Here is a 72,089-nt window from a genome sequence, read left to right on the forward strand (position 1 = left end):
AAAAGTCTAATAAAATTTAAATAATAATATATTATTAAAAAAATATACAATTATAATATTAAATAACGGATCATATAAATATCGTTAACGTGCGAAGCATGTGGCCAAAAAAACTACAACATATATTCATTTTCTTTTTCCGGGTGTGATTTCTAGCAACTAGGGTTTTATTTTTGCTCAAAATTAAAAGTTTAGCATCGAGTTGGATTATGATTATGTAAGTTTTTGGAGTGTCGATTGTTGAAGAAGACGGTCATATAGAGAGTAAAGAAATAAAAGACAAGAAACAAAGCTATTGATGAAGAGAAAAAGAAAATATGTGAGCTTTAAATTGAAACAGAGATACAAATGTGTGGCGGAGTTTATTATTATTTTTGCTGGTTATTTGAATTGGGTATTCTGTAGTATATAGTAATACATAGTACTGTTTTTTGGTGGAAGATTATTGAAAATTGTACATATTATTTTGTATATGAACTATAATTTGAATGAGGAGTTAGGTTTTTATTATTTTTAATGGACTTTTAATAGACATGCTTATTTTTATTGTTAATGGTTCTTTTATACATTTAGTGTTGTTATTTATTTTAATTTTATTATTTAAAGAATTTACACTGAGTCGAAATCAAATGATTATAACTCAACACATCCATACCTGAATTCCCCCTAGAATAACAGCTTATATTATCACTTTTTGAGTTGCAACTCGGTATATGCAATTGGCTTATAAAATTATTTGAGGGTATAACACAACTATCTAAAGACTTTGAACAGTTTTGTAAAAGCAAACCATTCAGCAAGTATTTACTTTATCCTCTCAAAGCTATTATTATTATTATTATTATTATTATTATTATTATTATTATATTTCTACAATTTATTTTTCTTTTATTATTATTTTTAATTTAGTTTTATCATTATAATATTTAATAGGATCAACATAGCTCTCTCATTGATTCTCAGCAAATAGAGCATTTTCACGAGTTCCCCATTTAAAAAAAATACTTATTTATTTAATTTCTCAAAATTATTAATAAATAATTTCATTAGTTTTCAGTTTAAGAGATAATCTTTATATTTAAAAAATTAGAGATTATACTAATCTCAAACACTTAATACTATTATTATACAAACTCTTATCTCTACTTATATATGGATGTGTTTGAGGTTAATTTTCGACAAATCAATGAATTGTTGTATACATGTGCTAAGATGTGTTAGGTTACAATTTATTATTTTTGCCACATTAGCTAGGGTGCGAATTTGAAATTTGTAAAGGTTAAAGCTGATTAGCATAATTGGGCAGGATTTTCTTATTATTTTGCAACCTTTCCAGCAAAAAAAAAAACAACATTACAGAAGTATCATATTCGATTCATATTTTTTATTTTTAATAACTGTTTAAGAGTTCCATATTGGATTGTTTATTGAATAAAATTGCTTCCAATTTTAAAAATCAGCTGGTGAAATTACTAATGCTCCTTCATTTGTACTAATATTTATTAATTTAGTTTCTACCTTTTTAAAAATATTTAATTTAGTTTTATCATCATAAGGAGTTTGTAATTGATGTAAATTTATCAATCTATAAAATTATATTTGTCACTCAACTTTTTATTTCGTTTTTTCTATTTGTTGTTGATTTTTTAAAAGTTTGTGTTACTACTAATTAATCTTGATTGTTGTGTAGGTATCAATGTTACTTCAGAAATTATGGCAAATGTGGAAATTCTCTTAATTCACCAAGGTGCTGTAAATACAAATAATGTTAGGTTTTTAAGTGAAAATTTAAGAAACGAACATACATACTCCTTTTTTGTTCCAAGTGAGATTGTGAGATTTCTTTTTTTATTGTTCTCTTTTTTTTTTAATGTGAATTATCTAATTGTTATAATTAAGTTTATTGATTAACTTCGGTTTCATGATGATCAATTAATAGTTGATAAGTTTTGTTATTGATGGATACACCACCAGAATTGTACACAAGACCCACACAGGTGGCGTTGGTCACTGACTCAGAGACAAGCCCGAAGTCACTGACTCAGAGACATGTCCGAAGTCACTGACTCAGTACGCAATGTTAGCAGAAGACCAGATAACGCCCTTATCCCGTGAAATCAGGGATAAGGACGGATTTTACCTAATCTTAACAAGAAGATGAACTCAAATCAGTAACAAGACTCATACTACAATGCAATGACTATCTATTATATATTAATGGACCTAGGTCAGGTAAAGGACACTTTTATATTACTCATATTCACTCTAAACTCTTATCAATTCAGTCTATCTGACTTAGGCATCGGAGGGTGTTCGAGCCAACACCGGCTCGAATCCTTCTAACCTATCTTTTCTGTGTAGATTGAAGATCACACTCAGACCGGCCACATTAAGACCGGATCCAGCATCACCGGAACCATCATTTGGCGCCGTCTGTGGGAACGATAATTCGTTCTTGAATAAATTTAATTTTGGTCTCGGTGATAGACAAACATAAAAAAAAGACTGGAAATCACGAGTGAAAATCAACAAATTAGAGTAAAAGTGGCTATCAAAAGGTAATATATGAAGCTGTCAAATTAAGAAAGTTTAGTTCATCCAAACTTCTTCATCTCTCTATGTCATAGAAGGAACAGTTACCGTGTACCAGACGCAGACACCAATGCAACAGAAAAAAAAAACAAACAGATAAGTTTCTCCTTTTATATCACTAGTATTCAAAGTGGCAACCTTATGATTCTTGTAGAATAACGTTTAATCGTATTGATATTATGGATCTACTAAATTAAAATATTAAAGTAATGAAATAAAAAAAATTACTTTATTGTAAAAGCATTAAAATTTACTTGTTGAATCATTTTTACCGAAGCTTGCAATGATTGAAATGTTGCTTAATGGAATTTCAGAAGAGAAACCACTGTGAAAGTCAAACTACTGCGACAGTCGGAAAAGAAACCACTGTGACAGTCAGAAGATAAACTACTGTGACACTCGGAAGAGAAACAAATGTACCAGTCAGTATATAAATCACTATACTAGTGAGCAAAAAGAGAAAGGCACCAGAAAAAGAACCAAAGGAGGAACGATCCCGGACGCAGAGTACTGGGGAAACAACCGGGGGATAATGTTCCCAGACGCAGAGTGCTGGGAAAACAATAACCGATGCTCCCATACGCAGATTCTGGACGCAGATCTTAGACGCAGAGATGTTATGAAAAGAACCAACAGACGAGTAATCCCAGGCACATATGTAGATTGACGAAGTCCCAAGCATAAACGCAGATCCTAGGCGCAGACGCAGATCCCAGCGCATACACATAGATGTTATGAAAAACCGACGGACAAGTAATCCCAGGAATAGATGTAGATTGACGAAGTCCCAGGCGCAGACGCAGATCCTAGGCGCAGACGCAGATCTTAGGCGCAGACGCGGAGATGTTATGAAAAGAACCGATGGACGAGTAATCCTAGGCACCAGATGTAGATTGACGAATAGTCCCAGGCGTAGTCACAGATCCTAGGCGCAGACGCAGATCTTAGGCGCAGACGCAGATCTTAGGCGCAGACGCAGAGATGTTATGAGAAGAACCAACGGACGAGTAATCCCAGGCACAGATGTAGATTGACGAAGTCCCAGGCGTAGACGCGCAGATCTTAGACGCAGACACAGAGAGGTTATGAAAAGAACCAACGGACGAGTAATCCCAGGCACAGATGTAGATTGACGAAGTCCCAGGCGTAGACGCGCAGATCTTAGACGCAGACGCAGAGATGTTATGAAAAGAACCAACGGACGAGTAATCCCAGGCACAGATGTAAATTGACGAAGTCCCAAGGCGTAGATGCACAACCCAGACGCAGAAGGACAACAACCGAAGGACGAACAACCCAGACGCAGAGTTGTTGGGACAAAAAGTGGAGGACAAACAATTCAAGAAAAAGACGTACAACAAGATAAATAACGATCCTAGATAGAAATACACAACAATGAACGAGTAGTCCCAGGTGCAGGCACAGATGGATGAGTAATCCTAGACACAGACATAGAGGTGTTTGGGAAACAACTGATTGAGGAGTACTCTAGACTTAAATGTAGAGTGGAATCGCCCGAGAAGTAGGCCAAACAAAAACAAAACAGCTGAATAAGAAGAAAAGGCTTCATCTCCACTTGCAAAAGAAAGAACAACATCATTGCCGTAAAAGACGTTAAAGGTATATAGACTATCCTTTCAATTAAAAATGAAACCTTATGAAGAAGAATACTAACGAACATGCAGCAATAAAAGTAGAAATCCAAAATTCAGAACTCGCCCAACCAAGTTTGGGACAGTTTCAAGCAAAAGACATTCCTCGGAGTCAAAGTGTAGCGGAGGCAGATAACCAAGCAGGACCATTGAAGGCACCATACAAAGATCAAAACCAAAGCACATCGAAGGCAGACGACTAAAATACCACAATACCCGATTCATTGAAGGATTGCTCCATCGAAAGAACCGTCCTACTTGAGGGACTATTTATGGAAGGAAAACTCCACCAAAAAGATCATCCCACCCGAAGGATTGCTCCATCAAAAGAACCGTCCCACTTGAAGGATTATTCTACTAGAAGAATATTTCCACCGGAGAGGCATTTCCACTCGAAGGATCACCCCGTTGAAAGAACCATCCAACCTGAAGGACTATTCTACTAGAATGACAACACCACTAGAAGAACCATTTTACTCGAAGTACGGCGGACGCAGTCAATAGTCCCAAAGGAGGTAAAATTACCTCGTTACATTGAGTATTGTATTCATCCTCTAGGACTTCGGCGGAAGGACTGAGACTCTTCTCTGCGCCATCTCCACGAGAAGGCTCCATGACAGCGCCAACAAAATCAGAGGAAGGACTGAGACTCTTCTCTGCGACATCTCCACGAGAAGGCTCCATGACAGCGCCAACAAAATCAGAGGAAGGATGTAGACCAACTGATCCGTAAAACATGAAAATTGTTCTGAAATAAAGGGGCCGGTTCTAATTAACATAAGAGCCCCAAAAAGAAAGAACAAGAGAAGTGTTGTCCCACGAGGCAACACAAAAAGTATTCGAAAGCTAGCTAAAAACAACATTTTCCTTTGGTAGGGTCGCTCCCTCCTCTGGACCATCATTATTCTCCTTACGAAGTTCTTCCTTCCTCGAAGGATTGTCAATTTTTCCCTTGGACTCTTCACCTTGGCAGAAGACTGAGCAAACATAAATGCTTGAAGTATACTTGTTTGAAAGGGAGGAAGTAATGATGGATATGGTTCAACCATACCAGAAATATCTAAGACCAAACAGAGTCCTACTCAAACAGGGATTGACGTAACGTACCAGACTTAGTATGGTGTACCAGACTTAGTGTACTGTATCAGACTCAGTGTAGTGTTGCAGACCTAGTGTACTGTATGGCGAATGAAGATCTCCATGTAGGATTAATGTGGATTGTAAAACATCCCCAGAACATTCACCATAAGAAATTGTGGAATACAAAACAAATGATTGTCCCGAGGGACAAGAACAAAACAAACACGAAGTAAAAAGGCTACGAGCCTAGACGATGTTCTCCTCTGGAAAGGTTGCTTCCTCCTTTGGACTTACAACATCAAACGCATTGAGTTCCTCTTCATCAAGAGAATCTAGAAAGTTTGTCATTTGTCGGTTTGATGTCTCTAGTAGAAGCTAGTCGCAGACCTATGACATAGACGCATGACATAGTCAACAGTATGATTCTTTACAGATAAAGAAAAAGCAACACACATTTGTAAAAGCACGCAATTGTTCTCTGAAAGGGGGAGTCTACCACAAAGGCCCCCCTAAAGAAAAGTACGAACAAAAGAAGTTCTACCTCACAAGGTAGCACCAAAACAAAGTAAAAGGAAGCTAGCTACATGCGGCATACATCTTTTCCTCTAGAAGGGTCACTCCCTCCTTTCGACCACCTGAATCTTTCTCTTTAGAAAGTTCCTCGACTGAGTCAGGGACAAGAAAATCATGCTTGAGGACCTCCGAAGTTTCAACCTACAAATAATGGTTGAAATTGTCTTGGACGCAGTCAATAGTCCCAAAGGAGGCAAAAGCTCCTTGCCATCTTTGGCAGTAGCATCAGCAAGCTTTTCTTCTCTCCTTGGATTCCATGGTGTTCTTCATGCCATCTCTAGCAGCGTACGAAGGGAGAACTGGAGAAACAGGCAACCCATCTTTCTTAAGCTGCAACCTTTGTCGCAGCTCGCTGACCCAGAGCTCGAAAATCAATCGACATAAACTTGTGGATATCATAATCGGGGTAGTCCTCACGAATGATCTTTATCACAGTGGAACAGAAGTAAGTCAAACAGCCGCTTACATACACATTGGGTAACACATGTTTAAACCCGACAATCACAACATCGTCATTATCATCAAAAGAGAGAGAGTCAAGTCATCAAGAAAATTATCACCCATCTTTGCAATAAAGGAGAAAAAAGTAAACAAAATCCAACATGAAGAACAAAACAAAGAAATGAAGTGGGCCGAGCCGAGGAAAGCTCGATAAGAAGACACAGCACGAAGAAAGCAACGTTTCAAAATACAAGACAAAAGGTCACAGACACACTCCACATAAACAATGAAACAAACATAAATGCTTGATATAAATGTTCTTGTTAGGAGGGACTAATGATGGATACACCACCAGAATTGTACACAAGACCCACACAGGTGGCGTTGGTCACTGACTCAGAGACAAGCCCGAAGTCACTGACTCAGAGACATGTCCGAAGTCACTGACTCAGTACGCAATGTTAGCAGAAGACCAGATAACGCCCTTATCCCGTGAAATCAGGGATAAGGACGGATTTTACCTAATCTTAACAAGAAGATGAACTCAAATCAGTAACAAGACTCATACTACAATGCAATGACTATCTATTATATATTAATGGACCTAGGTCAGGTAAAGGACACTTTTATATTACTCATATTCACTCTAAACTCTTATCAATTCAGTCTATCTGACTTAGGCATCAGAGGGTGTTCGAGCCAACACCGGCTCGAATCCTTCTAACCTATCTTTTCTGTGTAGATTGAAGATCACACTCAGACCGGCCACATTAAGACCGGATCCAGCATCACCGGAACCATCAGTTATATTTTGATTATTAATTATTGATATTTTTGCTATGCTATCTATATCCTATAATTATATTTGGTAAACTTTTGTGGAGTTAATTTTTGATTAACTTCTTTACTAAATACTAACACATAGAAATTTAAATTTCTAATCTCATTTATGTTTTCCTTCTATTTTGTTTCTCTTTTTCTATTGTTTTTTACTTGACACTAATTTAGAAAATTGTCTAATTTCTTAACTATATTTTGTATTTTTGATATTTGAAAATTTATTTACAGGGATAGCTTTATAATTTTGGTATATTGTTTTTTTGTTGATGTGTCTTTAAATCACTTGGTCTTGGTGAGCTTCATCAATCTTTATGTCTCGAAAAAAAATGAAATATAGTAGAAATTAAAGTCTGCGACAAGTAATAAGTAACTTCGATTTTCTTCACCCTTAAAATTTTATTGCGTTATTATTTATTTTATTTTATTTAAAAATATTATATTTATATCAATTTTATCATATTATCTATAAACATCCAAAAATATTGTATTTCGACCATTTTAATAATGTTATCATTGAATGGTGATTGTGTAATACATTAACATTTGTAAGAATTGTAGGAATTGTTATACTCTAATTTTATATACATCAACAACTATAAATTCATTTTTACACACAATTTAAGAAGATATAAATTCATTTTTAGTTCCTCTTTTATTTTTTATAATGGTTTTATAATTCTATTTAATTATTAATTATTCTATAAATTGTATTTAACCTTTAAAATCAAAAAAATAAGACAAATTTAAAAAAATTCAATTGAACTTTATAAATAGAATAAAGAGAATATTATTCTTGAAAGTCTTTGGAGCTAAGCATGAAATATTTACAAAATTATGAGCTAATGTAAATATAAATTAAATAAATTTTATAATATTAAAAAGTTAAAAATAAAAAATTATGAATATTCGATATTTTAAAATAATTAATTACTATAATTAATATAAAAAAATTAGTTTACTTAGTTTTATTAGTTTATAGACTACAAATTTAATTTTGACATTTTTTTATATCAAAGTTTTTTTAATAAAAATATTATTAATATTGATTCCGCGCAAATGCGCGGGTTTACGACTAGTAATTATATAATTGAGAGTATTAACGGAGCGCTCTCATTGATTCTCACCAAATAAAATATTCTCATAAGTTTCCACCATATTTAAAATACTTATTTTAATTTAATTATCTAATTGAAATTTTGTTATGAGTTCTAATCTATACCAATATCCTAATCTATATAAACTACCTATTTTATTTATTTTTAATTTCTTTTCAATTTCAAGCCGTGCAGTCTCCGTTAATTTTTTCTGTAGAGGAGAAATTATTCATAAACAGCAAATAAAAGGTATGTTTAATTGTTCTATAAATTTTTTTTGAAACTATTTATTTTTTTAAATTTTAATCGTATTTTAAATTATATATAAATTTGATCCGCGCAAATGTGCGGGGCTCACGACTAATTTCCTAATAAATTCACATTTAAAGACGTCAAAATCAAATAGCCCACCTCACCATACACACTCCTCGCGCTCTCACGAAATCTCCTCACGCTGCCCCGCGCCGACCACACGCTTACTTTTGCAATTGTTTTGGAGGTGTCGTAGTTAACACTATCGGCACTACAACAAACAGGAGCTTTTTGTCACTAAAATTATTTGTGGTAAACACAAACTTTACCACCGGTTTGCCATTGAAAATTAATCACTAAAGCTTTTGTAGTAAAATCAAAATTTTCCACTAATAAAAAATTTTAGTGGTAAAAAGTATTTTTTTATATATGTTTTATGAGATTTTCTGAACGAGTCTCAACTATGAGACGTCATCTTTAAATCTTACACATTCAGACTAATCTCCACTTGAATAGTGTAGTCACCTTGTGAAAGGCAGACTCTGATTTTAAATTTTAAACAGTTGCATACATATAATTTGTGTAAAGTAATCGGTATTCAAATCAATTCATGCCATAATTGGCTTGTACAAATCATTTGTATGATACAAGGATGCTCAATATTGACTTATCTTTGTATGGTTATGTTTGTAAATTTTATTTATTTGATATACTGATTTGTAGCTATCGGTTCCTAATTTATAGCATAGGAATATGTTGTAACCTTTTTTAGAAGATACTCTGTACAGCCTATATATACGTAATGAAATATCACAAATAATAGTGTGGTTAATCCCATAAAACAGTTTCTTTTATATGGTATCAAAGCTGCAAATTGCTCCCACGAGCTAAGATTAAGATCCAATTTTTTTTCTGTAGCCATGGACACTGTTCCTGCCATAGTCACCGATCCTCAAACTACTACATCTCCTCTCATTGCTATCAATGCTTCAGCTCAATTACCACACAAACTTGACTCAACAAATTTCCTCATTTGGAGAACCCAGTTTGAATCATTGGTTATCGGCTATGATTTAATGGGTTATTTAGATGGGACGGTTTCATGTCCTAATATGGATGCAAATACTTTCACAAGCGATCAAACACTTTTGAGGGAAAAGTATAATCATTGGGTTCGCCAAGATAAGCTGCTTCTTAATGCAATAATTGCTGCGGTAACTCCATCAGCAAGCTCTCATATCGCCTCTGCCACAACCTCCAAAGAAGCTTGGACAATTCTCACCAGGACATATGCTAGTCGTTCACGGACTCGAGTTATGCAGCTCAAAGAAGAACTCACCATGATACAAAAAGGCTCCGCACTATCACAGATTATTTAAAATCTGTCAAAATTGTTGCAGATGAACTCGCTCTCATAGACAAGCCTATACCTAAAGATGACTTGACACTCTACATTTTAAATGGTCTTGGATCTGAATATCGTGAGATATCAGCTACTATTCGTACTCGTGAACATTCTTTCACCTTTGCTGAACTGCATGATCTACTTATAACCCAAGAAATATATATCAAGAGGCTGGAAAATAACAGTACAATTCCTACAATAACTGCAAACTTCACTCATCGAAGGTACCAACATGTGAACAAGCCTCGCGATGTCAGCAAACACATCAATAACAGCAACTACAACCCTCAATCTCATTCTCAGGGATTCAACAGAAATGACAATTGGAAAGGAGGTAATGATCGACAAAATTATTCACAAAAATATTGTCAGCTCTGTAACATTCGGGGTCATTTTATAAAAGATTGCAGAAAGCTTTGTCGGCTCGTTGCTCAAGCAAACTGCACTCTCACACCAAATGGTCAAAATCAGAAATGGATGTTAGATTCCGGAGCTTCCTACAACATCACTTCTGAGTTAACAAACATGTCACTGCATTCAGAATATGAAGGCCCAGATGAAGTTGTCATTGAGGATGGAACAGGTTTGGGTGTCACACATGTTGGCTCAACACATCTCTCAACTCCCTTCAAAAACTTCACTCTTACTGATTTACTTTGTGTGCCGTCTATTCAGAAAAATTTAATCTCTGTTCATAAATTTACATCAGCAAATAATTGTTCTATTGAATTTAACCCACTCTCTTATGTTGTGAAGGATCTGAACACGGGGGTGCCTCTTCTTCAAGGTCAATGTGAGAGTGGAGTCTACTACTTGCCTGTTTCTACTCAAGTGAAACAGAAAAATGTGTTTGCTTTTGTTGGTGAACGAACCTGTCTAGATGGTTGGCATTCTAGACTTGGTCATCCCTCAACCAAAGTTGTCTCTAAAGTTGTTAAACATTTTCAATTACCTCTTCAAAAATCTAAGTCTGCTAGTAAAGGTATTTGCGGTTCATGTGCTTATAATAAAAGTCACAAACAACCTTTTTCAGTATCATCTATGACCAGTACCATGCCTTTTGAGTTGTTATATTCTGATGTATGGGGACCTTCTCCTCAAATTTCAATTTCAGGTCATAAGTACTATGTCATATTTTTAGATCATTTTACAAAATTTACATGGCTGTATCCCTTGAAACAGAAATCAGATGTTGAAGCAGTATTTATCAATTTTTTGCATTTATATCAAACATCAATTTGGAACTACAATAAAACACCTTTACACTAACAATGGGGGGGAGTTTCTGAAACTTCGATCATTTCTTGCTAAACATGGCATCACTAATCTCACAACTCCACCTCATACGCCTCAACACAATGGCGTTTCAGAAAGGCGACATAGGCATCTTGTCAAAACAGGTCTTACTCTTCTTCATCATTGTCATTTACCATTATCATATTGGTCCTATGCTTTTAAAACATCATGTTACCTAATAAATCGCATGCCCACTCCAATTCTCCAAGGTAAGACTCCTTATGAAAATCTTCATGGTCGAGCTCCAAATTATAGCAAACTTAGAACTTTTGGTTGCCTATGCTACCCTTGGCTCAAACCCTATAGTCCACATAAACTTGCACCAAAATCCACACCCTGTATCTTTCTTGGATATTCACTTACTCAAAGTGCGTATAAATGCTTAGACATTCAAACCAAGAGGTTATATCACTCACGCCATGTAGTATTCGACGAAAATATTTTTTCTTTCATTAAAACAAATAATTTGGTCACCATGCTTGATTGGGTTCCGCACTCCGACACAACATTGAGTCAAACTAACTCAATATCTCCTGTTTTCAATCATATACCATCAGTTCCACCTATTCAGGTTACTACTCCATCACTCACATTACTTGATGCAGTTGGCTCTCCCGTGGAACAAACATCCCAAGCAGGTACAAATTCTTCTCCTACTCTCACACCACACACTTTATCTCCATTGCCACAATCACCTGAAACTCAAACTTTGCCATCCAGTAGACCTATTACTAGATCCATGAACAATATTTATAAGCCCAAACAGCTTAACCTGACAACCTGTCACGACCCGATTTCCGGATCGAGACCGGCGCTAGGGAATGGGAGTGGTTGCTCCGAAACCCGTAGCAAGCCTTAACATAAAATCCATTTTTCCCATTAAAAACTATTCAACTTTTCTTATGGACTCAACGACCGATAACATTTAATGTTCCATGACGCCGTTAGTCCTTAAATCAATCGGCCGAACTCTATCGTTCTGTTACCGTTAACTTGTTCGGGGTTCTAGACCGTCGTCTTAGAAGCTCTCCCGCAATGTCTGGACCGTCGTCTCAGACTTCTAGACCGTCGTCTAAATTTCCACATCCACTTAACGTAAAAATAAATATGCATGCAATAACTAGTGATCACATAGTCCTATTATAGCCCAATAGGATGGCACGTTTCATAGACTCATTTCATAATAATTTTATTTACTCAAAATAAATATACGATATATTTAAAATGCTTTATGACATTAATTTCCACATTAAAGTAATAATAATAATTTTATTACTTTAATGTATGCATGTAAATTTTAAGCTTTCAAAAATATGATCTTAGTTAAAGAAGCAAACTTTCTTCCAACTAAACCATACCCACAACTTTGATCACCTTAAAGTACATTTCTTTTAAAAAAAATCAAACTTTAAAGTTTATAAAATTTGATCACACAAACACCCAACACAAGAAATACACACAAATATAACTACAAAAATAGACCCATCATTTACCTTGAAGAGTAGTAAGATTAAGAAAAAGAAAAGATGGTATTTGTGGCTTAGTAGGGTTCGGCAACTTGGAGTAAAAATGGGAGGTTTGAAATTTGTTTGTTTCTAAGAAAAGAAGAAGGAGATGAACCAAAAAGAGGAATTTCTATTTTTAGGTAATTTTAATAAAGTGCTAGTTATGTTGTCTTGGAGAGAAATTAATCCCCAATCAAGTGACACCTTTATGTCATGCATAGTGACATGTGTCCACCCCCATGTGCAACTTACCCACTCAATCATATGTTTGTCTCTTCAATTTCTTCTAGCTTAATTAATCATTTTTACGGTTTTCGAAGTTCCGGAAAAATCTTTCTCGAAAAACGTTTCCGAACTAAATTAATCTCTTATAGATCAAATCTTGAGCAAATATATTTATAATTTATTTTTTTAACGTTTTAATTATTTAAATCGATTTTTATCATTTAAGGGCCGAAAATTACAAAAATGCCACCCATGCACAATAATTCAATTTACGTAGCCATGCACACGTAAACATTTAAATAATTAATCAAACATCGCAAATAAATCAATCACATGCATTTAAACACCGAAAATTAATTTCTAAGCTGATACTCTACCGCCGCTAATTTCCGATTCACCGCATTTTTAAAAATTCCATATTTTGAAAATTAGGGGTATTACACAACCAAACATCCTTTACCCCATGCCATTGAACCAACTTGTGTGACTCAAGCACTAAAAGACCATCATTGGCGTAATGCAATGTCTGAAGAGTTTATGGCTCTTGTGAAACACGATACATGGGAATTAGTTCCACCACATTCTTCTCAAAATTTAATTGGTTGTAAGTGGATTTTCAGGATTAAACGCAAATCAGACGGCAGCATTGATCGATATAAAGCACGACTTGTAGCTCAAGGATTCAATCAGCGTCCAGGCATTGATTATACACAAACATTCAGCCCTGTTGTAAAACCAACAACTATTCGACTAGTTCTTACACTGGCTGTCATACACAAGAGGCAAATTCGACAACTAGATGTTAACAATGCATTCTTGCATGGAACACTTCAAGAGGATGTATTCATGGCTCAACCACGAGGCTTTATTGATGCTGAATACCCACAATTTGTGTGCAAGCTGAGAAAAGCAATTTATGGCCTCAAGCAAGCGCCACAGGCTTGGTATAATGAGCTGAAAGGTGGTCTTCTTACTCTTAGATTTAAACAATCTCAATCAGATTCATCTCTTTTTATTTATCAACGTGATGGGGCGATCATGTATTTTCTTGTCTATGTTGACGATCTGTTAATTACTGGGAATAACTCCATCATGGTGGATTCAATTATCAAACAACTCAGTGCAAAGTTCTCAGTTAAAGATCTCGGGTTGCTGCATTTTTTTCTTGGCATCGAAGTGGTTCCTACTTCTCAAGGACTTTTTCTAAGTCAACATCAATATATCCGTAAACTTCTTGATAGAGTAAAGATGGATGGATCCAAAAAAGTTCTCACTCCTCAAAGTACCACTATTGCTCTTAAATTGAATGATGGTATTTCACCAGCAAATACTTCAGAATACAGACATGTCATAGGTGCACTTCAATATTTAGCTCTAACAAGGCCAGATATTGCATTTGCAGTGAATAAACTTGCCCAGTTCATGCATAAACCCAGCTCTATACACTGGACTGCTGCAAAACGAGTATTGCGTTATCTTAAGCATACTCTTCATCATGGTTTACACTTGACTCGAGACTCCAAGTTGCAGCTTCAAGCATATTCTGATGCGGATTGGGCTGGAAATCTTGATGATCGTTCTAATACTACGGCATATTTGGTATTTCTTGGAAGTAATCTCATCTCGTGGAGTACTCGCAAGCAAAAAGTTGTAGCTCGGTCATCCACCGAGGCAGAATATCGGGCACTTGCAGCTACAACATCAGAATTGGCATGGTTGACTTCTCTTATATCTGAACTTCAGGTACCAATTGTTCAGTCACCAATAATTTTCTGCGATAACATTGGAGCTACACAATTAAGCCTAAATCCTGTCATGCATTCACGTATGAAACATATCGCCATTGACCTTCATTTTGTCAGAAACTATGTCACTCGAGGTGTTCTTACCATACAATATGTTTCAACTCATGATCAACTAGTTGATCTGCTAACTAAAGCTCTTCCTAAGGCTCAGTTCACCAAGTTATGTTCCAAGATTGGTGTTCTCGATGGAACATCCATCTTGCGGGGGTGTGTAAAGTAATCAGTATTCAAATCAATTCATGCCATAATTGGCTTGCACAAATCATTTGCATGATACAAGGATGCTCAATATTGACTTATCTTTTTATGGTTATGTTTGTAAATTTTATTTATTTGATATACTGATTTGTGGCAATCAGTTCCTAGTTTATATCATAGGAATATGTTGTAGCCTTCTTTAAAAGATACTCTGTACAGCCTATATATACGTAATGAAATATCACAAATAATAGTGTGGTTAATCCCATAAAACAGTTTCTTTTATAGTTTGTATCGCAATTTCATTTAAATCAGGAGAGCGCCCGCACTTGGAAATTTCTGCCACTATTTTCAAAACCTATATTCGCAATAAGATTTTGTCATAAGATATGATTTTTCTGTGGCATAACACTAACTCAAATAGCAACAGTGGCAATATATATGTGCCACCATTTTTATTAATTGTGTTGCACATTTTTCTTACCACTAAACTAAATGACTATAATTTTTATACCAATAAATGAAAATATATTAAATGGTTTTTTTATTATAGTTTCAAAAAAAAAATTAAAAACCATATGTAAAGTTAATTACATCTAGTGAAATTCAGAGATTGATATTTAAATGGTCTACTTACAACTCTCTAATTTTTCTGAATTCTTTTTGATGTAATTATTTGACAAAATACGTGACTTGCTAGTATAACCATTTAACTTTCACAACACATGTATTTACATTGCCACAATGCCACTATGACAAAACTACATTCATCATCTTCGTCAATGCTGCCTTCATCTTGTGTTGTACCAAATCGACTAATATCCACAACTGTAAATAAACTTTGTAAGACTGTCGTCATGGAGAAAATCCAGAAGAAGAAAATCATTTCAAACTGTAAAACCCTATCTTCAACAACAAGCAATTTCCCTTTTTTGAGGCAATTTTGAACAAAAACTCCTTAAAGATACTCATTTTCAACACTATTCATTTCCTTCATAAAATTTCAAAGTATAACTCATCACATCATACCTAATAGGAAGTGAATGCCGCCTCTGGTGGCCACGTCCATGTCCGTTCCCATTTCCATTCCCCTTTTCATTACCATCGTTTAGCAAATGTCCATGTGCAAGTCCTTGTGCATTTGACCAATACACGTAATGAAACTCTTGCATTTGTCAATGGATGATGTTCGATTAATAGGAGGCAGTTTTGAATTTGCATTAGAATCTTCATAGTTTTATGGCTAATAATCACTGACGGTCCTCGACCTTTGCTCTAAGCTTCCGTAAACCCCCCAACCTTTTAAAAGCTTCCCTAAACCCCCAACCTTTATGGCGGCGCTCATTCACGGTCCTTATGGACGAAAATACCCCTAAGCGCCGTCTTTTTTTGGCGGCTACAATTCTAAAAAAAAAAAAAAAGACGGCGCCACGTGTCATCTGACATGTGGCAAAATATCTAAAAAAAAATTGAAAACCCAAAGCACCCTTACAACTATTAAAATTTAATTAAAACAAAAATAAAAAATCAAAGCAAATCAACCCATTCAAACCACTGAATTATCGAAACCGAACCGCCACAACCGAACCCGCCTCCGGTCATCTTCTCAGGTGAGAAAACGACCAAGCTCGTCGTCTTCTCACCTGAGAAGACGACCGTCTTCTCAGATCTGAGAAGACGAGCATCAGCTCGTCTTCCCTGAGAAGACGGGCTGCTGCTCGTCTTCTCCGTTTTTGAGAAGACGAGCAGCAGCTCGTCTTCTCCGTTTTTCAGAAGACGAGCAGCAGCTCGTCTTCTCTGAGAAGACGAGCTGCTGCTCGTCTTCTGCACATCTGTTCTTGGAGAACAGATGTGCATCTGTTCTCCAAGAACAGATCTGAATCTGTTCTTGGAGAACAGATTCAGATCTGCTCTCCAAGAGCAGATTCCGATGGGTCGGCGGCGGGCGGCGGGTGGTGGTCGGCGGCGGGTGCGGTGAGTGGTTCGGGTTGGCGGGCGGATTGACCGTGGGTTGGGTTTGATTAAGTAAATTTGATTTGGTTTAATTTTTTAGGGGGTATTTTGGGTGTTTCAATTTTGTTTTGACATTAAATGACGTGTCAGTTAACATGTGGCGCCACTATTTGTTTTTTTCCAAAAAAAAGAACAGCCGCCAAAACCAAAAGGGTAGTTTCGTCTATAAGGGCCGTGAATGGCGCCGCCACAAAGGTTGGGGGGTTTAGGGAAGCTTTTGAAAGGTTGGGGGGTTTACGGAAGGTTAGGGTAAAAGTCGAGGACCGTCGGTGATTATTAGCCTAGTTTTATCAACACCAAAAGAAGGTGAAGAACCGGCAGAAGGATGATAAGAAATGCTTTTTTCGGAAAGAATGTTAAAATGCTAGGTATTTATAGTTTAGCCTTTGTTTTAGGGATTAAAATGATGGAAAAGTGGGTGTGCCTCTTGATTCTTCCAAGGTTAAGCAATTGAAAATTATAAAAGATGGTGAAAATAATTATTTTTGATTGAAATAGAATTAAAAAGGAAATGGATAATTTTTTTAATAAAGGAAATGTTATAATAATGGAAAACATCCAAAATAAATAACTTATTTTTAGTGTTTTAAGAAGTGAATCACACTGGCTGTTTAACTTGTTTGGTTCGAGCCGAATGCTTGTCTGGTCTGATTCTCTTCTAAAATCTCAATTTTCGGTTCAACTACTTTGAACCGGAAAGAAATTCATTAAATAAAAATTCATTAAATTGGTTAAAGTTTGGTGCTAATTTTCCTAAATATATGTTTCGCCAAAATAATTACAACTTTACATTGCAAGTTTTGAGTTTTATTTTTTGACTTTTTGCCCTAACTTTATTTACCTGTTTTGTTTTTTTATTTATCAAAATACCTTTTTCGGTTTTTCAATTTCAGTTTTCGGTTTTTTCGGTTCGTTCAATCAAACCGACCGAACCGACCGAACCGACCAGCAGTTTTTTTATATAGTGTAAGATTAGTATATATATAGTGTTAATTTTTATTGATTTTTTCCTGGAATTTTTTATTTTATTTTTTATAGTGTAACAGTAGTGTACATATAGTGTTTTTATGGTGTTTCTATAGTGTAAAATTAGTGTATATATAGTGTATAAGTAGTGTATAAGTGGTGTATAAGTAGTGTATAAGTAGTGTATTTATAGCATTTTGTAGTGCTTTTTGTGGATTAACCATGAAACACTACAAATACACCATAAACACTGCAAATACACCATAAACACTGTAAATGCACCATAAACATTGTAAATGCACCATAAATATACTAAAAAACGGCAGAAATACACTAAAAATACACTAAAACGTAAAGATATTATAAAATTATTACAAATGCACCATAAATCAATATTTTCTTTACAAAAATCAGTAGCAATAAACAAATCTATGAATAAGAGAAGATAAAATAAATAATTATATGAACAATAGAACAATTTTATAAACAAAAAATTATAGATATACAATAATTTGTTTACAAAATATTTAAATCATTAAAAAAAAACCTAAAAAATTACACAAATCTAAAAACGAGCCGAGAAATCCATAGCGCGAACGGAAAAGACGAACAGACTAGCGCGAACGGAAAAGACGAACGGAAAAACGACCGGAAACGACGAGAAATTCATCGGAAGTAGACGAACGGAGGCGCGACCGGAAAGACGAACGGAAAAGTAATCGGAGGAGATAAACTAAAAATCAAATAAAAAAGAAGAAGAAAGGAAGAAGAAAAAAAAAGAAAAGAAGAGAGAGAAGAGAGAGAAAAAAAGGTGGCTATGTAAAAGTTTAACCTAAAATGAGATAAGATTTCTTTATATAGTGTGTATTTTTGGTAAATAAGTTAGTTTATTAGGTAATGTAGGATAAGAGGAAAAAATGAGCCAAAATAGTGTAAATATTTTACCCAAAACAGATATTTGAAAAATAATCCTTAAAATTTATTATGTATTTTGTATTTTATTTCTTTTACTTGATATATAACACATTTTAAAAAAAAAGTATATTTGGCTGAACAGAAAAAAATTAGATAATATAGTATAAATAAATAAATAAATATGTATTTGTAAGAATGAAATTTTAAATTATACAAAAAAAAAAGAATGAAATTTGAATACAATTCTAAAAGTAAACAACAGGTCCAAAATAATTTTTTAAAAATAGTCGGTATATTAAAAATGGTATGATTAGTTTCCAAGAATTTTTCTGCCCTTCATGATTTGTTAGCTTTTAATAATTTATATATTGGCTATTATATCCCTTATAAGAATTAATGAGGACAAATAAGTAATTATCCGAAACCATTTTTATAACTTATAACATTTCAGTTATTTTCGTTTGTGGGAAAAGGATGAGCTCCAAGACTGACGGCAGTTAGAGGACAAATAAGTAATTATCCGAAACCAAAAGTAGAAACCTGAAAAATCATCTATATATATATACCCGCTCACACTTCACAAAACTCTCTCTCAACAAACAAACCAGTTTCTCTAAAATCTATCGCTAGGGTTAGGGTTTGTTAAGTTCTCTCTGTTTCTTGATTTGTTAACACAAAAATAGCAACAATGTCGAAGATCACGACCACATCCAAGAAAGTAACACTGAGAGCATCAGACGGGGAGACATTCGAGGTGGAACAAGCGGTGGCTTCGGTGTCTCAGACGATCAAATTACTGATCGAAGATGGCTGCGCCGACGGCGTTATCCCTGTTCCTAACGTCACCGGAAAGATTCTCTCTATGGTTCTTGAGTATGCCGAGAAACATAAACGGACTTCTGCTGCTGCTACTCTCTATGGTCCTTGTGATGATGAAAGTATTATTATTGCACGTTGGGATGCTGAGTTTATGAAACTTGACCGAAATGTCCTCTTTACTCTCATGATGGTTCGTTTTCTTGATCATTAGGGCTTATGTTTTCTTGATTATTTTAACCTGTATTGGTTTGTACTTGCTTTGTTTTGATTCATTCTTTTAAGTTAATTTATTTGTTATCCAAGATTTATGACTAATATGTGCTCTATGGTTCTAAAATTAGGGATTAAAATATAATAAAGTTTAATTATTATGGGATTAAAATACAATAAAGTTTAATTATTATGGGATAAGTTCCAATTTTAGTGAAACAATGATATAAGGGAATGGACTATGAAATTTGATTTGTTTTTTTTTTCTTTTTGATGTTTATGTTGGTGTATGGAATTAATGGAAGGATGATTTTGTTTATTCTAACTTGAATTGGAACGATGGTGTTGTTTCAATGCAGGCTGCTGACTATCTGAACATGAAGGGTTTGCTGGACTTGACTTGTAAAACAGTTGCTGATATGATAAAGGGGAAGACACCGGAGCAGATTCGCGAGACATTCGACATCGAGAATGATTTTAACGAAGAGGAAGAAAAGGAGGTTCGAAGGGAGAACAATTGGGCTTTACAGGGTGCATATCATCAATGAGTAGGTTTGTTCATATGACAACAACAGAATACGATATTATGTTAGATTGGTTTAAACTCATTGTATGGAGGGTCTTTCCTACCTCCCATTTTTGTTTGCTATGCCTATATGATGATAAGAGAGGGTCCTTCATTTCAAGATCATAGAGATTCGGTCCTCATAAACAATTTTGGTGAGGATTAATGTTTGAAATTTCAAGATTTTAGTTGCCTTTTATGAATATCTGTTCAGATGACAAGAACAGAACAGAATATCTTTTTGCTCTTCTTTACAAATCACGTTAACATATATGAGTAATGGAAAACCGAATGCACCTATGGATGTATATGTTCATAACTGTTTGTGTTTGAGCTCAATTTGGCTAACCTCTAAACCTATGATGGAGCTTGAATCCTCAACCTGTATGATGTGCTTGTTGATTTGATAATCTGTGTAAACAATTGATATAGACTTAATCTTGGGACAATTATATTAATGGTGTTTGAATTCTTTTGGATATCTTAATTTAGTGTTTGAAGTATTCTTTTAACCAATTCAGTTGATATAAGATGTTTTTCACCAATTTATTTTCACATTAATGTTGATTCGACAAACTTGGATACCAAGTTATGAGATGAGTTAGCTCAAGTGATAAGAGTGCCTCACTTAATCTATTAACTTCGATTTTGTTTTAAATTTTAATCTATTAATTTTGATTTAATTTTAAATTTTAATCCGTTGATTTTGATTTTGAGATAGCTCACAAGTTAAAAAAAATTAATTTATCTTGAATATATAGCTAAATGACTGATTTGGCCCCTGTATATAAATCATGATGACAGTTGTACAGTAGTGGACTAGGCATATAGACCCTTGGATTGGATTGTTGTGTCCGGGTATATATGAAATAGAAAGATTAAAAGTGCTTTGAAATGGATTTTAAACTCTGTAGATCATTAGACTTTACTCAAATTACAGAAAGATCACTAAAAAATTTTTTGTTACAAAATGATCATTGAACTATACTTTTTACTACGAAAATGTTTATGTTGTTACAAAAACAACACTAAACTTTTCGTGAATTACAAAAATATCACTAGATAATACCTCTTATTACAAAAAGGTCATTGAACTATGTTCCTTTTTGTAAATTTGGCTTGCCACGTAAGCAAAAATGTTGCGTTTTTGCTTAAAACGCAACGTTTCAGATGGCTGAACCCCGTTGTAATAAAAGTTATAGTTCAATGACCATTTTGTAACAAAAGTTTTTTTAGTGACCTTTCTGTAATTTGAGGAAAGCTTAGTGATCTACAGAGTTTAATATCCGAAAGTATATAACGTCAAGTATTTGGAATAAAAAGTTTTTTTTCCCAAAACGCCATGTAATTTAAAATGGAAGAAGTAGTTGTGACATCTGCTACATAGAAAATACATAATATTTTTAGATGTTACTAGTTTGATGTACACATGCGCTGCACGTGAATTATAATTTTATTATTTTTCATGGTGTATATTTGAGATTGTTGAATGTAATTTTTCAATTATATATATATTGAGATTTTATATTTGAAATTATTACTGGTGGTTTTTTTAACATTTACCGTCATTTATAAAGATGATATGATTTATCATATATATAAATTTTATTAAGATATACATATTTATAATTTATTATTTATATTTGAAATTGTCGAACGTAATTTTTTAATTTTTATACTTATATGTTAACGTGATTTTTTAATTTATATGTTATTTATATATTATAATGTTGAATACTTGATTATAGGATTCGGAGACAAAATTCAAGTTGATTATAACTAGGAAAGCTTTACATAGTTAAAGTTAAGAAGATCTGTAGAGAATTTGTTTTTTCATATAATTATTAGTGGTTAATTAAGATAATGAAAGATTTTTAATAGTTAAATTCTATAAATAATAAAGAGGGTATTTTTATCCATAAATAAAAGGTTCCCCCCGCTAATACACTTTTATATATGTTATAGATACATAATATACATAGCAAATTAAGTTCTTCGAATATAAGTAGTTTCTCTCTTTTATATCCTAATAATGAAACATGGTATACAATGCACAGAAAGTAGTGGGACGTTAATAAGAATTTTTCTAAATTGTTTATTTTAGCACTATTAACTAAGCGACGAATGAGCCTCACTTTCACAATTCCCTGAATTTGGAGACTTATTATCCCCGGAGTAAAAATAAATAAATTAAAGACAAAGTAAATAAAAACCGTAAATTATATAGACTATGGAATAAGTTGTCTTTAATAGATAACAATTTTTTTTAATATTGTCATTATACAAAATTTATTATTTATTGTCATTATTGTTAAAAATAAACTAATTGAAAATTTCAATAAGACTATAATAAAAAATAAAAAATAATTTGTAAAAGTTTAAATTATTAATTATCAATTTTAAACTGTATAAAAATAGTAAAATAGGAAATTAATTTGGGAGGTGAATGTATTTTTTAATTTCTGGAGTCATATTCTTTTCTAATCTACGTAGTATAATCCCAGAAAGGAAAACTTCCAAATTAAAGTGAAGGCCGTTAGGACTTAGGAGACTAATAAGTAATTTAAAAAAATTATCCTAAACCAAATAGGAAGAAGCCTTGGGTATCAGCTCAAAACTCTTCTATAAATATTGGCTCATATACTTCAATAAATTCACAGAGCAATTCCTCTGAATTATAAGCTTCTTGTTATTCTTTTCAATCAGTCGCTAAGGTTAGGGTTTCTCTTTTGTTGTTTGTCAACAGAAACAGCAACAATGTCGAAGAAAATAACATTGAAAGCATCAGATGGGGAGACATTCGAGGTGGAAGAAGCGGTGGCCGCTTCGGTGTCTGAAACGATCATATTTCTGATCGAAGATGGCTGCGCCGACAGCGTTATCCCTGTTCCTAACGTCACCGGAAAGATACTGTCTCTGGTTATCGAGTATGCCAAGAAACATAACGAGACAACTGCTACTGAGGAAGATATTAAAAATTGGGATGCTGATTTTATCAAAGTTGACCAAAATATCCTCTTTGATCTCGTCCTGGTTCGTTTTCTTCTCTCTTTTTATTGTTAGGGTTTACATTCTCTTGATTTTTTCATGGTCTTTATTCTAACGTGGTTTGTTTGTGCGCAGGCTGCTAACTATCTGAAAATGAAGGATTTGCTGGACTTGACTTGTCAAACAGTGGCTGATATGATAAAGGTGCAGACGCCGGAGGAGCTTTGCCAGATATTCAACATCACCAATGAGTTTACCAAAGAGGAAGAAGCGGAGATTTGTCGGGAGAACCAATGGGCTTTTGAGTGATATATTGTTCTGCTGCTGATGCTCTTATCATTAATAGAATAGAGTATTATGTTTGATTTGCTTAATTAAGATCATAGGACTAATTATACCGATTTCTTTCGTCGAAAACAATTTAATTTGGTGAGCATTGTCATCTGAAATTTTAAGATTTTCGTTGCTATTTAATGAATGTTTCTTCATATGTCTTCTATATTTTGTGCATTTTGACATTTTCTTGAGGCACATTTGTTATGAGTAATGCAAAACTGAATGCACCTATGATGGAGCATTTTGAATCCTCAACATGTATGATGTGCTAGCTGTTTTTATAGATATAATCCTGGAATTATCATATCAATCATGTTTGAATTCTTTTGAATCTTTCTAACAGAATCTTAAAGAAGAAGGAGAAATTATATTGAATCAGAAAATATCTTGATTACAACTTAAGAGCACAGCTCAATGCTATTTATACTAATACAAAGATACAGCTCATGCTTAGCTGTATTAACACACACCTAAAGTGTGTTTACACAAAGAATTATACTAGCTGAGAACATAATGTTCACGTGAGTAAAACAACCAATCAGGAGCTGAGGAAAGGAATCTGAAGTTGATTGAATCCTTGTGACATATGCAACAGCCAATCAGAAGAGAGCAAAGATCAATCAATCACATGCTGAAGAAAGAATCCAAAGCTGAAACTGAGAACCTTGTAAAGCAAGGTAACCTGTGTTACCCCCCCTCAAGCTGGAGCATAGATATCACTGATGCCCAGCTTGGAAACAGCAAGATGAAAAACAGTAGGAGGTAATGCTTTAGTAAAGCAATCTGCAAGTTGAGCAGCAGAAGAGACAGGGAGTAAATGAAGCAATCCAGAAAGAATCTTGTCACGAATGATGTGGCAATCAATTTCAATGTGCTTGGATCTCTCATGGAATACTGGATTGTGAGCAAGCTGGATTGCTGAGTTGCTATCACAGTAAACAGTAGCAGGAAACTTGAAAGACTGATGTAAGTCTTTGAGAAGGAATGAAAACCACTGTAACTCACAAGTCAATGAAGCCAAAGCTCTATACTCTGCCTCAGTACTGGATCTGGATATGGTTGACTGTTTCTTAGATCTCCAGGAAACTAATGAGTCACCAAGATAAATGCAGAAACCAGAAATGGATTTTCTGGAATCAGGACAAGTGGCCCAATCAGCATCTGAGAATGCTTTGAGTTTGAAATCTGAACTGACTGGAAAAAACAATCCCTTGCCAGGTGCTCCCTTGATATATCTCAAAATTCTATGCACAGCCAGCAAATGTGCATTGGTAGGGCAATCAAGAAACTGTGACAGTTGCTGAATGGCATAAGACAAATCAGGCCTTGTAGTGCATAGGTAGAGCAATTTACCAACAAGTTGTCTGTAAATTGTATTGTCTGGTAAAAGATCATTTGCATCCTTTGCAAGCTTCTGAGATGTGATCATTGGAGTAGGAACAGGCTTGGACTCCAAAAACCCTGAATCTGATAGTAAGTCCAAGGTGTATTTCCTCCGTGAAAGATGAATGCCTGTTGTAGATCTAGCCACTTCTAAACCCAGGAAATATTTCAATAATCCAAGATCTTTAATACTGAACTCAGTATGTAGATAGGACTTGATGGAAGAAATCTCAGAAATGGAGTCACTTGCTAGAATAACATCATCCACATAAATTAGTAAAGCAATAAATGTGGAATCTGTTTTCTTAACAAACAAAGAAGGATCTGAATGAGCCTGTTGGAAACCTTTGGAGAGCAAAGCTGCTGTTAACTTTGCATTCCAATTTCTGCTGGCTTGTTTTAATCCATACAAGGATTTTTGTAGTTTGCATACCTGAGTTTTATGAGGAACCTCAAAACCTGGAGGAGGAAGCATGTAAACTGTTTCATGAAGATCACCATGCAAAAAAGCATTATTAATATCCAGTTGATGCAAGTGCCAGTTGTTTGTTGCTGCAAGAGCTAACAGTGTTCTCACAGTGGTCATTTTAGCCACTGGAGAAAATGTATCCATGAAATCCAGTCCCTCTTGTTGTGTATATCCTTTTGCCACCAATCTAGCTTTACATCTCTCTACTGTTCCATTGGAATGATATTTAACCTTATAAACCCATTTACAGCCAATAGGTTTCTTATCTGAAGGTAAATCTGTGAGAGTCCAGGTATGGTTTGACTCAAGAGCTTGAATTTCTGCTTTCATGGCCTCTTGCCAACATGGTTGTGTAACTGCTTCTTTATATGTTTTTGGTTCTGTAATTGTGGTGAGGTTGAAAATAAAATGTTTATGGGAAGGTGATAGATTACTGTAAGATAAAACAGTAGATATAGAATGAGGGGATGTGATTTGTTGAGATAGAGATGAGGGTAAGGTACAGTGGTAGTCTTTAAGATGAGAAGGTGTATTTTTTGTTCTAGTTGATCTTCTGAGTTCAGGAAAGTCATGGTCCTGAAATATCTCAGAAGACTGGTGTGAAATTGGTGAGGGTGGTGCAGTCCATGGACTAGATTGTGGTGTTGGGGAAACAGGTAAAAGAGAGTAATCCATAGAAAAGGACTCCTCTGAGATGGTGGAATTGGCTGTCTGTTGGATAAAAGGAAAGACTGTTTCATAGAAAACAACATTCCTGGATATGGAAACCCTTTTATCATCTAAGCAGTACACAATATAACCTTTTGTGTTAGGTGGTATTCCTAAAAAAACACATTTGGTAGCTCTTTTGTCAAACTTTCCTCTATGAATATCATTAGTTCCAACAAAGCACAAACAGCCACATACTTTGATGTGACTCAATGAAGGTATTTTACTGTATAGCATCTGAAAAGGGGATTTATCTGATATAATAGGTGAAGGTGTTCTATTAATCAAATATACAGCATGTAAAACACAATATCCCCAAAAAGATAAAGGCAAAGAGGAGTGGAACCTGATAGCCCTGGCCACATTGAGGATGTGCTGATGTTTTCTTTCCACAGTGCTGTTTTGTTGAGGAGTATATGTGCAGCTTGTCTGATGTAAAATCCCATGTTTCTGATAAAACTCAGGCCATATGAACTCAGTCCCATTATCAGACCTTAAGGTTTTTATACTTTTATCAAAATGATTCTGACAATAAGTAACAAAATTCTGCAGAATTGGTCTAACTTCAGACTTGTATTTCATGAGGAAAATCCAGGTGTATCTATTACAATTATCAACAATAGTCAAAAAATAGTTCTGACCATTACAAGTAGGAGTAGCAAGTGGACCCCAGATGTCAACATGAACCAATTCAAAAGCATATTTACTAACAGTAGAACTAATAGGAAAGCTTAGTTTCTTCTGCTTTGCAAAGTGACAAGCATCACAGACACCATGTGAAGTTGTCTTTATTGAGGAATCCAGCTTTTGCATATGCTTTAATCTTTCAGTTGATAAGTGTCCCATTCTGTAATGCCAGATATTGTCATTATTATTGTCAGTGGAAATAGAAACTGCAGAATTACAGCTCACTTTGCTTGTTTGATTTAGCTGATAAAGTCCATCCCTCTTTTCAGCTGAACCAATCATTTTCCAGTTGACCATGTCCTGGATGAAGCAAGAATCATGATAAAGAATTAAACACATTCTTTTGTCATCAGTTAACTTGCTTGCAGAGATGAGATTAAAGTTGAAAACAGGCACATAGAGAACATTGTGTAAAACAATGTCTAATGTCAGCTGAACTGAGCCTGTGTGAGTCACTGGTATAAGCTGTCCATTTGGAAGCTTAACATGAACATTATGAACTTCCTTAGATTGTTTGAAAAGATCATATTTGCATATAATGTGATCAGTGGCGCCAGTGTCAAGAATCCAGGAGTCTCTATAGGTTTTGGCAGAAAAATAACAGGCATGTATTATACCTTGTTCTTCTGGAATTGGTTTGAAAGAAGCAGTCAATGAATTCACATAAGAAGTCTCCTTTTCTGATGTTCTTTCTTGTTGAATCAGGGACATCAACTTTTGGCATTGCTCAGGTGTAAAGGGAAAAGTCTTTCCTGTTGAAACATTTGAATCAAAGTTAGCATTATGCATATTTGCATTCATCATCTCCTGTTTGTATCCTTTGTTCATATCAGATCTAGTCTCCTCAAAATTGTGATAATCAGCTTCTTCCTGCTGGACTTGATTAGCATAACTTGTCTCTCCTCTGTATTTTGATTGAAAATTTGGTGGATAACCATGTTTTTTATAACATGAATCCACTGTATGACCATTCCAGCCACAATGAGAACATGTCTTCTGCCTATTAAAATTACCAGAAGTAAAACCTCCTCTTTTAAAACCTCATCTGTAGTTGTTATTCATTCCTCTTCCTTTCACATAACAAAGATTTGATTCATAGTTTGAATCACAATCATCATCAAAAGAACCTTTTGTCAGAAAAACATTAGAATCAGGGGCTTGTTTGACATGAGATCCTCCAGCAATCTGTCTCTCATACTGAATCACCATTGAAAAAGCTTTGTTGATAGGTGGAAGGGGCTCCATCATCAGAATTTGTGTTCTTACTACTCCAAATATATCATTCAGTCCTTTCATGAATCTTATCACATGATCATTAGATAAGTTTGTTTTTACAGTATTCAAAGCACCACAATTGCACCTAGGCTCACAAGTACAAACTGGTAAACCTCTCAAGCTTACTAATTCATCCCAAAGACCCTTTAAATGTGTAAAATACTCAATAATTGTCATAGAATTCTGTTTAAATGTATAAATCTCTTCTTGCAAATCTCCAATTCTGTATGAATCTCCTTGAGAAAATCTATCTCTGAGATCAGTCCATATTTTCAAAGCAGTTTCAATAGAAGAAACACTATCAGCTATTGCAGGTGAAACTGCTCTATACAACCACGACATCACCAAAGTATTGCATCTCTCCCAAACTGGAAAAGTATCATCATCTTTACTAGGACTCTGAATAGAACCATCAACAAACTTATACTTGTTCTTTGAGATTAAAGCCATGCGCATTGACTTACACCATGAATGATAATTGCTTCCATTTAAAAGATTTGTAACTAATACCAGAGATGGATTCTCACCTGGATGAACGAAAAAAGGATTGGACATAGATTCTTCTGATTGCTGGTAACGATTCGCCATTAAAATGCCTTAATCAAGGAAGAAGAAGAAGAAATAAACTGAAAATGAGAGCCTCAAAGCTCTGATACCATAACAGAATCTTAAAGAAGAAGGAGAAATTATATTGAATCAGAAAATATCTTGATTACAACTTAAGAGCACAGCTCAATGCTATTTATACTAATACAAAGATACAGCTCATGCTTAGCTGTATTAACACACACCTAAAGTGTGTTTACACAAAGAATTATACTAGCTGAGAACATAATGTTCACGTGAGTAAAACAACCAATCAGGAGCTGAGGAAAGGAATCTGAAGTTGATTGAATCCTTGTGACATATGCAACAGCCAATCAGAAGAGAGCAAAGATCAACCAATCACATGCTGAAGAAAGAATCCAAAGCTGAAACTGAGAACCTTGTAAAGCAAGGTAACCTGTGTTACTTTCAATTTAGTGTTTGGAGTACTATTCTTTTTAACCAAATCAATTGCAATATGATTAGTAAGAACACCAATTGCTTAGTATAGTAAAATTCTAGCTCTTTTTTAACTTCATTGATGGATTACAAATAGCGGCGGATCCGGACATAAAATTTCGGAAGAGCCAACTTATGACTAAAATATTATATGTAATTTTTAATAAATTTAAAAAAAATAAAATTTTAAATAATACATATTTGACATAAATGAGCTGAGCCGAGCTCTAATTAAACCAAATTTGCTGTGTTATACAAACTTGAACTCGAATGAAGTTAAATTTTTAAATTCGGCCTTAAACTCTGCTCGAGTCAAGAAAAAGGTTATTAAAAATTATTATACTTAATGTATTTTGATTGTTTTACTATAAATATATAATTTAAGTAATTAAAATGATATACATCTAGGTTTAGAGATCGATATACAAATTTAATATAATAAAAAATTAAATATTATTTTATATATGTAAGAAGCTCGTTTTGGCCCACGAGTCTTACATGTCTTATTAATTGACACTCAAGTTTTACTTATGATACTCTCGGATAGTTTGAGCTTGAAGCTCGATCTGAATTTTTGAATCAACTTTTTGTTTTCCAGTCAATCTCAAGTAATTCACAAATAACATTATTTGTTTACATCTCATCATTAAATAGAAAAGAAACTGGAATTTATGTCAAAATTTGGATCTACAAAGTAATAGTGCATGTGCATATTAACATTTTTTTTTTGTTATTCTGGAACTTCGTACGCCACTGATGACAAAATATAATTTTATAAGGGATGGTCCACCAAGGATAATGAAATAGACTTACATTAAAAATTATGAAATAAAAATAATTAAATTTATCTCAAACTAATTTTTGTATTTGTTCTATTGAACCATCTATATTCCCATAAATAAAAATTTCACCACCTCCGACTTGTTTTTTTTTATTGGATAAAACGTACCAAAGAGATGAATTTCCTTAAAATAAAATTTACATAATAAATTGATAATGAGGATCTAATTTGAACATTTTTATTTTTCAATATTATAATTTGAGACAAACATATCCAAGTCACAGATTGTATTTTTATTGAGATTTACTTTTTAAATATTTTAATTCCATAAATAATTATTTACACAATTGTTTCAATATTACACAATAAGGATAGACCTCTATTAATTTTTTTTATAAACCATTCTAACAATATTTACTTTTCAACTTATTAATTAGCAATTGAATTAAATAATTCAATCGCTAATTTATTTCAAATTTAGCAATTGAATTAAAAATATTTTTATATCTCTATTTTCAAATGATATTGGATTCGAGTGAAGTAATCTATTCGATGAATAATATAGCTTATCTATTTTTCCTTCAAAAAAATTCCTTAACTAAGGAATAGCCAAAGGACTCCCAACTTTTTTAAAAATAAACCAAATAAGATTATTATTTTTTCTACTTTGTGTGTTTTATATATATATTAATTTGGAAGAAAAAGACTCGGTATTAAGATATTTGTTGTATATGTGCAAATAAAAATCGAATAAATTTTTATTTGGAATAGAATAAACCTAAATCAATTGAAGAAGTCTATTCAAGAATAAGAAATACGTACCATCCTGATTTGAATTCAATCTCAATGAAAAACAAATCAACAAGAAATTTATTTAATAAATTTAATAAAAAAATGTTAAAACACGTAATATATAAAAGGTTATGACATAAGTACGTAGTAGATATTTACGTTTGTTGAGTATGAGTAGCTTTTTTCTTTAATATCCTGAGACGAAGTTAATAAAACACGCATAATAAAGGAATATGATCGATATACAAAGCACACAAAGTTGTGTGACATTAATAAGAATTTTTCTAAATTGTTTATTTTAGTACCATTAACTAGCAACGAATGAGCCTCACTTTCAGAATTTTCTTGATTTAGAGACTCTTTATCGCAATTTTCTATAATGGAAGGACGGAGTAAAGAAACTATTAATTAAGGACGAAGTAAATAAAAACGGTAAAATATATTGAATTTGGAATAAATATTTACCTTTAACAAATCACAATTTTTCTAATTTTATATTGTCATTATTTTAAATTTATTATTTATTCTCAATAAAAAATGAATCAATCACATATTTTAATAAAAAAATAAAAAAAAAATAACGATTAGTTTGCAAAAATTCAGAATATTTATTATTACTTTTAAACTATGTAAAACTAATAAAATAGGCAATTATATTTCGGTTATTTTCTTTTTCAGTCTACTATATTCCATTTGGAAAAGGGAAAAGTTCCAAAACAGACGGGTTTTAAAGGACTAATAAGTAATTTAACTTTATCACCCGAAACCAAATAGGAAAAGGCCTTTGCACATATAAGATGAAAAATCTTCTACTATATATATTCCTTCACACTTCAATAGATTTATTTCCAACACACAAACCAATTTCTCTGAATTATAAGTTTCTTCTTCTCTTAAAGATCAATCGCTAGGGTTTCTTTTTTCTCCGTTTGTTAACACGGAAGCTGCAAAATATGTCGACGATCACGAAAATAACGCTGAAAGCATCAGATGGGGACACATTCGAGGTGGAACAAGCGGTGGCTTCGGTGTCTGAAACGATCAAATTAATGATCGAAGATGGCTGCGCCGACGGCGTTATCCCTGTTCCTAACGTCACCGGGAAGATACTCTCTCTGGTTATCGAGTATGCCAAGAAACATAACGAGACAACTGCTACTGAGGAAGATATTAAGAATTGGGATGGTGATTTTATCAAAGTTGACCAAAATATCCTCTTTGATCTCGTCCTGGTTCGTTTTCTTCTCTCTTTTTATTGTTAGGGTTTGCATTCTCTTGATTATTTCATGGTGTTTATTCTTACGTTGTTTGTTTGTGCGCAGGCTGCTAACTATCTGAACATGAAGGATTTGCTGGACTTGACTTGTCAAACGGTGGCTGATATGATAAAGGGGAACACACCGGAGGAGATTCGCAAGATGTTCAACATCACCAATGATTTTACCAAAGAGGAAGAAGCGGAGATTCGCCGGGAGAACGAATGGGCTTTTGAGTGATGCTTCGGCTGCCGATCGATGCTCTTTCAAATGTGCATATACTTAATGAATAGGTTTATTCATATGGCAACAATAGAATATGATACTATGTTAGATTTGTTTAAGTTCATAGGATTAACACCGATTTTGATCGTCTAAAACAATTTTTGTGAGGATTGTTATCTGAAATTTTAAGATTTTTGTTGCTTTTTTTTTTTAATGTTTCTGCTCTAAGCTGTTAGCATCTTCCATATTTGGTGCATTGTGGCATTTTCTTTATGCATAGATTTAGGAAAAGCAAAACTATGATTGATCATTTTGAATCATCAACCTTTATTATGTGCTCGTTTATTTTAAAATCATTATGAAAAATCGATATAGACTTAATCTTGGAAAATTATATTAATGGTATTTGAATTCGTTTGATTATGATCTTTTAGTATTGTCTTAACAAATTCAGTGGCTGTATCATGTTTTTCACTTATTTAAACTACAAGATTGGATCCCTAGTTATAAGATGGGTTACCTCAAATCAGCGGCCTAGCCTGGAAAAATAAAGTCGAGGGGGCGGATTTGAAAATATACTAAAATAAAATTTACGATAGTTCTTCATCGTAAATTCAAATCGAATAAAATAGTACTTGGCATACAAAATAACATCAAATAGCACATGAGAAACAAAAATATAGCACATTATTTCAACAAATTAACTTAAATTATTTTGACAAAGTCATATAAATTTATTAATTTAGAATACAATTATATTTAAGATAAAAAAATAACTGAATTATTTAAATATAGTCTAATATTAATTTTACATGTTTATAAATATTATTCACATTTTTTCTTTCAACAAATACTCAAGTTAACGTCCTCTTCTTCTTATGTTGGATTCAATATTTTCACTCGAAAATTTTGCTATCCGTTCTTCGTGTTTCAAGTAAGGTGAAAGAACTTGAATGTGAGTTTTAGAATTATGAAAAGATAAGAGGATATTTAGGTAAAAAGAGGGCGGGTACCTAATAATCTAGGGACGGTAAACAGTAGTTCCACTAAATATATGGTGCATAATTATCTATTAAAAAAGTTATCATAGTATAAACAAATTAAGGTTTGACAATTTTGCATAAATTACTAATTTTTGATAGAGATTTGCTATAACTTGCTAATAGTAATACAAAAAAAAAATATAATTTTATCAGGTGAAACACTAAACATAAAATTAATAATTTTTTACACATAAACTGTAGCTTATTTAAAATTATAATTTAACCAATTGATCTTAATTCAAAAACTAAAACGGCAAAAAATACTCACCTCTTCAGCAAAGGGGAACGGCTTCTTCAGTAGCTTTGCCTTAGTACAAATTATCAAATCATCAAGCAACCTAAATTAGCACAAAAAGGCTCAAAACAGTTTTTTTTATTAAAAATTAAATATTCATAAGAATACTACCAAGGGAGCAGAACAGTCATACCATTTACTGCCATACGTTTATTTCCCACAGTAGCACGGTTTATAACCCGGCGGTTCCGGTTTGGAATCGCCGGGTCGCAGTTCAAAAAAATATGAAACCGGCCCGGACTTGTCTAAGTACGGTTCTATGCCGGTTCGGAATCCGACGGTTCCGGTTCCGGTTTCGGGTTGTTGACGGTTAAATTAAATTAAAATTTAATTACTAAAAGTTAAAAAAATTAATTTAAAAATAAAATAACACGCAGAGATAATATTTTAAAAAAATAATAAAACAAATCAAATTTCTTAATTTTTTTTTTTTTTGGTCAATCACCAAAAGAGCAATTTCATTGCAAAGCCAATAAAACTGGCAGAATACAGGCTGATCACAGCTATACAAACTGCAAAAGCAGAAAAGCAAAAAAGGAGCAAAGCTAAAGACTACCCCCTGCTAATACTCCTGCAATCAACATCCATTTTAATCTTGCAGAACACATTATCACTATTAGCTACCTTCTGATTGAAGATAGTTTCGTTTCTGACCCTCCAAATCTGATAAACAGTAGCACAGAAGAATAATCTCCTTGTTCTTGCTATAGCTGACTTTCCTGCACATTTTCTGGTGAAGTAACTAACCTCTCTTCTCCAGGATAAAGGATTTCTATAGAACCCAACTTCATTCAAGACTTTTCTCCAGATGCCATAAGAGAAGGGACAACTGAAAAACAGATGATTAATATTCTCAGGAGCTTGATTGCACAGACTGCAGCAATTACTATTTATCACCTTCCATTTAACTAACTTGTCTTTGGTATTCAATCTATCACTAATAGCCAACCAAGTAATGAAAGAATGTCTGGGAATGAGCCCAGTATACCAAATCAGAGAACTCCAGGGAACTCTCCTACTATTTGGAGTCAGATTCTTCCATAAACTTTTGATTGTAAAGTTGCCAGTATTATTAGCCTTCCAAGAAATCTTATCTTCCAAATTAGAATGAACTGTATAATTCATCTTGATGTAATTCCAGCCCTGCAAAGTGGTATCATCAATTGGATCTGGAAGGTTCCACTGATTATTTCTCCATAAGTCCTTGACATAAGCAGTCTTTTGAATATCAGAATCCCTAATATTTATGTTAGGGAATCTCTCACTAAACTTTTTCCATCCATCCATGGATCAAACCAAAAAGACAACTTCTTACCATTACCTAATTTATACTCAAACAAAGGCTTAATACTTTGCCTTATTTTGAGCAAATTTCTCCAGCTCCAAGAACTGTCATAGGTCTTAGTAATACCCCAAAAACTGAGCTTTTTTAGCTTATTGGCAGTAACCCAGCTAGCCCATAGAGTAGGCTTCAGGTTCACCAGATTCCAAACATGCTTTGAGAGAGCAGCAACATTCCAGAGCTTGATGTCTTTAATACCCAGGCCTCCATCAGATTTCTTCTCACAAACTTTGGACCAGCTAACCAAGGCCCCTTTTTTTGAACTATCTGCACCATGCCATAGGAATCTTCTGCACACAGCTTCTACTCCTCTAATGACTGAAGAAGGAAGCCTAAAAACCGAGCACCAGTAGATGTGCATACTCATTAAAACTACATTAATCATTTGGAGCCTACCTGCATAAGATAAGTACTTGCTAGCCCACTGATCAATTCTCCCAGTAATTCTATTTATAAGACTATCACAGTGGTTCTTAGAAAGTCTAGAAGAGATTAAAGGAAGCCCCAAGTACTTAATAGGGAAAAAACCTTCTTGAAACTCCAAAACTCTAGTAATCTGATCCTTAACCTCTTTTTTAGACTCATTAAAGAACACCGAGCTCTTAGCTTTGTTTGGAACTAAACCAGAGCACTTAGCAAAAGAAGTCAGACAATTCTTAATGATAGAAACAGAATGGATATCACAGCTGCAAAACAGAAATAAATCATCTGCAAATGACAGTTGACAGAGATTGATTTCTTTACACCCCTTATGGTAGATGAATCCAGTTCCTTCACCAGTGCTTCTATTTAAGGATCTAGAGAAGTATTCCATACAAAGAACAAATAACAGTGGAGATATGGGGTCTCCCTGTCTCAACCCTCTCCCACCATTAAAATACCCAAAAGATTCACCATTCACCATGATAGAGTATTTGACTGATCTAATACAAACCATGACCAACATAATGAATTTTCTAGAGAATCTAAAACCAATCAATACTTCCTCTATAAAATCCCAGTTCACTGAGTCATAAGCTTTTTGAATATCTACTTTAATAGCACAGGACCTCCCATCATTCCTATGGTAATTTCTGACTATTTCATGTGCTAAAAGAATGTTATCTGCTATGTTTCTAGAAGGCACAAAAGCAGACTGGCAAGGGTTCACTAATTTATCAATCACTTTCCTTAATCTGTTAGTTAGAATCTTAGAAATGCATTTATAGATCACATTGCAGCATGCAATTGGTCTAAAATCTTTAATGGTATCAGGATTACCAACCTTGGGGATTAAGGTAATAGAGGTGGAATTGACTTGGGACAACATCTTCCCAGAATTGAAGAACTCAGAAATAGCAACTGTGATATCAGGACCAGTGATGTGCCAGGTTTTCTTAAAAAACTTACTGCTGAACCCATCTGGCCCTGGGGCCTTATCATCTCCAATATCAAACATAGCTGATCTTATCTCAGCATTATTAACAGGAATGTCCATAAGCACTCTGTCTTCCTCTAAAAGCAGCTTCCCCTCATTGAAAATAGAGGGATCAGTATAGGTCCTTGAAGAGTCAGCAGTCCCTAGGAATTTCTGAAAATAAAGCAGGATATCATTCTTTATTAACACTAGATCATCAGTAGTTTGCCCATTACTGAGCTTCAAAGAAGAAATCCTATTTCTACTATTCCTCATCTTGAAACATCTGTGAAAGTACTTGGTATTCTGATCACCCAAGTTAATCCAAATTGCTCTGGATTTCTGTCTTAGAATGCTTTCTTCCCAGCCAAGAAGCTTATATAAATTCTGGCAGCAGGCTCTTTCTTCATCTTGTAACTCAGGGTTGAAAGGATTCAGGATAAGGTTATCCTGCAGCTTGCTAAGATACTCCCTAACACTCTCAACCTTGCCAGAAATATCATCAAACTCTTTTTTATTAAGAGCTCTTAGATCTCTTCTAAGCATTTTAAGCTTCTGATACACTTTAAAAATAGCAAATCCTGAAACCTGATACCTCCACACTTGATTAACAATCTCCAGAAAAGAAGGATGGTCACACCAAGCATTGAAGAATCTAAAAGGAGTATTCCTCAAGTTGTTCCTAGCCATTTTATAGACTACAACAGGAGAATGATCTGAGATACCAGGACTAAGACTTCTATAGAAGGACTCCTCCCATTTATTCATCCAAATTTCATTGGCAAAACACCAATCCAGCTTCCTCCAGATTCTGTTATCTCCAGACTGGTTATTGCTCCATGTGAACTTGTTCCCAGAATGACTTAATTCCATTATATTGACTGACTCAGTCCAATTTTTAAACTCTTCTGCAGCATTACTATCAATCTCTGTCCCACCAAGTCTGTTAGTGTTATCCATTACTGCATTAAAGTCACCTAAGACTAGCCATCCATCATTAAGAGAATGAAAAGATAGGTCATTCCATAACTCCATTCTTTCATTAGGCAAGTAGGAACCATAAACAAAAGAACAATAAGTGACCTCATTTTCCATCTCAACACAGCAATGAATAAACTGCTTATGAATCTTAGAAATAGTGACTTTGATCTCTTCTTTATTATACAGAACCCAGATTCTCCCCATAGCTGAACAGGAATAGTTATGCAACACTTCCCATCCTGGGATTTTCTTCTTAAGCTCTTTCCAAACCTTATCAAAACTATTAACATTGACCCTTGTTTCCATTAACCCAAGAATACACAATCTATTAACTTTAATCAGAGATGCTACCTCTGACTGTTTAAGAGAGCTGTTCAGCCCTCTTATATTCCAAGCTGCAATCATTTATCAATCTGTAAGGGCATGGCAGGATTCCATCCTCTCCTACCTTCCCCAATAATCCCCACTTTCTGACTTTGCATCTTGGAACTAACAGAACTTAGAACCATTTTATCATCCAATTTAGCTAGAACCTCAAAAGAATTAGCCTTCATAACCAATTCCCCTTTAGCAACTTTTCCACTCACCTGTTCACCAATTTCATTAATCACATTATCCTTCATACCTGAATCATTAGTTTTATCAATTGCAGTACCAGCTTCATTACTAACTTCCTTTTCTTGCTTTTTCCCTTGGACAGTCTCAACTTTTCCTTTCATAGGTACAACTCTGCAAGTATTCTTAGAGTGACCTAATCTGTTGCATTTTTCACATAGTTGTGGCTTCCATTCATAGTCAATCCTCTGATAAAAGGATCTACCAAGCTCATCCTGCAGGACAACATGACCAGGAAAAGGGCCAGTAATCTCCATCTCAACTAAGATTCTGGCGAAAGCTAGCTTAGTTCTATTTATAGTGCATTGGTCACTATGCAATGGAACTCCACAGTAACTCCCTAGCTTACTCAGCATCTCATTAGACCAGAATTCCCAGGGAAGTCCAGGGAACTGAACCCAAATAGGAATGGTCTTGATAGCAGAAGGATCCATAACCATACGGGGCTGCCATTTTTTAATCAAAAAAGGTCTCTGATCAAATGTATACGGACCAGCACCTAAAACAGCATTACAATCTGCCTCTGAGTCAAACTCAAACATAAACATTGAAGCATTCACTCTAGTAACATTGCGCAAACCAGAATTACTCCATCTGTTCTTCACATAAGCATTGATCCTATCATACTTTGGGAATAATCCATAGACACATCCAACCAACACATTCTTCCATTTACTCTCTTCTTGAAGTACATCATTAGAATTGAAACAAACAATCCTTTCTCCATTTTTTACAGCAGGGGACACATATTGTAATGTACTCATTTCACTTCTAGTACGATTATCAGTAAACAGCTTACTCCACATTTTAGGTTTTCCATTCTCATCATCCGATTTAACCAACCAATCATTCTCAATACTCACATTCACAGAATCCTTACATTCATCATCACAAATCTCAACATTTTCAGATCCAGAGTGCTGATTCACAACATCATTAATATCTTCAGAAACCTTGATTAAAAGTTCACTTACTTGATTACTGTCAATAACTTTGACCGGAGAAGCAACCACCGGAGAAGCAGCCACCGTAGAAACCGGAGGATCAACCACCGTAGAACCTGGAGACGCAACCACTGGGGAAACCACTTTCTTTGATGCTCTTTTCCTCGCCATCAGGCACCGGCGTGGAAGAAAACGGTTATTTCTCTTCACGTGCGCACAGAGAAAAAAGAGGAGAGAGAAAACGGTTTTTTTTTTACGTCACTTCAAAAACTTCTCATTTTAGTCTTTTCTTAATTATTATGTTAATAAAAGACTAACTAAAATAAATTTTCACTTTGTGATAGCTATATTACTGTGTATGTAAATAAATATATACATTGATATATTTATTTAACTTACTATTAAGATCATACCATAATCTAATTAATACAATACATTAATAAATATAGAATTTAATATAGTATATATAATAATTACAAAATAAATATCATAAAAATAATATATATAGATATATAAATATAAAATAATATTTATATTTATATATATATATATATATATATATATATATATATATATATATATATATATATATATATATATATAAAAAAAATCAAAAGTAAATATTTTCTAATAACGGATTCGACCTTTGAACCGTCGGTTCCGACCCGAAACTGCCGGTTTACGGTCCACAAGATTTAAAACCGGCCCAGACCCGTCTAACGGTTCCGGGCCAGATTTAGTCCGGTTCCAGATTTGACCAATTTCGGGCTGGGTTTGACCGGGCCAGTTCTGAGCCGGTTCACGGGCTGACCCGGCCCATGGCCAGCTCTATCCCACAAAATGCATTCAATTCTCTAGAGACGTCATATTATATTATTCAAAGTCATGCAATTTTATTCCTTATATAACACAAACTGGTATATTTATATATAACTAAACTTCAAACTACTTGATTATTATCATGCAAATATTTTTATATCGATACTGTTAATCAAGTAGTTTGAAGTTATTTTGCCAATTAAACTTAGTACTCCGTTTGTGTATAACTAAACTTCAAACTACTAAACTTGTGTTTTTAGAATTATACTTACATTTAACTTTTTATTTTTTATTTTACTTAAACTATTTACAGTTTTAATTATTTTTAAATTATTAAAGACTAATGTGATAATTTTGTCTGTCCTCCTTTTCACACTTATAGAATAGTTATATATATATATATATATATATATATATATTTAAAAATACATATTATTTATAAAACACTTAATATGTTAGCGCGGTTTTTTAATTTCAAATTCTAAACCTAAACTATTAATCCTAGATCTGAATTTCAAAATATTTTTTTAGTATGATTTTTTATTTCGGTTTTATTAATCGGTTTAATCAGTTATTTTGTTCACTAGCCAGAATACGTCGAGCTATAGATGATTAAAGTTAAACTAGAAAAGAACAAACTGTCTAAAATAATTGGAAATAATTCTTCACATGCTTTGGAAAGAATTTTTCAAGAAAATATCAACAAATACTACAAACAAGCTAGAAAGAATAAATTTCTAGAATGAAAAGCAAATACTGCACTGCATGTAGAAAATTATCTATTTTTATTTCAGTCGTTTTTTCTAATCTATCATAGTCCAATCGGGAAAGGGAAAAGTTCCAAGAATGTCATTTAAACAAATAATCCTAAACCAAATAGGAAGAAGCTAGCCTTGGGTATCAGCTCAAAAATCATCTATAAATATTCGCCCATGCTTCATTAAATTCACACTCAACACACAAGGCCATTTCTCTGAATTATAAGCTTCTTGTTTCTCTTTTCAATCAGTCGTTAAGTTCTCTCTGTTTATTTGTTTGTCAAAAGAAACCGCAACAATGTCGACGACGAAGAAAATAACACTGAAAGCATCAGATGGGGAGACATTCGAGGTGGAACAAGCGGTGGCTTTGGAGTCTGAAACGATCAAATACATGATCGAAGATGGCTGCGCCGACAGCGTTATCCCGGTTCCTAACGTCACCGGAAAGATACTCTCTATGGTTCTCGAGTATGCCAGGAAACATAACGGGACTACTGCTGCTAATGAAGATATTAAATGTTGGGATGCTGATTTTATCAAAGTCGACCAAAATGTCCTCTATGAGCTCACCCTGGTTCGTTTTTCTTACTTTTTCCTCTTTTCGCTTTCTTCTCTAATTTTATTATTAGGGTTTATGTTCTCTTTGATTATTACAAACATTTAATAACTTCATGTGCTGCATGGATGGTTCATAGTCCTACTTACATGCTGAACTGGGTTTATATAAGAATTTTTTCAATTTTTGTGGCAGACTTTAGTGTAAAGTCTATTTGCAACTTAGAGCTTGTGTAAATAATAAGAGTGAAACAATGGTACAAGGGAATGGATAGGCAGGGAGGGACTATGAAATTCGAGTTACTTTTTTTTTATATATTTATTATTATATTTTTTCCAACTCGAATCAGAGCGATGACATGTTGTTTCTATGCAGGCTGCTAACTATCTCAACATGAAAGGTTTGCTGGACTTGGCTTGTGAAACAGTGGCTGATATGATAAGGGGGAAGACGCCGGAGCAGATTCGCAAGACATTCAACATCGCCAACGATTTCACCGAAGAGGAAGAAGAGGAGGTTCGTAGGGACAACCGATGGGCTTTTGAGTGATGCTTCTGCTGCTGATGCTCTTTCAAATGTGCTTATCGTTAGTAGAGTAGATTAGGATATTATATTCGTTTTGCTTAAGATCATATTAATACCGATTCGGTCGTTTAAAACAATTTTGGTTAGGATTATAATCTGATATTACAATTTTTTTGCCTTTTATGAATGTTAATTTCTTCATATGACAAGAACATAATAGAATATATTTTTGTTCTGTTTCACCTGCCTTACAAATTAGTTGTGATGTGTTATTAATGTTGCATGTTTTGTGCACTGTGGCATTATCTTTGAGCACAACACAATTGTTACTATGAATAATGGAAAACTGAATGCACCTAAGAGTTGTGTTTGATTTTGATCCCAATAAGACTAATCCTAATAAGACTAGCTAATTTTCGTCAAATAAGAGACTTAACCTGATATAATTATACTTTTTATCACTATATATTTAAGTGTCTAAGATATTGCCTATCAAACTCAAGTATTATCATTTTTTTTTGATAAATAACTCGAGTATTATCATTATTTTCAATATATACTAAAAAGTTTAACAAAAAGTCTAATTTGAGTATCCGAATGCTCATCGAACCCCTGTTTAACGAGCAATTCGAATTGTTTTTGTCTTGCAGGTCTTTGTCAAGAAGGCTAATTCCATTAAGATTGACACAATCATAATTAGTTCAAGAATCAGTATAGCATAAGCAAAATAATATTTTTTACAAAGTAAAGTATTTAGTAACGGATAGATTATTATAATTAGAGTGTGGTTCACCAGCTTTAAAAAGGACGAACCGAACTCTGCTCTAATCTTATTAGGATTCGCTCATTCACTTGAGTATTTGAGCATTGACCAATTGAAACCTATCATGAAATAAATCTATAAATTATGACACTACTGATAGAGCTCATCGCAGTAATTACAGATATCTTCTTACACAGTATGATTCTATAAATGTTCGACCTCTATATAAATTATACGAGGTATGCACATCAAAATCATATTTTCACAGTTTCAATTAAGCCCCCAAGCTACCAGTCTATCTATAGGCTAACTTAAATATCAAAGTGCTCGTTAAACCACCACCGTCCGATAAGCAATCTGACTGTTTTCTGCCTCGTAGGTCTCTGCCGGAAGTCACGTTCATCATTTAGTTGGGTTAAATATTTTTCAGGTCATTGAACTATAATATTTTTACAAAACAGTTACCAATAAAAAGTTAAAAAATAGTTATCGAACTACAGTATTTTTATAAATCGGTCATCGAACTATAAAAAATTACAATATGGTAACGAACTATTGTTTTTTTTACAAAATAGTTACGGAATTGTTGTTTTTTCTTTTACAAAAAAGGTTATCTTACTATACATATTTTCTTGTCCACATCATCAAGATAGTAATCCATTTTAAAAAAAATAATACTCAGAATAACTGTTTTGTAACTTTTTATAATTTGGTGACCGTTTTGTAAAAAAACTATAGATCGGTAACTATTTTATAACTTTTTATAATTCGGTAACCATTTAGTAAAAACACTATAGTTCAGTGACCTAAAAAATATTTAACCCTCATTTAATTACGTTAGACTCCAAACACAATTGGAAAAATAAATTTACCTATCCACAAATTTACCGTTTCTGTCAAATATACTACTATCTTTAAATTCTGCCAATTTAACCCACCATCTTTTAAATCTTTGCCAAATATACCCATTACCTATGACTCCTTTGTAGTTGGCACTGCGCAAGATTATATACACAACGTAGGATAAATTTTGCAGATGTAGACGAACAACATTGCACCACATCAGCTCAAAACGAATTAATTATTAGTATATTTCAAAGATCGAAAAGATGTGGACCAAACTGGTGAGATTTAAGGATCATGTTATATTTGGTAAAATATATGAAACTTATGGGTAAATGAGATTATTATGCCTATTTAAATTGAAGTCTATAAATTACTTGCAAATATCATATACAAGAAGCCAATTTCTCTTTAGATGGACATATAAATGAAATGATGTCTAAAATACAATTGAAAAGTTTGTCACTATGTGTCAATAATTAAATGAGTGACGAGAACGAATTGTAGGTGTTTGGTGGCATTTCATATATATGTAATTAATAGGAGTAGAAGAAATAATTATTGGGTCGTTATAGATGGACGATGGTAAACAGACATTTTACCTTTTGTATTTAAGTGTTTATTAAGTAAAGCCAATCACAAGTTCTTGTTGGAGATGGTAGCAATTGTGTTTTATTATACAACTCCTCAAATCTCCTTCATTGTACAGAATGAAGAGCAAATGTGGATATGATAGTAGCATGTCGAAGAGAACGAGAAAGCCATTGAATCTCCCACAAATCAATCCGACTGGTTCGGAAAATTCTCCGGAAAATGAAGGTTTCGTCGAAAATCACAAGAAGTTGAAACAAGTGATGAATGAAGAAACAATGAAAGGGAGAAGCTCTCTTGGGCAGCATTTCTCAGAAGAAGAGAAGCAGCGTCAACTTGTTCCGAACCGGAAACATCATACAGTCAAGCTCAAAGGAATTATGGGTCGCTACTTGAAGTATTTCAACCGGTAAATTGGTGCGGATTTGGGCATGTGAAAAAATATATTGCACGATCACTTTATTTGATCAATTTATCTGCCATATTGAAATGTATTGTTAGACTTTGATGTATAAATAAGATGCAAATGCTGCATTTTTTGTTTTTGGAAAGGATAAAACGTTACCGTTTTATTTTGGAATACAAACAAAATTACAATTTTTTGACGTCCCAACTAGGGAGTCCTTCAAACCCGAGCCAAAAACCGAATGAAAAATATAAAATAGAAAAACATTTACTGAACGTTGGCTTTTTCCTAATCGAACTATAGTGAAATTTTAATCTGTTATGGTTATGGATAGTAAATAAAATCCATAGTCATGAATTATACTGAACTGAAAAATAAGATATATAAATCTCATTTTAAATTTTTATATTAATAATTATAAAGTGATTCAATAGTCTATGAGAAAATGAATTTTAGATTTATCTTTTTTAAATTTATATTTTTAAAATAAGGCTATTCGCAAATGAAATCACGAATTATATATGATGTGCAAATAAAATATAAACTTTAAAATTTGATAAAATTGTTGGTTTTATTATGATTTGAAATAAAAAAAAAAATGAAAGTGCGCATATTGTGAAAATCACATAGTGGAAGTGAAAACTCATTTAAATGAGTTCACATTGTTGAACACAATAACTTAGGTTTGGATTTAAGGGGTATTTAATTTTGTAAATGGATAAAAAAAAAAGCAAATTCTTATCGCACAACCACACATGCACTTACAGCCACGGATTTATATTACCGTTTTATTTTTACCCACATATCAACTGGATCTTCATTTTGATTAAATGCACTTCAACAAACCCTAATCACAACCTTCGCATTTCTCTTTTCTCTAACCTTTTCTGAGAATCTACAATCGAATGTTATTAGAACGATTCGTATATAATGTTGCGTGAATCAGATAGTGGTTGTTTTATCTTGGTAACGGCATAGTTGATAGACTATCTTGTATTATTAGACAGAGCCGTCAAACATCATAAAAAAACGATATAGTTCACGACTCGGCCAACATTATATATCGGTAGTTTCATTCCTTTTTTTTGTCAATTAGATGGATGCATTTCTACCATGACTATCAATGAACTTTCTAGAATTAGATTTGCCAGTTTTGATATAAACAAATCCAAACATTAGAGACAAGAAAAAACACTATTTTTCTTAACTTTGAAACATATTGCTTATGTTTTGACAGTTGATAAATTTGTTATCACTAAAGCTGCTGAAACAGGAAAAAGAAAACAAATTAAAAATTCAGAGAGTCGGGTCGACAATGATGATTTTTTATGTAACAACTTTATAATGAATGAATTGTGTGATGACTTGTATAATTATTAAATTTTTGATAAGTCAGCAAGGGAAGTTTGGAACTTTAGAAGACACTGCAAAAACAGGTATGCTATGGTGGAGAATTTTTCTGGATAGTTTTTCAATCTACGCTACTACATGGTGCAATAAACTCACAAGGTACTACTATAGTAACATATCATTTCTACCAATGGTACGTGTCTTGTTCATCTTCAATATTGTCATTTTATTTTATCATTCTACCGATTGTTTAACAAATTATTTAAACTTTGGTTTATCTAAATTTGTTAAATGGATGTGTATTTGGATGTCTCATATAATAACTACAAAGTCCACATATTGTTATTTGTTTAAAGAATGACTCATTTCCTTTATGGGATGGTCATTCTTCTATATTTTTATATATTGTTACCTCTGGCAAAAAAAAAAGGAGGCTAGCCAAAAAATATGTTGGAAGCCGCTGCATGAAGTAGGGGTGAGCATGGTTCGGTTCGGTTCGGTTTGGTTTAGTAAACTTCAAAACCAAACCATATTTTAATGGAAAATATAAAAACCAAACCACGCCAAATATTTACGTAAAATTTCGGTTCGGTTAACCAAACTTTAGCATCGGTTTCGGTTCGATTTGGTTCGGTTTGGTTAATATAGATTTAGATAAATATTATATATAACTATACGTAAAAATTAAAATTATACGTAATAATTTTTACTTATATGTGTGTATTAGTTTATATATTTTGTTTTCATATATGTATCTATACACACATATTATATTTATATATAAATATTTCAAGGTTTTTTCCCATTTAATTCCCCTAAAATTACTTATTTCCCAAATGGTGTCTGAGCCCTCAATCTGCAAGTATGACTTGCGGATTCATGGTGAATCCGCAAGTCATACTTGCGGATTCCCCTTAATCATAAATTAAGGGGAGTTGCTACTAATTGATTCCCATGGGAATCAATTAATTGATTCCCACGTGGGAATCAATATGGGAATTAATTTAATTGATTCCCACGTGGGAACCAAATACACTCCCTATAATTTTCTTTTAAAAAATTATGAATTTAAAAAAAAATACTCCGCTTTTTATTTAATTTTTTAAAAACGTTAGAAAATCATAATTGTTAAAATATAGATTTATTATTTAGTATTGGTAAAATGATAGGTATTAATAAAAAATTTAACATTTCGCAAAACACTTCGGTTTAACTCTAAAGAAAACACTCTCATACAAACTTGATGCTCTCTTTTCTCTCTACGTTTTCTTTTGACTTAATTGTGTGAGTGATGGGAATGAAAATTTCCATCTTATATAAGAAGCGATCCGCAATTTGGATCGCGGATTGCTTCTCGTGAGCCAAACCCTAGGATTTAAGAGAAGTCTTATATGTGTTACCAGCATTGTATAAAATTTCTATTAAACGTTTTTTTTATCTTATACGTTTTTTTTTACAATCAAACCGAAGTATTTTGTGAAGTGTTAAAAACTTTAATAATACCTATTATTTTACCAACACTAAATAATAGATCAACAATTTTAACAATTACGGTTTTCTAACATTTTTAAACAATAAAATACTAAAAATCTTAATATTTTCCTATATTTGACTAATCCCTAGAATTTTACAGTTACACTAAATTCTTTAAATTAAAATATTTTTTTTTAATTTAAACTAATTTTTAACATTTAACGAACAATTTATATTTAAAATTAAAATAAATAAAATATTCACTCACCTATTGTAGTTCTCAGGAAAATATTACACTGTCCACTTCTAAAATTTCGACGCCTTACTCCGATATTTTCAAATTACAAAATCGCAAATTTAAATCAAAAAAGTATTAGAAATTAATATTTTATTTTTAAAATTTTATAAAGAGCGGAGTATTTTTTTTAATTCATAATTTAAAAAAAATTATAGGGAGTGGGTTAGGTTCCCACGTGGAATCAATTAAATTAATTCCCATGTGGGAATCAACCACATGGGAATTAATTTAATTGATTCCCATGGGAATCAATTAGTAGCAACTCCCCTTAATCTATGATTAAGGGGTCACCATGAATCCGCAAGTCATACTTGCGGATTGGGGGGTCAGACATCATTTAGGAAATAAGTAATTTTACGGGAATTAAATGGGAAAAAACACAATATTTCAATAAATAAATTTTATATTTATTTATACATATATAAATATTAATAAAAATAATATTATTGTAAACTTCGGTTTTTCTGTCGGTTCGGTTAACCACTAGTTGAAACTAAACCAAAATCAAAAACCATACTTTTTTATAATTTGAAACCAAACCAATCCATTTTAACCATTTTAACCAAACCAAAATTAATTTCGGGTTGGTTTGGATCGGATTAATGGTTTGGTTCGGTCTTTAAACAAATAACAATATGTGGACTTTGTAGTTATTATATGACGAATTCTCAAAAATAACACGATCTTTAAAACGTGTCAATTCAGGGCATCACCTTTCATTTATTTTCAAAAATAACATGGGCACATTTTTAGATAAAATTTTGCTGACTTGGAAACTCAATGGGAGCGGCACGTGTTATGCCACGTCAGCAAAAATGCCACTAAAAATGTGCTCATGTTGTTTTTGAAAAGAAATGAAAGATGGTGCCCTGAATTGCTACGTTTTAAAAGTCGTGTTATTTTTACAATTTCGTTCAAAGGTGGTGATTTTATATGAAATTAACCCTTTTTTTTAAATATAGTCATCAAATTTATATTTTTATATTATTACCCTCTTAATATCTTAAAAAATATAAATTTTATAAATTTTTAACAGACATGCTAATTATCCAGTCTGAGTATATGTATGCATTATACAATGTATAATTTTAATTGTAGTTATATTTTATGCGATAATTTTTTTCTGTCCCTGTTAAAAAAATTCTGTCCGCCCCTGGTTCCGCCTCAAACAACACCAACTACTACTTATATTTAATTATCACATATAACATAAACTACGAATTATAGAATTGTCATTATCAATTTCAAATAAAACTTTGAAATGTTGCATGAGATCATCTTGCACGTACATGCATTACCATTTGACGGTCTATTTCGTACATGCACATTGATTTTTCATATTAAAAGTCCTATAGATTGTAGAAAAAGGTTATGCAAAGGGCAAAGAGATACTTAATTATGGAATGCTTTTCAGCAACTTCTCATTCCAAAGTTTGCTTTTGCCATTAATTGGAGACTCCATGCCTTCGTGTTACTTTAAACTCGGTTGTTGAAATGTAAGAGTCAAAATTAAGTGAACAAAACCTAATTGTACTTATTTTATTAAATAGAAAACTTAATTAATTAATTTTAATTATCTTTTACTTTACAAAAATTAATTCCTTAGTTGTATTCTGTTTTAACTAAAATTTGTAGATTATGTATGGCCATTTTATTAAAAATATAAAACTTAATTTCTATTATGGTTAACTTTACAAGAATCAGTTTTCTTTATTATATTTATATTAACTAAAATTTATGGTAAACCAATGAAGTGAATAAATACAAACACTATTATCATCCTCTCCCCTCTCTCTCTCTCTCTCAAATAAAAAACTGCAGCCGTCAAGTGTTTTTTTTTTCGCTTCGGCTGCCGTTAATAGTTTATTTTTGCCGTTGGCAGTAGCCATTTCTTTTTTATTACTTTAGAATAAAATAAATGACCGACTCATTTTCATCTTTTTCATTTTGATTGGTAAATCTATGATGATGCGCATCAATTTCAATATATATACAAATAAAAAATCAGAGATGGATCAAGACCTTTAAAGATTGAAGATGAAATCGTTATAGGTTATATTAGTCTTTTATAACTATTTTACAGCGATTGTCTTTCTTTTTTGAAAGTTTTGGTGTTCTTTTTATATGAAACATTTGTTGTTTTTTTATGAATAGTTTGTGAGTCTTCTGTTAGACAAAATAGGATTGGATCTTATTGTGTTAGAGCAACTATGTAATTTTAATTTTATTTTATAAGGCGATCTGCGAATCAAGGTTTACATCTTGTTTCATGTTAGGTCATTAGAAATGGTTATACCCTTTCTGAATTCGTACACCTGTAACTGCTCTTTATTATTAATGAAATATTATTCGATTGTAAAAAAAACTAAAATTTATGGGTAAATGTACAGGTAATTTGTATTTTGAAGCCATTGACTGAAAATATTTAAAAATTATTAGGACTATCTCTTTTAATACCGAATCTTTACTTGTATCACCGCCAATTATAGCTAAATTTTTCAAAATCGGTTGGTTTAACACATTTTAAGATATTTCAAACATTTTGTAGCCATCGTCGAATTGAATCGAAAAAATTGTCATGTCACCCGCCACGTCGAGGAGAGTGACATGGAAACTTTTTTGGTTCTGTTCACAATTGGCTAGAAAAGATTTCAAATATCTCAAAATATGCTAAACTAGCTGATTTTGAAAGGTTTAGCTATATGAGGACACCTAAAAAATTTGTTATCAAAAAATACGTTGCCCTAATTATTAGGCTTATTAGCGAGAAAACAAATCCAAGCCTCTACGATTTGTTGCAATTTAAACTAAACATTTTAATTTTTATAATAATAGCCAAATTACATTTTTTGCAATAATAGCCAAACTTGAATTTTTTTGTTGCAAGTTTTGCCACCAATTGGGCTATTATATTACGAAAAAATGCAATTTGGCTATTATTATAAAAATTAAAAGGTTTGGTTTAAAATATAATAAACCGTAAAGGTTTTGTCTTTTTTTCACTAGGCCGAATTATTAATGGATTCTAACTTCTAGACAATAATCAGCAAAATAGTAGGGTTAGGAAGCTGATCGGAGGATAGTTGGCCGACGAGCATTCTATAAGGTCATTCTAGACTTTACATTTAACTTAAAAGCTTGTAGAATAATAATGATAATATTTTAATAAACAATACCTCTAAACTTTTATATAGTGATAGATTTTGGGCATTATCTAATATAATTTGGAGGATTAGATTTTATAATACTTTCTTGTATAATATTTATATTAGAATATAACTTTATTTAGTAGCCTAAGATAATTGAAGTACATTTGGGCAGTCATATTTTTTGCGGATTATGACTCTTTATATAAAAAGTAATATTCTTTTTAGGACATTGATTTTAGGCTTATCCAAATGAGTTGATTCTTCGGAAGTTATGGTGAATTGGTACTTGATAGGCATATGTTATAATACCATGTACCATTGTAATATAGTTTCCAACGTCTGATTAACTACTTGTTAGAATTGACATAAATTAATTAATCATAATTGTTAATAACATGACAGAGAAAAACCCTAAACCCTCCTCTAACCCGACTTCCGCCGTCCCCCAGCAGCAACCACTGTCCCCCGCCCAACTGTCGTTGCCAGTTTCCAGTCTCATCATGCCTTAGTCATGTACTTCAAGAATTTCTCTTCTTATTTGTTTTATTCTGATTTGCAACATGTGTTTGCAAAATACCTAATCCAAGAAAGAGCGATTGCTCAAAAGTTCAATCGTTCTAGACGCAGCTTTGGTTTTCTTTACCTAGATCACGACTGGAATTTGGATGATATGCTTTATAGGTTAAACAGGATTTGCATTAGTTCAATGTATATTAGGGCTTTCATGTCCAAATTTCCAAACCCTAACCCTAAACTCATGCAAAAATTGGTTGTTCTTCTCAACACAGTCATCAAAAACGTGATTTTATTCCATCTGTCAGAGATAATCGCTCCTATGCCGATGTTATTGACAAACAGATTATCAATTTATTCCAGTTGCGGGTACAAACAGGCTTGGTTTGAATTCAGTAATTATTTCAGTTAAGGCTATGGCAGATTTATTAAAATTTTGTTGCTTATCTAAAAATTTGAGGGATTTTTTTATGACTCCTCATTACTAGGAGGACCTATGTTCTTATTAATTTCTTCAATCTTGAAGATGCAAATCAGTTCAAAATCTTGTTCCCCTCGTTATAATATTTTTTTTGTTAATCTTGCTCCTTGGAATGGTTTGTTTTCTTCTAGAGAATGTGTTGTATGGGTTACTATTTCTGGTGTTCCGTTAATAGCTTGGGAAGAGGCCTTCTTTTCTTTTTTTGGTGGTAGATTTGGAAGTGTTGTTTTGGTTCATCCATCAATCACTAGCAAAGAACGTATAGATTCATATCGATTTTAATTTCAACAAAGGCTACTAGAATTGATTGTGATCTTAATATTTCAATTAAAGGATCAATTTTTGTTGTTCATATTTTTGAATGTGAAATCCGAGCTGTCATGTCTAATTCAATTGATTCTTCTACATGTTCTTCTGATTCGGATGATGAGACCATCAACAAATCCCCCGGTGTTTTTGTGGCTCTGCCGATAGAATTTAACAACATACCACAACCAAACAAGCATATACTTTGCAAGAAACAAGTTATATCAAAACATATTACGTCCTACAAAAAAATCATAAAACGAATACAACAATGTAAACAAACAATGGGCGGAAATCCCACTCTTAGGGGATGAAAAATGTAAATTTATAAAAGGTGCAAATCTTACAAGAGAAAGTCGCAACACAGGCCACGATGTAAGAAACAAGACCCTTTATTGGGAACTAAATGTAACAGTGATAACCCAGTAGGAGCAAAGTAAGCTCATACATTGAAACTTCAGAATTGAATCGGAAAACACAAGAGGCATAAGCCCAATTGCATAAGGAAATCATAAAAAGCGCAAGTCTGGAAACAATATTAAACTTAAAACAAAAACACATGAAAATACAACGGCGCAAGCCCAGAACAAATAGAAAATCCATGAAAGGCACAAGCCCAGAACAATACTCAAATAAGAGATTAAAATAAATAATGCTTCTTCATAAGAAAGGATTTACATAGACATCAAAGTCGGAAAAAAAAAACAGCATCAAAATGTTTACTGTAATATAATCAAACACAATAGGAAATAAAAGTTTGCAATCACAGTCTCATTGAAGAGAAAAGCATACATCCACAAGATAAGATATTATCAAAAACTTCATTTAATATATATATATATATATATATATATATATATATATATATAGATAGATAGAGAGAGAGAGAGAGAGAGAGAGAGAGAGAGAGAGAGATATTACAAGGGCTTTAAGCCAGGAATGAATCCCTTACAGAAGTAGCAAAAGCTAAACGATTACAAAGGAAATAGATTAACAAGGAACAACTAAAAACCCTAACAAACAAAAAGGAAAAGTAATTAAATTAAATCTGAAAAGCTCAACACCAAAATAAGTTATAGCAAAGAAACTTTAATGTTTCTTCGCTGAAACAAAATTTATCTCAGAAAAGATCCCACAAACTTCTTAACTCTCATCGTGACTGACCTTCAATTGTAGGTATGGGAATAATCAGCCACGAAATATGCTAAATCATGTGAGAAAAATGGCGAACTCTAGGCGCTGTCTCATCTGAACAACCTCCCTTCGCCATCCTCGTCATAGTCCTCATACACTCCCACCACTACATCCAGATAAAACCCTGGATGGTGGGTTTGAGACGTAAGACTGAAGAGTCGTGCTAAGGAAGATAAAATGTCCTAACAAGAAATGCTAAGCGAAATATAATCTCCAAGAGAGAATACTAGAAATGCAGCAACGAGAATTAGTTTTTCGGAAAAAGTTGTGATCCTTAAACAACCAATCTGTCGAGTCACCGAAAAAGAATCATGTTGGAAAAGGAGTCAAACACTCGACAAGGAGAAAAAAAAAGAAAAAAAATTTACAACCGACTATCACAAAGATTCACTCTCGATTGAGAGTTTGAAATAACAGAAACTCAACATTATTTTAAACAGAGTGTGCAGAAATCAGAAAAAGAAATAATTCAAAGAGGATGGAATAAAGAAAGGTAAAACAAAACGACCATTTTATGGGAGAAAAAAAGGAAAAATAAAAAAGTTAAAGAAAAATTAAAGTGACAAAGCCGGAAAGGAAACCAAAATTATGGCGCCAGTTACAAATAAAAATATAATAATGAAAAATTTGAAAGAAAATTCAACCATATAAAGCAATAAGTAAGAACAAGTGTTAGTTAACCCTAAATCAGGGCCAGAAAAGGGAGACCTATAAAGATATTAATTTTTTTTTTTACAAAGGTCGAGAAAAAGTTACGGACTAAAAAGGGAAGAAAGATATAATATTTTCCTACAGCTCAGTATTACCAAAAAACATCACAACCCTCATTCCCAATCAAAGGAATATACATTTAATACCGGATTCAATAAATCCTTACAATAAGAATACAATAACTAAGCATAGCAACACCCCTACCTCGGATATAAATATACGTAGCTTTTGGGGGACTAATAATAATTCAGTAGGGGCGAAAAAACCTTTGAAAATTTATTTGTGCCTAATTCTAGCAATATAGAGATAACCAGGCCCATAAGCTCATGAAATTTTCAGCAATATAAAAATAACAAGCCAATTGGCCCATGAGGATTTCAATCCCAACTGAACACTCTCTTAATCTGGGATTGCTTATATCTCATCCCGAACCAACACCGAGAAAAATGCTGGCATTGAGGCATATAGGAGATTTCTCATAAAGAAAGAAAGGAGTGTTACATTAGTCAAGAAAACCACTTAAGATTTCCTGAGAGAAGAAAATACACATATTGCGGCATCCACGCTCCACTCACCAAATAAAAAAGTCAGCTAAGCCTACAAAGAAGAGGGACATCTCACCATAGGAAGCACGAGTGGAGAAGAAGAAATACACTATATAGACCACTTTATCCTTAAACTGTAAGATGCTCATTTTTTATCTCTAATCTTTTTCTTCTTGTATTACTCATCTTCTTCACTAAATAATTACTTGAGGATCAGAGTGAGCATTCGAAAAATCTCTTTTGGCGTTATTTCTAGCCGTGTTATCTGTTTTCAGATTCCAAATCTCTAGTAAATTACTACCCTATTTTCAGTGATTTATCAGTTTTTAATGAAAAAAATTCTTAAGTTGGCTAAATCTTATTAAAAGGAAAGTTCGAAAATAATTGGAGGTACAAAATAAACTAAGCATAAAAGGATTAGGATTTTTTCGATTTCATTTCAATTTGAGTGGGTCATGTTCACGATCAACAACATCATTTGTAAATTGGATGGTGTAGATCAATTTAATTAAAGTTGTACTTTTTTATTTATACCATCCATTTAATAATAAATAATGTAGATTTATTTAATATGACCCCTCAAGATAAAATGAACTTGACAAAATTCTAATCCAATAAAAAAATTGTTATTATTTTCCTAAAAGTTATATCTTTCTTTAATTAGCTAATCCATATAACCAAGCAAGATCATAGAAAGACTTAGCTATGATGGGTACAAAATCCTTCAAATCAATACTATAATTGACAAGACAACAAAAAACTCTATTAGAATTGATAAACACGGTAAATATGTTTAAATTATTTTGGATCATTTTGAATTATTGAATTTTTATTTCGTACTATAAGGATTTTATTTAATATATATATTTTTTCTACACTAATTAGGATTGACCATTGAATGAAATTTACATAATATAGGAAATAATCATCCACCATTTTGAGCAATATATTTCACTTATCCAAGTTAGAACATTTTCCAAATTAGCAAAAACAACTTTTTTCAAATTATATTAGAATGGTAATTCAATAAATGCAACACTTTTGTAGAGAGATTATTAGGTAGACTCAGTCCACCACGTCAAGCCTATAACATAATAACACGTCATTAAAATGATGGCAATCTTGTAAATTCGTTTATTACTTATTTACACATTTGAATAGTAATATTATAAAATTGTCATCATTTTAATGACGTGTCATTATATTATAGGCTTAGTCCACGGATGACGTGATGGACCGAGTCTACCTAAAAATTTCTCCACTTTTTCAATCTTAATTGTTATATGAGTGTTTATCCCATTAAATTGTTGCTTCGCGTTATTTTTAAAACGAATTAATGAGTATTTGATAGAGAATTTTAATTATTATTTATTTTTTCATTATTAAATATTAGCACATGGCTAAAATTTTATTGATTTTTTACGCGAATGACGTGATATAACCATTGTATTGTATAATTATTCTTAATATATTAATTCACCGTAAATTTTAATATATTAAACTAACAGTTCGAGTTAAATTTAAAATCTCACAGTTCTGAAGTCGACTGTCTAATAAATTAATGAATTATAGTAGAAGGATAAAAGGCCATGTGCTCACAAAAATAAGATTGAAGAGTGATGGGATATATTAGTTAATGAAAAACTCACTAGCTCTCAAATTGAAACCTAATCATACCACGTAACGTACTTCATTATCTACCCCACGACAATCGGGTAGTGCGATAGACGTATCAATGTCATCTTCACATTCTTCCATTTAATTCCAACATTTACCCTTCTGCCTATTATGTCCCTTCGCCACTAACAAAAGCCCATTATTTCCCCTCACAAAATTCGGATATAAATATTGATATTCATTTTGTGTCTCACATTACTTTGCTTTTAATAAAAATGGCTGCAGGTTATGGCTTATTACAGATCGATGACCATCTTCCGATGACCACCGTTAAGAGAAGAAATAACGGCGGCACCGGCCGTATCGCCTCTCTCGATGTCTTCCGGGGCCTCTGCATTTTTGTAAGTTGTAATTTTTTCTTTTTCTTGTTAATTTTTTACGTGTTTTAGGATCAATTCTTTTGTTTATTTCATAATTTCATCAATTGCTGGAGTTTTTTGCAATGCGAAAAATAAGCAAAAATGGAAGATAATGAACATAACGTGGAGATAGTTTGAGTGAACTTCGGAGCTTTAAGATTAGTTTGTTAAGAGGAAAAGTTAAAAGTAAATAGGTTGCTTGCATTTTGTGTTTGGAATTTTGGATGTTCTAACAGAATGTTTTGTCATATCTTTACGTTACTATTAACTTTTTATAGAAGATAATTAACATTCATTTATTTTTAACAAAATAAATTTATATATTCATAATTTAGATTTATATATTCATCAAAACTAGTGTTATAATGTCCGTGAATAAAAAAGTATCAATTTTTAGTTTATTATTTTAAAGTCAATATTAATTATATTCAACTCTTAATTAATAAGATCCAGTTGATGACAAAATAGACTAAAATTTTAGTCTTTTAGTTTAATTTGTGATAATTTAGCACTTAGGTGAAATAAGTAATATAGAATTTTAAGAAAAGTCCATCCAATTAATTTTTTTTTATATATATTTTCAGTTCATAATTATGTGCATACTAAATGTTAGTTTTAAATTTATTTAATTTAGATATGTTACCGAAAAAAATATCTAAAATTCAATAATTTCTAAATATGTAAAAACTATAAATAATATTACTCTGAGGTAATTAATAGATTAATGAATAATATTTTACTATTTTCATTTGTTTAATGATGTTTTAATAAATTTTTCATTTTTTTATTAAAGTTTACAATTTTTTATAAAACCAATTAAAATTTAGAAAATAACATTTATGAAAAATTAAAAGTTTCTCTTACTTAAAATTTTATTATATACGTTACCTAAAAATTAATAAAACATCATTACCAATTTGAATAAACATTAATTTACTTATTATTAAAATTATTTTTTCTTTAATTAATAATTAAAATATGGTAATTAATAAGATATTAGCTGAAAACATAAAATAATGAAAAATTAAAAATAAATAATAAATTATAAAATTAAAAAGATAACTACAATCAACCTATAAAACTAAGATAAAATTACCAATTATTTTATAAGTATTTATTCTAACATCATTTAAAATCACTAAACAGTATTCTACTAGTCTATATGATAAAAGCTCTGGACCAGTGTTATTTAGTTATTAAATAACAGAAACTTCCCCCGTAAGGGGGTTTCCTTTAAATGTAATTAAAATATTAGAGAGGATAATTCTAAAAAATTATATATATAAAAGGTTAATCTACTTTCAAAAAAGCGATAATTATTTTTTTTCTGAAAATAAATTGTTACTACATTGCATGGATCTTAGATTTTTAGATTATTCTAGTAGCCGGTAAAATTACTCTTAGACCCTTGTTCTGAAAGGACAAATTAGGTGGCCCTTTCGCACAAAAAATAATAATATTAATTCCTAAGTTTATATAATTTTCACATATAATCCCTAACTTAACGAATCACTCCATCTGTAGAAGAATAGTGTTAAAAACATAAGAATAATGAAAGAAAAAAAGACAAAACTCATTTTGAGGTTTCTATACTTTATTATTTTTGTTGAGAAAGTTCATAATACCTCAAACATGTTATCTTTTAGGTTTTTCTATTTGTCATTTTTATGATTTTTATATTATTTTTTTAGTAGAAAAAAAATTACAAATAGAAAAACTGAAAAAACAGGAAAAAGGGTATCAAAGCAAAAATGATAAGTAAAAAGAATAAAAAGATAAATTTTTTAAAACAGATTTTCTAAATAAAAATGTTAAAATACAGAGGCTTTGGAATAAATAAAGGAAAAAAATAATAACGCAAGAATCATAAAAGAATAGAGCTATGTCACTTTATGGTTGCATTCACTGGATCCAAGCTAGATTCAAGTAAGATAAATCAAATATAATAGACGTTTTGTTTATTTTATTCAGTTGTTCAGTGGTTCAATAAGAATTATTTGGTGGTTAAATAAGAGTTGTTTATTGTACTTCTAAAGACTATTTAAACATTCAATTAAAGTGATGAATATTTAATGATATAATTGAGTAAAGTAATTTTTATTTTATAAAAAATTAAAATAACCATAGAAATCATCTATAAGTAGTGTTGTATGTTAAAGTTTTTAACCTCAAACAACCATTGATATGAATTTTTTTAAAATATTTGTCTCAACAGTTAAACAGTTTACTTATTTTTAAATAATATAAAATCAAAAACTGCTATATTAAAAACAGAGTAGCTCCAAAAAAAGTTATAAAATAAATATAAAAAATAATATATTAACAATTCTATTTTAACTTTTTAACTTAGTTTTTTTATAAAAAATATTTCTAATTATTTCTCTATTTAATTAATTATAATATATAAAAAAATTATTATTTAGCATATCAACAACTGAATAAATTTTACAAAGAAATAATATTTATAATATGAGCTACCAATTATAAATAACAGATTTTATTATTTATATAATATATTACTATGAGTTCTTCTGAACATGAACAAGTGATGGTAGATTACAAGCTTTATGAAAAGTAATACAGGAGTGAACAGATTTAAAATATGATACATTGATTAATAATTTTTTATATAACTAGTTTTGCATTACGTGTTACGCACGTGGCTCGTGGTGTGCCTTATCAATTTATGTATTAATTAAATTTTATTATAATTATACAAATTTGTTTAATTTATAACCAACATAAAATTTAACTTAATTATGTTGGAGATTTAATTCAAATTACATTTATTTTAAGATTTTTAAATTTATAAAGTTTATTTTATATATATTCTTTGAAATTAAAAATATTTTTTATTAATAACTATTGGAATTTGTTTGATGAATTATTGGAATTTTTTATATTAAACAAATATATTTATAATAATTTCACATTAACATGTCTAAAATTATTGTTTATTGTTTTATTAAATAGCCTAATAAAATCATTAACACCCCACTGACGTTCATAGTATTGAGGGCCAAAAAAACTACTATATTTTTTTATTACAACTCAAACTTGCAAAATTGCAACAACAAAAAAAGTTAGAGAAATTAGTGGCATATTAGGATTGTAATACGTTACCAATCACAATTGTAATTGTGTTAGGATTGTGAAAATATTTAGACTTACGCACAATTATTGTTGGCTGTTAATTATAAAGGTTAGAATTGTTAATTACCATAAAACCTCTCATTAAATGATGAATTGGTAATAAATTAGAAAGGGCTATTAAGTAAAAGTGCATGTCCCCCCCCCCATCCGTGCTTTTATATATAGTATAGATATACATTGATTAATGGACCTCAAGTTCAAAAAGTTATAAATAATGGTATATATAGAATATTAATTTTTTTTTCCAGAGCTAGAAGATAGATTGATATGTTGAAAGCTTACATGGTGTGAAAGTCATATTATAAGAATTTAACATATGAACTTTCAAAATGCAACCCAAAGACAAAATCAAAAATACACATAAAATTTATAAAAACAAGCAAAAAATAATCAAAAAAACATAGTCTAAGCCGTAGTCCGCTTAACCTAGCACTTGAATTTTTCAAGAGAGCGGGGTTAGATCCATGACCTCGTCCGATTTCGCCTTTGAACTCGCTTGCTCCCTACCTTCATTCGCATCTTCAACAAGTCCCAACAAAGATAGAACAAATAAACACCATAGCCACATCAAAACTTCTTGGATCATCAAAGTTTAAAGATAAAGCTCCAACAAACACTAAAGATCTTTGAAATAATCCAAAAATCCGACATGCAACAAGAAAAACTATCCTAAAAAATTAATTCAACCATAAAAAAGCTCCAAAAGAAGGGATTTATTGAATAAAGGGTTAGAAAAGTAAAGAAATAAGAAGTAAAAAATGGAGGACCGGAAAATCACCTCCTCAAGCATAAGGTTTTGATAAGAGGTCTTTAGAGAGAAGTGAGAGATTTTTTTTTTTTGTTTAGAGAGAGAGAGTTGTTCTATCCTATATAGAATATTAATTCAAAGTATACTTGTTTATCAAAAAAAGAAATTATAGTGTAGTCAAAATGTGTCCCACTTGTGGTCTTGGCTGTGTTCTTCAACAGAAAAATTCCAAAGCATAATAACCATAGCTGCAACTCTTGTTCTACCAAATCATCTCCTGACATGTAATAGTCTCTACTATACCGCCCAAATACAAATCTCCTCTTTGATTTATTATACGAAAAGAAACTAACTACACGAGCCAGCCTTTTCCTTTCTTGGTTTTGAGCTTCTCTCTTACTACTCTTCTCCATAAAATGGCAGATTTTCATCGTCATCCCTTACTGCTTCTTCAAGGACCTCCTCTGTCCAATGTTAAACCCCCACGTGTCTCCTCTCTCGATGTTTTTCGTGGCCTCTGCGTCTTCGTGAGCTCTTCTTCTTGTTCTTCATCTTCTGAATTACGCTTTGTTTGGTTTCTTGTTTCTTGATTGACTGTATATGTGTGTTTCTTGTTTTCTTGAAATGTTTGTGTACTGATGATGGTATGAAATGATGGTTTTTAGCTGATGATGCTGGTTGATTATGGAGGCTCCATATTTCCAATAATAGCTCATACGCCCTGGAATGGCCTTCACTTGGCAGATTTTGTTATGCCCTTCTTTCTTTTCATTGCTGGTGTTTCTCTTGCTCTTGTCTATAAGGTACTTCTCCTCAATTATGTTTACTGTTTACTTTTCTTTGTTTTTGATTACTGTTAATGTTCGTTTACGGGGAAATCCTTGCCATGATATTTGATTGATTAGCAAGGTTAGGGGCATTGGAGCTCTTTAGTTCCCTCGTTTATGTTGATATTTGATTGATTATTAATTTTGGTTTGAGCAGTAATTTCTGTTTTGTGTCATCATATGGTAACTCATGTGAGTAGAACATTTGAATTGAATGTTGTGTTCTTGTTATATTCATTTTCAGAAAGTACCTAACCAAGTAGATGCAACAAGGAAAGCAGTTGTTAGGGCAGTAAAACTGTTCCTTCTCGGTGTTTTTCTTCAAGGTAATCTCATTAACTTCTCATCATTATAATCGTAAAAGGGTTCATCCCGTGCACAAAGTACTTCCGCTATTGCAGAGAAGGCGCGTCTCTAAGCAGCCTTCCCCTTGCATTTTGCCAAGAGGCTGCTTCCGTGAGTTTGTAACCCGGTGGAACCAGAAAATGAAGGGATGAGACGATCAAGAGAGGTTAATGATACTGGAAGGGGTAGAAGAACAACACCAACATAGCAGCTTTTCTGTTGTGCCAAGGCTCACCCTCCGATAACTTACCTGGGATTCGTGTCTTGTTCTCTGTCGATTAATCAGTTGAATAAGCTCATTTTATTTCAGGTGGTTATTTTCATGGGATTAATTCCTTGACTTATGGTGTTGACATTGAAAGAATACGCTGGCTTGGCATTCTGCAGGTAATAAACTAGTAGTGAAAGTTCCTTTGGTCTGTGCATTCTCAGGATTAAGTAGGACTTAATTCCAAAGCTATAGCTAGTGAACTTTTTCTTATCCATATCAAATATATGCATTATTAAACTTGATTTTGATGTCATTCAAGCCAGAGAATATCTATTGGATACATTGCTGCGGCTTTATGTGAGATTTGGCTTTCACGTCGAGTCCAGACGCAGAGAGAAGTAGGTTTCTTCAAGAATTATTATTTGCATTGGTAAGATTTCACTAAGCTAGAGAATATCTAATGAATTCTTTTCATATTTCACTAATGAAGAAAAATTCTGCTTTTTTTAGGATTGTGGCATTTTCATTGACTGCAATTTACTTGGGATTATTATATGGGATATATGTTCCAGATTGGGAATTTGAAGTGTCCAACACAGCTTCTTCTGTGCTTCCAACCAATGGCAGCAGTGTTTATTTGGTAAGAGCTTGTCCGAACATCTTAGAGTAGAATGTTATTGGAGATAAGAGGTGTTAGCGTCAATTCAGACTTGCGGTTTGATTCTTGGAAATCATATTTCTGCTGTACTTTTCACAGGTCAAATGTTCAGTGAGAGGTGATCTTGGACCTGCATGCAATTCAGCTGCAATGATTGATCGCTACATTCTTGGTATTGATCACCTATATACGAAACCTGTTCACAGAAACCTGAAGGTATGGACAGTTGGTCTTTTCATGCAATCTGTCTCTCAGTCTGCAATTTTCTGGTCCCTGATAAATTTTTCACTTTATAGGAATGTAACATGACAAAAGGCCACGTTTCAGAGGATTCGCCTTCGTGGTGCCATGCGCCTTTTGATCCTGAAGGACTTCTAAGGTGACTGACCGATCATAACTCCTTTTTATCTAAACTTTCTTGGTGACATGTGATCTAGAAGCTGAGTTACATAATGTTTAATAGTCTAGAAAATAGGAAATACCGACATAGCTGAAAAAATTTCATATATTCAATTATGATCTCTGGGCTACTTCTGACAATTTGGTGATTTGCTGTTTTATTACTTCATAATCACAGCTCCTTAACAGCTGCAATAACCAGCATAATTGGACTTCAATGCGGGCACGTTCTTGCTCACATACAGGTGATGCATTCTTCGCTCTCTTCTTAGTTGTTTTACCCAGAAATATTTGAGGTATGATGATAAAAAAGAATGATGATTTGCAGGATCACAAGGGGCGTATTGAAAGCTGGTCCTTATTCTCAGCTTCACTTCTTCTTCTTGGGTCGATCCTTGCCATCATAGGTATGCTCTTCATAACTTGTGTTTAATTAAGATTCAGACTCTTCAGTAATGAAGACAACAATACTGGAAGTATTCGATCTTTGCTATGTTGTAGGGAATAAAAACGTTGGAACAGAAAACGCTGAAAAAACTATCCTTTTACAAAAAATATTATAAATAGAAAGTTACATAGTTTCAGAAACAAAATGTTGAAACATAGGACTCGACAAGTTTTCTTGCAACATAGCATCTTCGTAGTATACTAGAAAATCCTGTGGCCAACTTACAAGTCCTGTTCTTTCTTTTGCAGGCATCCCTGTGAATAAATCTCTGTATACGATTAGCTATATGCTAATTACTTCTTCTTTAGCAGGAATCACTTTTTGTGCTTTATACTTGTTGGTGAGTTCATACTATTAAGAGCTAATCATGAGTCTTTTATTTGTCAGCAAAATCTAACATGGTGATATACAATATTTGTCTTTTTTCTCTGCTATAGGTAGATGTATATGGTTACCGATACGTGACATTACCATTAGAGTGGATAGGAAAACATTCTTTAAGTATATTTATTCTCGTAACTTCAAACGTAGCTATTATCGCCATTCAAGGATTTTACTTGAAGAAACCTGAAAACAACATAGTAAGTGTGTCAACCATTAATACTAGCATTTCTATATTTGATATGCAAATTGAACTGCCCAAGACAGTTAATACACCATACTAATTACTTGCTCCCTCACTTGTTCAACAGATTCATTCGATTGTTTCGTTCTTCATACAACGATGATTATTATATCACGGTTGGTTAGCACAGGTTGAAGTATCTTCAGGTTTTGCAGTTACAAGTGGCAAGAGGAGAAAAAGATATGAAAGCTATTGTTTAAGCAGAGTTGAGGTTTGAATCATCACTCTGCAATGCCATTATTGCAACACAGATTTGAACAAAAAAGCTTACGCAAGAAGTGTGATCCAAATGATACTCTGAAGGCTACTGATTCACAAGATTGCTAGTATTCTCTGCAAAATCATGTAGTTATAACTTGAATCTTGGCTAGCTCCTTTAATTTACCTCTAATCTATTCTTATATAGTGTATGCATACACTTAAGTTATAACTGAATTGCTATCCCTACCATTATCTACCCTCTTACAATTGTCAACTCTACAATATTTGAACTTTGTCTAGTTTAACTTAATTTTTATGTTGCACGACGACTTCTTGAATCCTATATTTCGGTATTTCATTTTTCATTTTTGAAAATAATTCTGAAACTTCTAAAATCTATATACTTATAACCTCTTTTTGTAAAATAGATCATTTCTCCATTTTTTATATTAGGCGTTTTCCTTTCGATATTTTCCTTTCAGCATTTCCATTTTCAAACTTCACGCCTTAACTTTGATTATTTCCTAAATAAACATTTGATGAGGCCACAATTATGTCTAATCCTGCAAGCTGTTTGGATTATGATTCAAGAAATTTTGAACCCAGTAATTGCAACATCATACAGAGAGAAAAAAAAAACATAACATTGATGCTTATATTACTTTCATAGTAATTTATTTTTACATGACAGTTTATACTCCTGAAGAGAAATGAAATCTAGCTTAAGCCCACACACCAATACTCATTTGGATTGAATATGAACCACTGATCATCCTTTCAAGCTTCATAGTTTTGACACAGGTAAACCTGTAATAAAACAAGGTAATTCAGAAGCTCAGTTAAGAGATTCAGTTCTAGACATGGATAAGGGATAAGGGAACATTTGAAAACACAAAACAAAATTATACCCAAGGCCTTTGCATTGACAATACTCGGAGCTGCAGCCGGTGGCGGAACGTTTTCATCCAGGAATGGTTCTACCTGATTTGGGTTGCCCCACATTGGGTATCCTTTAATCTTTCCCTAAAATATCAGATTGTTTATTTAAGTTAGTTTATTATGTCGAGTTAAACATTAATTCATTTGCAAGTTTAACATGCAAGTTTCTTAACATACCAGCACATTTAGGGCAGCTAGAGTTGCCATTCCTTCACGAGTCCACTGCAAACACCCACAAACCAGAACGTTTTATATATTCTGATTGATACAGAATAAAAAAAATTGATATAATATTTTCTTGCGACGAATATCGTATGTAATTTACCTTGGAAGCAGAAGCAATATGAGGTACTACAATGGCATTCTTCATATCGGCAAGCCCAGGCTTCATGTAAGGTTCATCCTAACACAAAGAACGCAATGATATATGCGAACTTAGTGTGGTTTGTATGCAACCAAGGTTGTAATTTGCAAGATGATATGATCTTTTACTTACCTCAAAGACATCGAGACCGACTCGAAACATAGGATTTTGTTTCAAATGCTCCACAAGTGCAACTTCATCGACCACTGGACCTCTACTACAGTTAACTAGAATTGCATCCTGAAAACAAAGATTGAGAAACACTTACCACTTCTGATAACTTCCTGTCAAAAGATGATTAAAAAAAATCGATAAAAGTTATACCTTCTTCATTGTTGCAAGCCTTTCTTTGTTGATCAAATGATATGTTGTCTTATCTAAGATTGGGTGAAGACTTATCTACACAAGCAAAAAAAAACCGGAAGATATGCAGTTTCCAGCTAGACTTTATATACAAAACCAACAAAAAAACATGTTAGTTTCTCACCACATCCGCCTCGCGAAGCACCTCATCCATGCTAGAGGCTCTTCTCCACGTAACGGGTTGCTCTCCATTGGCTTTTAAGAATGCACCATATGCTGCAGTTGTAAAATCACATTAGTATAAGCAAATAAGAGTTGCAAGCTACTCATTTAAATGTCTGGTTGCAGCAGCATGCCTGTAACAAACTTCTCTAAGCGTGTGGCCTGGTAAAGATCGAAGTAAATTAGATTCATTTTGAACCCTTCAATCTGATACAATGCAAAGAAAACCAATTAGCTTCTTTAACATGACAGCAAGTATTCAAGTCTTTACGCGTTTCAGAGTCTATTTATAGATAGATTACCATCATTCTAGCATAAGCAGATCCAATACGACCAGCGCCAATGACACCTACAGTCTGTCCTTTGAGCAAGTTCCCCACATATCTAGTGCAAGACAAAGAAAAATTATCCAATTGAGTCCACATTTCATCTGATACATTTGTTTAGCAAGCAGTAATTGCAGGACATACAGATTAGGAAGCCATCCATCATACAGGCCCGCCCTCATGAACTCATCAGCTTCAACTATTCTTCTCGCTGCTGCTAAAGAAAGCGAAGCAGCCAACTCAGCAGTTGTCTCTGTAAGAACTCCCTAAGAAAAAAGTAGGATTGCAGATATGTCAATATTCAATGTCCTCAAAAGACTCTCTTTTGCTTCTTCGGCTAATAGAAACAGACACGAGACCCTAACAGAAGTAGACGAATCCAGTAGCAATTGAGCTACATCCAATTGGTATAACTATCACCTATGTTGCACGGAAACTTATTGAGTTTTACGTTTCAACTTCTCATTTTCATTTCCGAAAACACTCATGTAACTCCAAAATTCATATTTACCACCCAACTCTTATAAAAAAAAGGTATTATTGTACCGTTTTCTTTTTCAACATTTCCGTTTCCGTGCAACGTAGACTACAGTACCACTAGTCATTCAACTCAAGAGTCAAGGCATAGGTTAGCATATAATGAAACTAGAAAAAAGTAATCGAAAAAGAGGGGAAAAAAATATGGAGCTTACAGGAGTGTTTCCAACAGCAACACCATACTTATTAGCAGCATTAACATCAACATTGTTATAACCAACTGCCATGTTACTGAAAGCTTTCCCTCCAGCTTTGCTCAAAGCTGAAAATAAAGTCTCTCCCCAATCTTCCGTCAACTGAATCACAATTCACACAAAAATTCCACCCTCGATAAGCCCAACAAAATCAAAATTCATAAACCCAATTCTATAGTATTCATCAATGCAACAGTTTTGTCACGTCATTTTTACACGCCAACAAAGCCCAAATTGGTTTGTTGCACGAATAGTGTGGCAACCGTTACGTTGTATAATTATTCGTTCTATAAACATGATAAAAAAAAACAGAAAGCTAAAATTACCTGACCAATGACTCCATCACACTTATCACCAATCAAAGCAATAATATCTTCAACAGATAGTATAGTTTTCTTCTCAGTGCATATCTAATCAAAACACTCATCAAATTAACATAATAAAAAAATATACCATACAAAATAAAGTTTATAAAGAAGAAGAAATTTGTACCTCGACTCTGCAACCTTGCTCGATCAAGAGATTGATCCAGCGAGTTCCCGGCATAGGCTTAGTGCTAACGACTCTGTATTTCCCATTAGGGTTCCAAACTTCAATTTGAACAGGTTTTGCCATAGCTTAACAAGAAAAAATGAGCTCAGACAAGAACTGCTAAGTGTACACTACACTACTAGCAGGACAAGAAAACACGGCCTTTTTAAATTTCTGGTAATAAAATGTGAGCAATTATGCTGTACATATGGACACAGTTTACTAGATAGTATTTTACCAATAAGATTGGTTTTGTTTGATTGATTTTGACTTGGACCTGAATTGGATGGTAGATTTTGAAGGGTGTATGATAATGTGGTGGAGTGGTTGACCACTGGATTTAGTTTGTTGAGATAGAGGATGGCTTTTGTGGTGGGAAATTTGGAGTTTTTGGGACCTTCCATTTTGTATAAGATAATGGTGACTTGGCATTCCTTAAGGATGACATGTTAGATGGCTTTTATCTCTTTTGTCAAATGACATAATTGACCTTGTGTGATTGGACTATAAATCAAATTGTTATGGTCTTTATGGACAAACTCTTACCATGATTTTGATTTCTTGTTTTATTTATTTATTTTGTGTGATTTCTGATAATTTTTTCCTTTTTCAAAAGGAAATTTGTACTTCATTAATTAATAAACAATATTTACATTTCCACAAATTAAAAAAAAAATATCTCTGTCAAAAAGTGATCACTGCAAAAAAAACACCTATTTTTGCAAGAGAATAAACAATTTAGTAACAATGTATACCACCATGCTGAAAATAGACATTTCGACCATTATAACACTAACCGATTGATGACAAGTTGGATGTGTTCAATAGCACCATCGGCATTCAAAAGCCTGCTCACCACCATTATTGCATCGGATTCACAAATGAGCTTTAAAATTTATAAATTTATCATCATAAATTCAGCTCGGACTTCTTTAAACATGTCCCCTTCTCCTATCTAGACCTCGATCTTTATCGAGCCTTTTACGTGAAATAGCTTGCCCTAATGTCCTACCAGTGGGGTGGTAACTCAAGTCAAGTCCTCCTTTTGTTAGACCAATTCTTTTGAAAATTATAACGGTCATCATATTGACAGAGCTTCTGGTATTTATTGGCATTTGTGATGCCACAAAATTGTTTAGTCTTCTTGCTACCACCAAGGCATCTTTAGGAAGTGTCAGCCCTTGACCGTTTAATTCTGAAAACATTGTATTTTTAAATTTCCTCATATCTAGAGTCCCGTGACTAAAAGAGTACACCGTTCTTGTGGCCTTCTTTCTAGTCGTATTACTATGTCCACTTATGGAATCTCCCATTATCACATTAACAACACCAGCCAGCTCATGCCTCTGTCTCCTAAAGCTTTGTCTTGGTTTTATGTATATTTCTAATCTCATTTTATGTCACCTTCTTGATCCTCATATTCGCCTTATTTCTTAACAAAATGCAATAATGACCCTTTATTAAGAAGTTTTTCAATCTCCTCTTTCAAGTGCCAACATTCATTTGTGTGTCCACTATATTTGTGAAAGTCCTAGTATTTTTTTATGCCTCTTTAGTGTGCTGTAATTGAGTTCATCTTTTTAGCCCATTTGACTTTCTCCCTACTATCCTTTACTCAAAACAACACATTTGTCCTTAAGGTGTTCAAAAGGGTGTATTTCTTACTCTCACTAATTTCTGTTTGTTCATGTCTCTTCTCATGGGGAGATATATCATCTGCTCTGGTGACATGTTTACTGGCTATCTTCTTTTGTCTATCATCTACTCTTATTTGGATGTGGGATTATCATCAACAACGTGAACGATTTGGAAGACTTTGTTAATAGTTCCTTTTGTAGATCGTAATTTGTTATCACATTTAGCATCGTCGTATAAGTAATCTCCTGGCTCAGGTCCTCAATTTGCATCACCTCTTTAGTAAATATCTCCACATACTTTCTCAGTGTTTTTCCATCTCTCTGCATGATTGCTAATAAATTTGCGCATAATTTTTTCTAAGGAATGCAAGCCATAAATCTTGCAAGGAATGGGCTGGAGAACTGCTTAAAAGTGAGTACCGGACCCGACTTGAGACTTTGGTACCATTCTTAACAACGTGGTGGGGAATAGCTACATGGTTTAGGTTAGTTTGAATGTTGATCGCCGCCTGAAATTTATGGACACGACTCTTGGAGCATCCAGTTCCATTATATGACCCCAAGTTAGGCAGGTATTTGAACTTTGTGGAAAACTCATGGGCAATAATGAAGTCCACAAAAAGAAAATCACTTTGCATGAATAACTTTACTTCGTCACATCTTATTTTGAGTCTGCTCATCACCCTTCATACCTTCTCCTCAAGATGCTCTTCTCCTTCTTTAAAATTTGGCTCTCCCTAATTCAAGGCTCGTCGTCTATAGTAAGTATGGGTACATTCAGGTTTTGGTTTGTTGTTGGCTCTTCATTAGTTGCTCTATAAACATTGACTTCTTTCCCTTGTCAACCGTGATAGAATGAAATTCTTCCCCTTGTTTAGAGAGTTTAAAGTTTGAACAATATTTTTATAAATATTATGATAATATTAGTTATTTATGAAAAAAAAGGCTAATTATTATTGGTTTAGTATGATCCAATGCATGTGAATCATCCTAGCTAGAAAGAGAGTGAAACCTTACAAGGAATAGAAATAAAAATAAGTTATTATGAGATCCTTGTATATGTAATAATTCACATTTTTATCCTTTCTGTTTAAAAATCAAATGATATAATCTTTTATTTTTACTATCGTCAACAACTTAATTCTTCCGTCTTTTTTTAGTGTTAGTCAATTGAGTCAAAAGAGTACTTAATTGAAAAATTAAATTTCAATAGTATCCTTAAATTTATTTTTGACACAAATATACAAATAAATATAAATTATAAATTTACAAAATTCAAAGGCTTAACAAATAATATTAATTAATCTTTGATTCTCTCACTTTTTAATTTTGTAAATTTTATTTTTTAATATTTCTTTAATTGTTTTTACTTCATTTAGATTTTAAAACTAAAAAACTAAAAAATTAAAAATTTCAAAAAACTAAAATATAAATAAATGTTAAAAATTAAATTGAAACCGTTAACTCACTAAATCTCATAAAAGTATATTTTTATATAGATATATTGAAAATATGAGTTTAACGATTAAATTAAACTGATATTTATTTTTTTAATTTTGTTTTTTGATAGAATTGACTAACAATAAAATTGAACGGAATGACTAAATTGTTGATGGAAATAAAACTAAAAGACTATATCGTTTGACTTTCAAATAAAAATGATGAAAGTGTGAATTGTGATATATATATATATATGGAGGGCTTCAGAATAATTCATATTAAAAATAATGAAAAATATTGTTTAACAATACGTGTATCATTTGAAATCTAATATAAGATACTTCTTTCTCCTTATTTTCTTAAAATTGGGTTAATTATGCATTAAATTATCGTATTTATACTCTCTCTTTTTTCATTTTAATCATGATTTTTCAAAATTATCATATGAAATCACCATCTTTTAAAAAAAATTAATTCTATCACCGTTTTTAATTCACCGAGTTTTAGCGGACTACACAAATTAAAAATGATGCGGCAGAATACGTCGGATTTCACATATGAAGGTGAAATGGGAGAGTTCGTGATAGATTTGAAACAATTTAAAAAGTCGCGATAAAATTGAAAAATATGTAAAAGCTGTTATTTAATATGTAATTAGTCATTGAAAAAATATTTTGCCATATCATTCTCTGTTTGCTTAGTAGCTAAAATTGTCTGAGTTCTAAAATAGTGATAGATATAAAAAATGAAAGTGATTATTTTAGTTGACAATTTTTAATAATCGTAATAAAATTGAGAAATAGTGTAAACGTGATAATTTTATTATGGAATTAATTATAGAATTAGATAAAGAACATAAGGTACCAAAAAATCCTCGATTTTTTTTAAAAGTATAGATCAATCCTTTATCTTTTTTGGGCACAATTAATTTCATGTGTTTTTAAAATTGAACAATTAAATTTTTATTGTTTTAAAATCGAACAAATAAGCCCTTTTTGTTTACTTTTGGGACACTTACCTTCTCAAACTTTTGGTAAATATTTTGAACATTCAAATTATTTTTTAACTTTTTTCCTATGTGATTATGAGAGACATGTCAACCATTAACAAGTGTTTTTAATGGTGTTAGACGAATGAGGTTATTTGCTCAATGTGAAAATAAAAAGGGCTTAATTATATTCAAAAAAATAAAAAGGTTGATCTGTACTTTTATGAAAACTGTGAAGGTTTTTTTTTTTTTCTATTAATCTATGCTTACATATAAAAGCATGGGAGAGGGGAGACAAGAACATTGACCAAATTGACCTTTCTGAATTATTGCTAATGATTAGTTAACTAAAAAATTTATAGTAATTACTCCCTCCGATCTATAATATTTGTCGCATTTGGTTTTGGTATAAGAATTATTAAAATAATTAATATGTCTTAATTTGTAAAGCAATTATTTTTCAAATATCAATTTTTTGACAAAGTATTTATGGCATTTTAACTCATCTTTCCCTTATTTTCTATGTTATCTATTTTTCTAACTTATTTACAAAAATACGCACTACATATAGAAATTTTGTCTCATTTTAAATTAAACTTTTACATAAACACTCTTTTTCTCTCTCTTCACTCTCTTTTCTCTCAAAGTTCTTTCTTCTTTTTTTTCT

General features: G+C 32.6%; 6 protein-coding genes across 6 annotated transcripts; 5 read left to right on the forward strand and 1 right to left on the reverse strand.

The window, feature by feature from the left end:
• The first annotated feature begins 19,467 nt into the window (after positions 1-19,467).
• LOC126682583 (SKP1-like protein 1A) lies at positions 19,468-20,670 on the forward strand. Its single transcript, XM_050378307.2, has 2 exons — positions 19,468-19,861; positions 20,241-20,670. The coding sequence occupies exons 1-2, from the start codon at positions 19,541-19,543 to the stop codon at positions 20,427-20,429; spliced, it is 510 nt and encodes a 169-aa protein (XP_050234264.1). The 5' UTR covers positions 19,468-19,540; the 3' UTR covers positions 20,430-20,670.
• A 48-nt stretch (positions 20,671-20,718) lies between these two features.
• Positions 20,719-23,931, forward strand: LOC126681475 (SKP1-like protein 1A). Its single transcript, XM_050377013.1, has 3 exons — positions 20,719-20,837; positions 23,107-23,479; positions 23,570-23,931. The coding sequence occupies exons 1-3, from the start codon at positions 20,719-20,721 to the stop codon at positions 23,741-23,743; spliced, it is 666 nt and encodes a 221-aa protein (XP_050232970.1). The 3' UTR covers positions 23,744-23,931.
• Positions 23,932-31,746: 7,815 nt separating this feature from the next.
• On the forward strand, positions 31,747-32,566 carry LOC126680289 (SKP1-like protein 1B). The gene is made up of 2 exons (XM_050375390.1): positions 31,747-32,141; positions 32,232-32,566. The coding sequence occupies exons 1-2, from the start codon at positions 31,863-31,865 to the stop codon at positions 32,403-32,405; spliced, it is 453 nt and encodes a 150-aa protein (XP_050231347.1). The 5' UTR covers positions 31,747-31,862; the 3' UTR covers positions 32,406-32,566.
• An 8,129-nt stretch (positions 32,567-40,695) lies between these two features.
• Positions 40,696-41,845, forward strand: LOC126682667 (SKP1-like protein 1B). Its single transcript, XM_050378407.2, has 2 exons — positions 40,696-41,160; positions 41,518-41,845. Exons 1-2 carry the CDS (start codon positions 40,882-40,884, stop codon positions 41,689-41,691), a joined length of 453 nt encoding a protein of 150 aa, XP_050234364.1. The 5' UTR covers positions 40,696-40,881; the 3' UTR covers positions 41,692-41,845.
• An 18,735-nt stretch (positions 41,846-60,580) lies between these two features.
• Positions 60,581-64,197, forward strand: LOC126682798 (uncharacterized). Its single transcript, XM_050378564.2, has 13 exons — positions 60,581-60,754; positions 60,893-61,030; positions 61,299-61,380; positions 61,710-61,786; positions 61,934-62,040; positions 62,121-62,250; positions 62,368-62,484; positions 62,565-62,647; positions 62,846-62,912; positions 62,996-63,074; positions 63,364-63,455; positions 63,553-63,696; positions 63,808-64,197. Exons 1-13 carry the CDS (start codon positions 60,644-60,646, stop codon positions 63,841-63,843), a joined length of 1,263 nt encoding a protein of 420 aa, XP_050234521.1. The 5' UTR covers positions 60,581-60,643; the 3' UTR covers positions 63,844-64,197.
• Positions 64,198-64,567: 370 nt separating this feature from the next.
• LOC126682799 (glycerate dehydrogenase) lies at positions 64,568-67,510 on the reverse strand. The gene is made up of 13 exons (XM_050378565.2): positions 67,319-67,510; positions 67,153-67,236; positions 66,788-66,928; positions 66,240-66,361; positions 66,072-66,153; positions 65,904-65,976; positions 65,732-65,823; positions 65,569-65,643; positions 65,377-65,484; positions 65,206-65,283; positions 65,058-65,102; positions 64,850-64,964; positions 64,568-64,748 (listed from the first exon to the last, which is right to left on the reverse strand). The coding sequence occupies exons 1-13, from the start codon at positions 67,439-67,441 to the stop codon at positions 64,726-64,728; spliced, it is 1,161 nt and encodes a 386-aa protein (XP_050234522.1). The 5' UTR covers positions 67,442-67,510; the 3' UTR covers positions 64,568-64,725.
• Between the last annotated feature and the right edge of the window lie 4,579 nt (positions 67,511-72,089).

This window comes from Mercurialis annua, linkage group LG5, assembly GCF_937616625.2.
Source record: "Mercurialis annua linkage group LG5, ddMerAnnu1.2, whole genome shotgun sequence".
Lineage (NCBI taxonomy): Eukaryota > Viridiplantae > Streptophyta > Magnoliopsida > Malpighiales > Euphorbiaceae > Mercurialis > Mercurialis annua.

Bases quoted from the DNA above. Each gene is read 5' to 3' on its own strand.
- LOC126681475 (XM_050377013.1), top strand. From the start codon at position 20,719: ATGAGTAATGGAAAACCGAATGCACCTATGGATGTATATGTTCATAAC. The intron at 20,838-23,106 runs GTGCTTGTTGAT...ATAAATTCACAG, and splicing joins GAATCCTCAACCTGTATGAT to AGCAATTCCTCTGAATTATA. The intron at 23,480-23,569 runs GTTCGTTTTCTT...GTTTGTGCGCAG, and splicing joins TCCTCTTTGATCTCGTCCTG to GCTGCTAACTATCTGAAAAT.
- LOC126682667 (XM_050378407.2), top strand. From the start codon at position 40,882: ATGTCGACGACGAAGAAAATAACACTGAAAGCATCAGATGGGGAGACA. The intron at 41,161-41,517 runs GTTCGTTTTTCT...GTTTCTATGCAG, and splicing joins TCCTCTATGAGCTCACCCTG to GCTGCTAACTATCTCAACAT.
- LOC126682583 (XM_050378307.2), top strand. From the start codon at position 19,541: ATGTCGAAGATCACGACCACATCCAAGAAAGTAACACTGAGAGCATCA. The intron at 19,862-20,240 runs GTTCGTTTTCTT...GTTTCAATGCAG, and splicing joins TCCTCTTTACTCTCATGATG to GCTGCTGACTATCTGAACAT.
- LOC126680289 (XM_050375390.1), top strand. From the start codon at position 31,863: ATGTCGACGATCACGAAAATAACGCTGAAAGCATCAGATGGGGACACA. The intron at 32,142-32,231 runs GTTCGTTTTCTT...GTTTGTGCGCAG, and splicing joins TCCTCTTTGATCTCGTCCTG to GCTGCTAACTATCTGAACAT.
- LOC126682799 (XM_050378565.2), bottom strand. From the start codon at position 67,441: ATGGCAAAACCTGTTCAAATTGAAGTTTGGAACCCTAATGGGAAATAC. The intron at 67,237-67,318 runs GTACAAATTTCT...TGTTTTGATTAG, and splicing joins AGCAAGGTTGCAGAGTCGAG to ATATGCACTGAGAAGAAAAC. The intron at 65,103-65,205 runs GTAAATTACATA...GGGTGTTTGCAG, and splicing joins ATATTGCTTCTGCTTCCAAG to TGGACTCGTGAAGGAATGGC.
- LOC126682798 (XM_050378564.2), top strand. From the start codon at position 60,644: ATGGCAGATTTTCATCGTCATCCCTTACTGCTTCTTCAAGGACCTCCT. The intron at 61,787-61,933 runs GTAATAAACTAG...CATTCAAGCCAG, and splicing joins GCTGGCTTGGCATTCTGCAG to AGAATATCTATTGGATACAT. The intron at 62,041-62,120 runs GTAAGATTTCAC...TGCTTTTTTTAG, and splicing joins AAGAATTATTATTTGCATTG to GATTGTGGCATTTTCATTGA.